Here is a 64,451-nt window from a genome sequence, read left to right as displayed (position 1 = left end):
CTGAGCATGTTCACTCTGAGTTGTGAGGGCAGTCCAGATGTTCTGTGCAGATGTGGGGGCATCCTGGATATTTTTATTTGCAAAAAAATGGTCTATTTTGAGATAGGGTTTCACAATACTATACAGGCTGGCCTGAGACTCATGCTGTTCCCTCTGCTGAGCGTTTTGTGATTACATGAATATCACCAAACCTAGTTTTTTTTTTTCCTTTTATATTCCCCACCCCTTATAAGTACAAGATGATAGCTTACAGAATCCAAGGCAACAGGGAATTTGAATCCCAAGATTGATGGCTCTTTTTAGAAGCAGTATGAACTGTCTTCTTACAGCAAGGGAATCTTTGTGTAGCCCTCACTGTCTTGGAACTCTCACCTTCCTCTGCCTCCCAAGTCCTGGGATTAAAGGTGTGCACCACCATTGCCTTGTTTATAGTCATTTTAAAGCTAGTTCTTTAGGAAAAGGAATTTACCACAATAACAGCTGAAACCATGTGCTTGCTATGTACCTGGATTATCATACTTTGTACTTTAAGAGGTATTGGCTTTATTTTGCCTTTGAAGAAAGGAAAGCACGTAAAATTCATCCAAAGGCATCCAGGAGTGGGTTGACAATTTGAACTGCAATTTGTTGGACTTAGGTCTTATATGTTGTTGCTTAATAATTTTCAGAACCACTGACAGTAAAGCTGAAGCAGTATAGCTTAAAACTTGTATTAACTCCAAGTGATTAGGATGATCAGCTACTAAATGCACAAAGTAATGTTTTATTTACAATTCCTTTTTGTAGCCAGCAAGTTTTTCAGTAGCAGTGGTATTAGAATAGCACTACTAAATAGGTAAGCCAGATGGCTTTGGTATAAATCAGCTTAGTGAATCACAGCTCTCTAAGCCATGTTTTCCTTACATTTGTCAAACCCCATCACATCTATCTTCTGTTCATCCTATTTTTATCTCTACTATTGGCTTATTCCTTCACCCTTTATACTAGAGTCTAGTTACGGATAGACCAAGGCAGACGCCCACCCCTTTTTTTCCCCATAGGTTGAGCCCAAGTATGGACATCAAAAGTCCCTCTTAATGCATACAAATCATTGTATATAGGCTATTGATGGCCACGTACAGTAAACTCTGATCCAATTTTCTAACAGGGAAAACCGTTCTGTGTTTTATTAAGAGACAACTTTTCTCTATTAACAGCCCTAGCTGCTCTGGAATTTACTCTTTACACCAGGCTGGCCTCAAACTCATCTTTTCTTACAGTACCACTATGTCCTTTCCAGGTTCAGCTATTTCCTTGTTCCCTTAACCTGTCACCCTTGACTAGCAAAAAGTTATTTGGGAGGATGTCTTTCAAATGCATGCTGGGAAATGAGCCCAAATTTCATGCAAAGTACTCAGCTTGTACAAAGATGCTGTTTTTGTGCTACCTTTTCTCAAGAGAAATGTTAGGATGAATTAGAAATGAAGACATTACTAGATAAGCTACTTGGAGTTTAGTTGATAGAGGTGCTATTAGCCCACCATGCAAGAAGTTCTGGGCTTGATACTCAGCACTGTGCAGGTGGAGCTGTAATCTCAAAAGGTGACAAGATCAGTTCAAGGCCAGCATGGGATAGGTGAGACCCTATCTGGTTGAAAGAAGTATTAGTATTGCTAGAGAAACTAGGCTCTCCCAACAGTTGTTCTGGGAATGGATTATTGATGTCTTTAAAAAGCTAAGGGGCCTAGTATTATGCATCTAGCCAAATTACAAATTCCTTTTCATGTTAAGAACTTGTACCTGACCTTACCATCTCTCCAGCGTATACCTCTTGCCTGTGCTTAGCCTTGTACTCTGAGGACATATTGTCCTATGCTACTCTGAAAGGCCAGTCATCTCATAGTTTAATAATTTTGACCTTATCTAGGCCAGACTATCCCCAAACATAAATTATGTAGCAGAGAATCTTTAACTTCCAGTTGTCCTGAACACTCATATTACAGGTGTCCATTACCATGCCTGAATTTTTTTCGAGACGGGGTCTATTATATAGCCCTGGCTATCCTTGAACTATGTAGATGGCCAACTTCAAACTCAAATTTATGGCAGTCTGTTTTCTGACATTTAGAATCACAGGCATGTGCTACTACATACAACTCAGCAATTATTGCTGGTCCTGCTACTAATCATCTACCACCTTCCTGTCTTTAGCCAACAAGGTTATTCGCAATGTAATGGCACCTAAGACTTGAGATAAAGAATTGCTAATTTAGTCTGCTGTCTCTCAAATGCTGGGATTCCAACTGAGCCACAAAGGCTTTCTAGGCTCCTTGAAATCACCAAACCTTTACCAGACAATGCCATAGGTTTTCTGCTACTAATTTTAATAAGGTTCAGTTAAAAAACCTTTTCAACACTAAAAACTAAAGTGCCTTCTTGTTACCACATAAGCCCCCACCCCCTTCAGGGAAACCCACATTTCTTGAATTCTAGAGAATTTTCCCCATTTAGATAGCAGGGGCATACTAATACTAGTTCTGGCTAGTCCATTGCTTGAGGGATGGGGAGGAGACACCTAACTCCAAAGCATACAACATGTAAGTGTTCACTCCAAGCTTCTAAACCATGACCTTATTGTTGAAAACCTTTTCTTTGGCAATGGCAGTGGAACATATGTAGATTTTACCATGGCAAATAACAAACGGATACAGTTTGGGTAGAACCTAGCATTTTATTTAGATCTTCATTAAACTGTTGGAATTGAGAACCAGACATACGTAATAAACCTCCAAAAATAGATCCTGAAAGGCACTTTCTTGCTTAGGGCAAGCAGTCACATGGAATAAGCATGTAAACAAGCTGGCTTCTCTGTACCACACCAGCCAAGTCAGCTTTCTCCATGGCCAGCTGCACCAGCTCTGCCCTCTCTTCTGTTAACACCAGCCAGACCCCCTGTAGGTCTAACCCAAGGTTTTTCTGTAGGACACCTTGGCCTACCTGGGAATGCTGGAAACATGTTAAAGGAATCATGGTGTTGAGGAAAAAAAAAAATCTTTTAAAAGCTGCCATCTGAGGTGATGGCTTCTCTGTACTTACGCCATACCCCAGAATACAATAAATAAGCAATTAGAAAATGTTCAAGTATGAAGGGATTTTCTCCTCCCCGCCAAAAGCACTGCTCTCTGAAGGAAGCTGGTTTCTCTGTAGCTACACCAGCTGTTCAGAAAGCTCATTGGACCTGGTTTTGAAAATAAAACAAAGTTAAAACCCTGGGAGGAGCTATTGTGCAGTGGAGTACTGTCTTTCTTATAAAGAAAAAAAAGTTACCTGGTACCAAAGTGTGCAACCTACAGACCCTCAGGTACTGCCCTGTGACTTCTCTGTATGACATCACAAGGGTGCCAAGTGCCTGTTTTTCTAGACTAAGAAGTTGGTGAGGTTTGGCTAGTGCTGAAACCATGCATAGGATTGGTTTACTAAATAAAACCTTATTACGTACGTCCTCCAAAGACAGCTGAAAAGTGGAGAGATTTTGATTTGGTGCTGTTTAAAAGGTGGCAATTAATAGCGTAAGCACCAGGGAGATGGTTTAATTGTAACTGCCTTTTTTTTGAAGTCAGGCTAGAGCTCCAACTGAAACTTGCGTTTCATGCAAGATTGATTGGATAGGGACCACTCCCTGACAAAGAACTACATAATTAGAAATGACCAAGTTACAGGGAGGATAAGGAGAGGGGCTTCACATTCAATAAATAGAGCTCAAGACATTACAAATTCATGCTGACAGGGCTATGGCATTGCCAAAGTCTATAGTCAAACTACGAGTACTTTACGTGCACATTACAAGGACATTTTCAGCATCTGGTGGGAAAGTAATTGCAATTAGGACTTTGGAGGATTAGGTGATAGGACACAAAGATTCGATTTCAAAGCATTATTCACTACAGTGTTTGTTTCTAGGCAGTTACATGGATCACCTATGCTCACTATATCCATTATAATGGTGAACAAAACACCTAGGGACAGAATAGCAAGCCCAACTTACAGTTCCCCACAAAAGCTAAAATTCATGTCATTGATTAGAGTGACTGCAACTGATCAGGAGCTGAAAGAGGACAGAAAAATTTAGGAAAAGGGCCCTTTCCCTCAGAGCTTGAAGGCTTCTCTGTAGCCTACGCCAACAAGTCTGCGGAAAAAAGGCTAACACTTTCAGTATTTAAGCTTTTTGGGCACTTCCCATGGGAAGCTGTCCCTACCAAAGTGGCCATAGGCTGCAGTCCTCTGATAAATTGGCTTCTTCAGATCCAGATCCCTGGAATATACAAGTCCATAACTTAATATGTAGCATTAAATCAAAATAAAGCAAAATAATCAGCAAGACTCATTTCAAGAGCTCTGGCAAAATGAGTTCACTTCTCCCTGGGGTTTGCTAGGAAAAAAGTTCATGGCAAAAGTGTTGTTACTTCCCTGGTGTCCAAACTGCTTGCACAGTCCTTTATTAGTAACTAGAGTTCTTGTTTTCCAGCCCTGGCTTGACAAATATGAAAACTTAAATCATTCTCAGGAATTCCAATTAAATACTTACCAAGGTCCAATCACTGCCCACTATGGTTATTTTCTTTGTAACTTTGAACATCCCACCTTAACATATTAACCCTTAATGTAGCACACCCTTAGTTAATGTAAGCACAAAGCTCAATATCAAAGATGGAGAACTTTTTAGGATGTTACTGAGTCACAGAACACTAACTTCACCAGCTAGGTCCTCTCCAGACAATTTAAAATATTGGCATGTTTTAAGAATTAAAATTTGTTCCCCTACATGAAGAGTCTACCTTCATCTCCACAGATTTCAGCATACACGCCCACCCACTATTTCTCACTAGCAATAGGCTTTACCATCTTTACCTGACAATGACCCCAGGGCGAAGATCAAAATTCTTCTTTACAATTTCTAATAGCTCTCTCTCACTCTTCTGGGAAGTACCATAATGGAAAATGGAGATCGACAATGGATGAGAAACTCCAATAGCATAAGAGACCTAAAAGTCAGTAATATATTGTTATAAAATAGGGATGCGTAAACTTTTACTTAATACTCTTTTCCCATTTACCTGTTCATTACATACCTGAACAAGAACCCTCCTGCACAGACCTCCTTTAACAAGGGATTTTGCTACCCAACGAGCAGCATAAGCAGCTGAGCGGTCCACTTTGGTATAATCCTTTCCTGAAAAGGCCCCTCCTCCATGAGCTCCCCAACCGCCGTAAGTATCCACAATGATTTTTCGGCCAGTCAAACCAGCATCACCCTGAAATTATAGGGTTTAAGTCATGTAATCTTTTCTAGTAAGTGGTTCTTGACTAGGCTATTAGGAATCATTCAAGATCCTTATGTAGCTAGCAGTAGCCACATGTATAATCCTAGCGCTTTAAGGCTAGCTGCATACAGCGATATAAAAACATCAGGTACATAGTGAATTTGGGGGTAGCATGGGCTATGCAAGACAGTGTATGTAGGATATGTATGGCTGGGGGAGGGGGCAGTCAGAAAAAAGATGGGGACAGCCAAAATTTCCAAGTAACCAACAATAATCAAAACATTTCATACATTTATTACCTGAGGCCCACCAATAACAAATCTGCCACTTGGCTGTAGGTGGTAAATTGTATCCTCATCAAGGTATTTTGCAGGTACAACAGCTTTGATCACTTTCTCCTTTAGAGCATCTCTCATCTCATCAAGACAAACTTCTTCATCATGTTGCACAGATATAACAATTGTATGGACTCTGATAGGAAGCACAGCACCTCGATCTTGCATATACTGCACAGTCACCTTGGATGTAAAATAGATCACAACACCTGTCTAACCAGCTCTGTTCTCCATCGTAAGTTTAAATAGCAAAAAGACAAGTATTATCCCCCCTCAGTCAGCTATAATTAAGTAACTTAGGAATTTTGGTGTAATTTGAGATGAACATTAGTTTTAAACCACCACTTACTTGAGTTTTAGAATCTGGGCGCAACCAAGGCAATGTGCCATTGCGGCGTAGTTCAGCCAGTTTGGCATTTAGCTTGTGTGCTAAGACAATGGTTAAAGGCATACATTCTTCAGTTTCGTCAGTGGCATAACCGAACATCAAACCCTACGAAACCGGAAAAATGAAATGTGAAAGAGAAATCCAAGTTTCAGAATTCAGTGTTAAAAGAGATGCCAATAAACTATAACAATACCTGGTCTCCTGCACCAATGTCTTCCTCATTCCGGTCAAGATGAACACCTTGGGCAATATCTGGTGACTGTTGTTCCAAGGCCACCAACACATTACAAGTCTTGTAGTCAAACCCTGCAAACAACAAGGTGTTCCAATAACTCTCATATTGTTTTTTAGTGATAACTCCAAAATGTTTAACAAGTTGTGTCGCTAGCAATTGGAATATGCTGAAGTAAAGTGGTCTTTAAATAAAAGGTAGCCAGGTGGCGGCAGCGCATGCACACCATTAACCCCAGCACTTGGGAGGCATAAGGTAGGCAGATCTGAGTTCCAGGATAGCCAGGGCTACAAAAAGAAAACCCTATCACGGAAAGAAACAAATGAAAAAACACAACTACAGGTTAAAGGTTAAGAGGAGGAAAAAAATACCGATGGCAGCAAGATCCACTGTACAGTATTTTAATAGACCATATTCAACATAATCCACTTATTGCCCACTCTGCATTATAGTTTGAAATAAGGTCTCTAACTTGGTTGGGTTAACTCCTGCTTGACCTCTGGCCACTCTACTGATGTGAATCTATATTTAATTTGTAGATAAGATATTGCTCTGGCACTAAGTCACACACTTTAGAGGACAGAATAGGCTAGATCAGAAAGCTGAGAGGATATGGTAAAACTATGCAATCAGTTAAGATTACCAGGAACATAAGAAGCTTCTCCCATTAGCATCAGATTCTATGTCTGCAAAAATGAGTTTATAAAAATTAAATATTTAAAGAATACCTTTGGATGAATCATCATATCCAATGTGCTTAATGGCTTCACGAACCACTTTCTGGTAATCAACAGCTGCTCTGGATGTTATTTCCCCAGCAAGAAGGATCATTCCAGTTTTAGCAACAGTTTCTAATAAAACAGAAATTTATGCCCAAAATATTAGGGTAGGGGAATTCAATCCACGTAGTACATGCTATATCCCTGGGCTTCATTTTCTATTTCTGAGATAGTGTCTTGCTAATTGCCAATATGGACATTAACTTGCTACCGCTAGCCTCAACCTCCCAAGTAGCTAGTGCATCACAAACCTACCACCAGACTTTCCTTCAAATGCCCCCCTTTCCATTCAAGCATGTGTTGTATACCCACCACAAGCCACTTTGGCATCAGGGTCCTGCTGAAGGTGTGCATCAAGAACAGCATCACTGATTTGATCACAGATCTTATCTGGAAAATAAAAATTCCCTATTCAATTTAACCATTACTGTTATCTATCATGTATCTAGCAGTTGATATTCAACCCAAGGGCCAAGTACAGCTCTGAATTTGTAGATGACAAAAATCTTGTCATGCTGTCAAAAGATTATATAGACTTAGCTGCACCAAAAAAAAAAAACAACAAAACAAAAAACAATTGGTTTTTGAGATAGGATTTCAGCTGTATTACTCAAACCCATGGCAGTCCTGACTCAGTCTCCAGAATGGCGGATTAAAGTATGCATCACCATTCTAGGCTTAAATAAATAAAAAACAGCATTATTTGTGCATTCGTGGCTAATACTTGAACGATGGTTTTCATGTAAAGATCAGAAAACACTGAGAGGAGCTGGTTCTCCATTATGTATCCCAGGAACTCTGATCACAACAGCCTTGGCAGCAAGCATTCTTAACGCACTGAGCAAATGTCACTGGCTCTACTCACACATCTTTGAAGTGAACAATTCTACTTCATTGCTTTAATATGTTAATAAAAGCACTGCTTTACCAAAACCTATTTGCCAGAATAAAAATTACTGTATACAGGGTCGTATGCTTAAACTTTCAGCCCATTTAACATCCTAGTCCATTATGTAGCTTACACCTTTACAATGAATTCAGTTCCACCTCAAAACATTTCAATCATTTTGAAAATCAAAGTTCCCAGCCAAACAATTTTCTGTTACTGTTCATGTAAGTCCAAGTAGAAATGATGATCATCTTGAAATTCCAAAGCCAATCCCAGGAAATAAACTTCATAGTATATTTTAAAGATCAATTGTTCTATTTTATCTCCCACTTAAAATTCGTTACAAAATTAACCCACTAGGAGCTAAATAAGCCAACTGTCAGGTTACTAATATCTTAAAACGTCCATTTCCCCTATTAGAAGCAATCACTCAGTTCCTCAAGTTTTAACTAGTACCAAACCTCTGTACTTGGGACTCTGAATAAACCAAGGCCATATGTAGACCAAGCACTCTGACCTTAAAAAGGCTAACCATTTAGGGAAACAAGACTTTTCTTTGTATTTAACCATGAAAATAAATTTTAATTAGGAAAATGAAAATGATCCAGGAAACTGTCCAAATGCATTATCAATTTGGAAAATAAGTATCCTGGATTGGAACCTGTGTGGTCTTGACAATGTAGACCAGGCTAATCTCAAACCCAATCTCCTGCCTCTACAGTCTAAACGCTGGGATTACAAAAGTGTGTCAAAAAGCTTGGCTCCAGTCTACGTATTTTGCCACTACTCCCTCCCAAAATGTGTATTGCAGTCATAGCGCCTAAGACCTAATCTAGCAACTGTAATAAAGAGCGGCTCAATCGATGGAAATTGAGGGAAAACCCACCTCAGCAACACTTGGGTTTCAAGGTCCTATAGGATTTGTTCTCCATCATTAATTAGGCCACTAACTAAAAGCAGATCCTTCCATCAAGGAAGTAGTTAGATGTTGCTGTGGACGCCTTTAACAGTAGAGTTCAAATGACATTCCAAAGTTCCCGAAAATAGCTTCATTGTAACTCAGCTCAACATGGCGGTCCAGTGGACAAAGCCAAAGGAAACCTGACTTTTTTTTCGAGATAGGGTTTCTCTGTCGCTTTGGAGCCTGTCCTGGAAATAGCTCTTGTCGACCAAGCTGGCCTCGAACTCAGAGATCGGCCTGTCTCTGCCTCCCGAGTGCTGGGACTAAAGGCCTGCGCCACCACCGCCCGGCAACAAATCCTCCTTTAATCGTTGGAAAAGGAAAGACTTTAAAAGGAAACCTAAAGTCATGGGAGTTGCACTTAATTCATGCTCCTCGTTCTTTCCACGGAGCCTCCAAATAAGGGATGTCCTCTCTAACTCGCGCTATATTTAGTCGGCGGCTGCCTGTCACCTTGGAGGCCTAAGGACATGTCCAACCACACTCTTGCGCATTTTCAGTGACCGGAAGCCGTGGATAATGGAGATAGCACGTTTGGAGACACCAGCCCCCACTTCTAACCCAGGGGCTCGGGCAGCGAGGGGCCGGCAGCTCCGCTTCGCCCCGAAGCCACATGCGGTGAACACGTGGTTGCCGCTGCAATGCGGGGCGCGCGCTCCCGACAGCCGGACGCGAGCACGCGGGGCGGGGTCGCCCACTTGAGATTTTTCCAGACGACGGGACTAAAGAGGAGGAAACAGGGCCCTCCCCGCGCCGGTCGCGGGCCCCCGCCCTTCTCGTTTTCTGGAACCTTCCGCGTGCCGGGGCGCGCCGCCGGATGGGGATGGAAGAAAGGGGGGAGGGGAACGGCGGCCGCACACTGCAACCTCGGGGCGCCACACCAGGGCGGCCCGCAGCCGCCGCTGTGCTCACCGAGCCGGACGGCCTCGACCCCCAGCGCCACCGCCCAGTCCTTCTCCCGAATCCCCCGTCCGCTCACCTGGGTGACCTTCCCCCACAGACTCCGAGGTGAAGAGGAACGTCCCCTCCTCAATGAAAGCCTCGTGGAAGCCGTTGAGCTGTCCGTTCATGGCGGCGGCGGTGAGAGGACGCGAGTCGGAGGACACGGAGCGGCGGCGAGGCAGGGAGCTGCGAAGCGCGCAGACAGAGGTTTGCTGTTGCTCGACGCGGGATGGCGACTCGGAGCGAACGAAGAGGCCGGCCGAGCGGGCCCTTATTTATAGAGCAGCGCCCGCGCGCGCCCGGCTCGGGCCCCGCCCCTCGGCGTCGCGCGCCAATGCGCCACCGGCGGGCGGAGGGGAATTGGCGGGATGGTGCGCCCCGCCGGGCGCGGGCGAGACCATTTTGCCGAAGAGGGGGGTTGAGCGGGGTTAACGGCGCCTCCTGCCAGGAGTTAGTCATTTTAGCGGCATGAGGTAATTGGAGATGAGTCCCTGAGCAGGCTGGGCTTTTAGCCCCTTCCTGGGTTGCACGCAGGAGGGAAGACGGTGTCCCCTGTACAGGGATATGGTACATCCCTTCCGACCGTTGCCCGCGGAGGTCGGCCAGCGCGCGCGCCCCCCAGTGGTGGATGCGGGAATGGCGGCCGTTTTGTACTGTGACTCCAGCCGAGGGTCTCTCACGCCACCCGCGCCGTTCCCCCACCTAGTGCACCGGCGCCGCGTGGCTCTCCGCCATGTGAAGGTGGCCATGTTGGCTGGCCCGGGAGGCGGCTGTGCACGGCCCTTCTTCATCCTACGCGGTTCCTTGCGGGGGACAAGAGATTCCGAGGGGCTCCGGCCCAGCTGTTAGTCATTTCTCAAATGCTCTGGTGAAATGGTTGTAAAGCCGACTAACGGGAATGCTGTATTGTTTTTTAAACAGTTGCCACTTGCCTGCCTCCCCCCCCCCTCGCCTTGCTTCGTGGACCCTTGGAGTCTAGAGCCTCTGTGTCCTAAGTCTGACCTTGCTCGGCTTGGTTTTCCATGCTTCTGAGGGAGAAATGAATGTTGAATCAATCTTTTTCGGAAGAATATGGAAGGTGTGTGTGTGTGTGTGTGTGTGTGTGTGTGTGTGTGTGTGTGTGTGTGTGTGTGTGTGTGTTGTGTGTGTGTGTGTGTGTGTGTGTGCGCCATCCAAACCTTCAAGTATGCTTTCGGTCTCTTGCCAAGGTCAAATGGCCTCGATTTCAGAACACTTTCCCTTTCAAACCTTTGCAGTTGTCTCAGTTTTTCCCATGAAAGGAATTAAGAGGAAACAGTGAAAACATATGCCAACAAAGAGTGGAGTCAGGAGCTGATTACAGGCGGAGAGCCATTGTGAGACCAGCATCACGTGTCTACTGGACCAGCCTTAGGGCAACCCTGGAGCGCTAATGGTGGCTCGTGAGATCTGTCGTTTGTGAAGAACATGGCTTTTTAGAATGTTAGGGAACAGCCTGCTCCTACCCTAAGATGCTCGTAATACTGTGAGGCAGAACGACAGCCTCCAGCTGCTGGCGGCTCAGAAAATTAGGTACATTGTGAACAGCAAGGAGCCTTTCCCTGTAGGGTGTGTGCCAGTGGAAAGGTGGGAGTTTGAGAAAGGCACCGTGGGAAACAAAGGAAGCTCTTGGGCTGTGCTAGGAGCCTTAACAAAGAAGATAGGGAAACAGGCTCATCTCCACGGCCAAGAGCACATCCCTGCAAGAAGCCAGACATTAAGTCACAAAGAGACAATATTTGGTTCTTATTTGTTGTTTTATTTTTCAGACTAGCTCCTCATGGGAAAGTAGTCAAGACTTTCATAATTTTTACTTGTTTTAGGGACTAGAAAGAGGGCTCAGCCATGAAGAGTAACTCACCTCACAATGAGTAATAAAATTGCCAGCTAGACCAACATGTCTAGGTAGACTGGTCAGTGCATTATCTTCTGGCAGAAATATCTATATGGAAGCCAGAAGATAATTAAAACGTTCATTAGTAGGGAGGCAGAGGAAGGGGATTGCATTCAAAGATTAGCTCATTGCATTCTGATCTTCCCTTGCACCCAGCTCTACAGCTGGCTCATCCTGCCAAGAGGATTAGACTCAGTTGTACACTATTAACTCTGTCTTGCTCATAGGTCAATATAGGGTCTTCTAGTTGTGGTTTTAATCGTGCATTACAGAATAAGCAACCTCTACACCTCGTCTTTAGCCTGGAAAGTTGGGTTAACAGTAGGAAATTTTTAGCACAGTGTCTAACATATAACAGGATTTTTTGTTTGTTTTGTTTTTTTAAGACAGGGTTTCTCCGTGTAACAGCACTGGAACTTTGTAGACCAGGCTGGCCTCAAACTCACAGAGATCTCCCTGTCTCACGCTCCCAAGTGCTGGGATTAAAAGCATGTGCCACCACCGCCCGGCCTCTAATAGGAATTGCTAAAGCAGTGAATGATCTTTTACAGGTGTCTCTTTGTAGGTGGGACAAAAGGTGAAATTCTCTACATACTCTGTTTTGTTTTTTGAGGCAGGGTCTCACTCTGCAGCCTGTGTTGGCCTGGAACTCACTGTGTAGCCCAGACTGGCCTAGAATTCATGACAAGCCTGCCCAGCCTCAGCCTCTAGAGAGAGAAAACTTCATGTGTGTTCCACCATGCTTGGCTAACACCAAGCATACTCTCTTTAAAGGATGGAGTGGGATGCTGCCACTACTGCTTCAAACCTCATCCTGTGTGGCGCTCCCCTCCGTCTCCTACTGTGAATCTCGTTTGCTAACAGTTCAAGTCATCCACTGATGCACATCAAAACAAGGACACATTTTCATCTCACGTTATTCACGTTGTCCGTTCTTTTCCAACTGTTAAAATGAAAAGGCAGGTACTGACATGGAGACAGTTGTGGTCCTCTTCCTACTCCAGACTCTTAAAAATGGTGGTGCCTGGCACACTCTTTCCGTGCCTCCCAGCTCAGCTTCCACTTCCTAGATGAAGCCTTTGTTCACCTCCAAAGATTTCTCACAGGGTTCAATCTTTTCTCATGCTGCTAAGTGCTCTTTGAAATTGCAGACTTGATGATTAGTTGATGGATGTCTCCAATTCCCAGTTTGGTACATAACCTCCATGGTAATAAGGTGCTCTGTTTGCTGAAGCTTTGCTCTGCATGCACCTAACAGGGTGCTGGAGAGGGCTAAAGGGGAAAGGAACATCAAGTAGGGACATGAACCTTGGAGATCCAACAAGACCGATGGAAAGGGGTCCTGCCTTGGCTTTGGGATCAGCTTTACAATTAATAAAATGGAGAGCCCTTAGCTAACAGAAAGGCTCATGGCCATCCTGTTCTGGAGGGAGGATGAAATTTCTAATTTCATAATTAGTGCCCCAAGGGCAAAACAAAGCAGAAGTTATTAGTTTAAGTCATATTTAGCACTAATGAGATGTGTTGAATTTGAATTGTTATAAAGCAGAGAGGGAAAATTTGAATCACTGCCCAAAGGCTCCATATTTCTCAACCCAGAGAATCTTAAGGTATCATGGAGACTGATGGACGCTTTCAAAGACAGGGCTGGAAACTGATGTTTGTTACCCATTCGGCAAATAGAACAACCCAGGTCTTATGAGTCACATCAGAGCTTCTGGGAGAGAGTTCTGGAAAGTGAGAGAAGACATTTACCTGACACATGTATGTGTCCCTTATATGGGCTGCCGCCAGAAGACGTGACCCTGTAGTCAAGGACAAAGAGCTTCCTTTTTCCATGTGCCTTATATTGGCTGCCACTAGAAGGGGTGACCCAGATTTAAGCTAGATCTTCCCACCCCAAATGATTGAATTGAGAAGAAAATCCCTCACAGGTGTATCTAGCTTCTTTGGTTTTAGTTCATTCCAGATGTAGTCGAATTGACAATCAAGGATAGCCATCACACTGGCTCACTAAAAGGAAGACAGAAAAGCTTATCATGCAGCACACACTTGTCATTCCAGCACTTGGGATGAAGGTAGACAGGACGGTCGAGAGTTCCAGGCCAGCCTTCAGCCATAGTGAGCTTGAGATGACCCCGGGCTGCAAGAGACTCTGTTCCAAACAAACAAACAAACAAAATCCAGCCACGGCTGTTGACTCAGCACAAGGGAATAAGATGCAAGAATGATAGTATGTGGGGATCACCAGGTGACAGACTGGGCTGCTGAAGCTGAAATGCAAGAAAGCCTGAGGCTGCGAGCCTTCTGTGTAAGGACACATCAGGGAGAAAGGAATCTACCAGAAGTCTCCAGAAGGGTGCCCGTCTTTTAGTCAGGTAGCTTCAGAAGCAAGCTAGCTCTAACAGGATCAGAAACAGGGGCTATATAAATTCCCTCCACTTATAAAATGTTTTAGTGTGTGTTTATGTGTGTACATTTGTGTGTGTGTGTGTATGAGGTCAGAGGACTACTTTTGAGAGTTCTGTCTCTACCAGGGATCTGATGCAGATCATAAGACTTGGTAACAAGCACCTCTACCTACTGAGCCATCTCACTGGCCGACTTTCCTTTTAAAGTCATTTTGTATTTTTCTCTGTTTTGTGTCTTGATTCTTAACGTGAAGGATAGGAAAAATGCATGTGGTACAGTGAGAAGACCCTGAAGGAGATAATGAGGCCATAGTGCTCACTTGGGTGAGCATTGCTGTAATGGCTGCACCTTACAACAGTTCTAATGGGCAGTTGCTACTTATTTCTCCTCCTGTTTTATAGATGAAAAAATTGGCATGTGATTCATCCCAGTCATGTATCAACTCGGTGGCAGACGGGGACTTGAGCCTGGGTCAAAGATCTGATATCTAGATTGATGAGATCTTTTTATAGTCAAACAATAAATATGTCGTATTTTCTGAAATAGAAATATTTCATCATCTCATAACTTTTTCATGAACACACACTTTACTGTTCAGAGAAACATGGCATGGTTTCTCTATCTCATTCTCTTCAACACTAGAGGATTGAACATGCCGTTGAACATGTGAGTGCTCTACCACAGAGCTGTATCCCCAGTTCCTTTGTAGTAGTTACTGTTTGTATTCTAGTCCAGCATTGAACCTGCTCTGCAGTCCTGGGGGGCCTTGAGCTTTCTGTCCTCCTGACCTGAGTAGCTGAGATATCAGGCTTGAGCTGCCAGGCCTGGCTGTTTTCTCTTAACAATTCAGTAAATTTTTCTCTAGATACGACCCAGAGATAATCTCAATCTCTCTCTCTCCCCCCCTCTCTCCCCTCTCTTCTCACCCCCTCCCTCCCCCCTCCCTCTCTCCTCCCTCCCACCCACCGCCCTCTTCTCTCTGTATGTCTTGGTGCTCAGACAGGGCTCTCATGTAACCCAGGCTGCCCTCACATTCCTGATCCTCTTGTTTCCACTTCCCAAGTACTGGTATCATTTTTCTTTTAGAAAAATATACCAGCTAGTATTTTGTAGGGAGAAGCCTGTACTTCCTCTTGAATATGCTCTAAAATCTTCCTCTCCCCCTCTTGCTTGCTTTCATCTCTGAATTCTTTCTTTGACAAGAACCTGGCAACACCAGGTATGATTTCAATCTCATCTCTGTTTCCGAGGTTTCTCGCGAACACCTGCAGCACAGTGGTGTAGAGAGGTAGGCACGAGGTAATAGACAAGAAAACTGAAAGAAAAAACTGGCGGTGGGAGCTGGGCGGTTGTGGTCTCTCAAGGCAATCCCAGTCCTTCGAGGAGGAGGCGCTGTTTGAGACCAGCCTCAGCTATAGAGAACTTGATTTTTTTCAAAAATCGCATTTTTAAAACATTTTGTTCCTTACCCGCTGGTAGCTGTTCTGAGCTAAAACTGGGTGCCCTTGAAATCCATATGTCCAAGCTCTAACCTAATCCCTAGTGTCTCAGAATATACCTTTATTATTGTTATTATGGACAATAATAACAGGGGCTTCTCTGTAGCTCAGCCTGGTTGTGAATACACGAGCCTCCTGACTGCTTCCCAAGTGCTGGAATTACAGGCTTGTGTCATCACACTCAACTCAGAATCAATCTCTCTCCCACCCCTTCTCAGCCTTCCACTCTTTTGTGTTTTTATTCATTTATTTATTGCTAGGAATGAATCCTGGGTTTGAAGCTAGGTATCTTTCTAATCCCATAGATAGGTAGATAGGTAGATAGATAGATAGATAGATAGACATAGACAGACAGATTTTTTTTTTTTGAGTCAGAGTCTCGATAAATTTCCCAGGTTGGCCTAGGTCTTACAATTCTCCTGCCTCAGCCTCCTGTATAACTAGGATTACAGTTGTAAGCCACACAACTGGTCAGAATGTGCACTTGTAGCCCGTTGTGCTGCCCGTGTGAAATAGCCAAATTTCTACCCAACTCTACTGTTACTTCGAGGATGTCTATTGATTATAGGTTCCTGAGCAGGTGGGATTGCCAAAACCGGTTGCATCTAAGATAGCAGCCAGAGTGACACCCCCCCCCCATTGTTTTAGTTATCTTTCTGTTGTTGTAAGGAAATATCATGACCAAAAGCAACATAAGGATGAGTTCATTTTAGCTTATGGCTCCAGGGACTGGATGTCCATAATGTCAAGGAAGACATGGCAGCAGGGGCAGAAAGCTAAGAGATTACATTTCTATCTCTCACAGGAAGCAGAGTGAGCAAACCAGAAGTGGGGAGATGCTATAGATCCTGCAAAGCCCACCCCAGTGAGGTGCTTCCTCCAGCAAGGCTGCACCTCCTGAAGGCTCTATAACCTCTCCAAATACCACCACCAGCTAGGGATCAAGTGTTCAAATACACGAAGCTCTCAGAGACAGTTTTTATTTAAATAGCACCAGCTAGCTTCATTATAATCTCATCTGCATATTAAATGTCACTACAGCAGTTGACAGTTACCTGATGGTGACAAAAAGGAACCGTCAAAGCAGCAAAAAACAGTGGTGTCGGAATTTGGGGAAAATCTCCCATTCCCAGAAAAAAACATGAGTATTCTTCTCTTTCACGTTTTTCGTTGTATTTGACTTCCACAACCTCCAAGAACTGAGAAGGTGATTTGTGAATCTGTCTTCCAGATTATCCTGCTCTTTGACCAATAATAAGACAGATATAAGATGATAGATAGACAGACAGGAAGGAAGGAAGGGGCAGCAGTGGCAGTGGCAAGAAGCTCTGGTTTGAGTTTCATCTGCTGTGAGCAAAGCCCATCTCTCAGCACCCAGTGACTCTTACAGGTACAATGACACCATTTGATTCCAGTTTATCCAGCTGTTTGTCATTGTCTAGAACCATGGCTGTTTTAACGTGGTCCATTGGTATGACTGTTGGGCTAGGATGCAATCTTTTTCCATTATCATCTGGACTCACCCCTCTCAGCCTTAGCTCTCATAGCTCTCTACTGTAGGCAGAGACTGCTCGTTCTTTCCCAGCCTCCCAGACCCAAATCATCACACAGAAACTATATTGATTACAACACTGTTTGGTCAATGGCTCAAGCATATTTCTAGCTAGCTCTTATATCTTAAATTAATCCATATGTTACCCGAGGTTGTGACCTATGGGTAAGGTAAGGTTCCAGCGGGCGTCTTTCTCCTTTGGTAGGCCGCTATGTGGCCTATTCTTTCTCTGGATCTCTTCCAGCCTGGCTATATTCTGCCCTGCTGCAGTGACTGATAACTAACAGCTTTCAGTTTCAGACAAGGTTGAAGCTTGTCTAGATATTCTCTGATTACGGCAGCAATGGAGCAAAAGTGCTGGCCTGCATGCTTACACTTTAATTCCTGCCTATGGTTTGGCAATGCCCCTACCATGGGCTGGGGGCACTGGGCCACTTGATACGACCTTGACTGCCAGGAAGAGATGTGCTCCTCTATCAGTAAGCGGCAGTTCATGCAGACAGCGTTGCACATGAGCAAGGATGGAAGGATACAAGTTACAAAGACTTCTGCAGTGATGGTTGTTGGCTTCCTCTCCTAGAGACTAAAAAGGCAGCCCCTCGGTGGATCTTCTGCTTAGCGAGTTGTGGCCAAGGACTGGAGCTAAGGATTTGTGCAGATGTGGAAAACCAGACCTGCTCAGGTTTCCCCGGGAATTTTTTATACCCTACCTTCTGCTGTCTGGAAGAAGTCTGTTAAAACGTGTTTCTGTGAGATATGGGTCACTTGGCAGATGGTTACATATCACTGGCCCTGAGGAAGACTGGCAGAAGTTTTGTGTGCTCCTGTGAGTGGGCCTTGTGTATACCCAGCCCTTTTATGAGCCAAGTGCCCAGAACTTCAACAGTGTCATAGTTACTGGAGAAATTCTTCACACACTTATGATTATCGGCAAAATGAAAGCTTCTCGCTTGCTCATTTTAGTGACCTGTGACATAGTAACCCTCAATTCAAAGTTTTGATTTAAGGTAAGTGTATAACTGCCAAGTCCCTGTTTGCAAAGGAAGAGGTCATTTAAGTGTTCACATGACCTGTTTAGATCTAGTCTGGATCTAGTTTAAATCCTACAGAGGATGAGCCAGCAGGAGATGAGCGAACCTTGTTCTTTTGCCGTCCTAATTCCTTTTCTGGGTCAGGAAATGGCCTGTAAGTTTCCCTGCTTCATCATGCAGCTCCTTCCTATGAAAAGGGAACTTGGGCCCTGTGAACGGACTTCAGACTCCAAAACTTAAGTCCCACAGGTACTGTCTCCTATGGCTAGGAAAAACAATCCAGACTACATTTTTAAGAAAATTACTAAACCAACAAGATGGCTCAGCAGGTAAAGGTGCTTGCCACCAAGTCTGACGACTTGAGTTCAGTCCCCAGGATCCATAGGTGGAAGGAAAGAGTGGATTCTTGTAATTGTCCCCCAGCCTCCATACATGAACTGTGGCATGCACATGACTCCCACTCTCTACAAAATAAATACAAATTTTAAATGTAAAAGCAAACTGGCTGGGTATAGCCCATATATGCCTTTAATCCCAACACTAGGAAGGCAGAGACAGACAAATCTCTGTGAGTTCAAGGCTAGTTGGGTCTATGTAGTGAGGCTGTCTCAAAAAAGAAACAGTAAAAGAAAAAAAGAAAGAAAAATAACTTCAGTCTAGGTGATGGAGTGTACTGCAGTCTCAGCATTTGAAAGTAGAGATCCAAGGATCAGAAAAAAGGATCCTCCTAAAGTCTAGAGAGATGGCTCGTTTGTTAAAAGCACTGGCTGGTTTGGCAGAGGGCGCAGGTTTGGTTCCCAGCACCCACATAGTATCTTACAAACATCTATAACTCCAGTTCTAGGGGATCCAGAGCTATCTTCAGATCCCTTTAGGCACTGGTCATACACATGACACACATATAACATAGGCAAAACTCTCATACATGAGAAAAATTTTTTAAAAAGAGGAAGAAGCATAGCTAGGATGTAGCTTAGAGTCCTTGCCTAGAAAATGCAAGGCTGTGGATTCCATTACACACCCACACACAAAAGACTGTTGTGGTGCACACACACTTGTAATCCCAGTACCTCAGTACCTAGAGGCAGGAGGACCTGTAGTTCAAGGTTGTGCTTGGCTCTGTGGTGAGCGGGGCTCGAGAGACCTTGTCTCAGATCAGCCATACTTACAGAGAGATGCAAGGGAAGACGAGCCCGGAAGATAAACCAGTGCTGACAATGCCCCGTGTCTGTGGGGATGCCAGAAACAGGCAATCTCGTGAGCTAGCGCTGCCAGTGTAAGTACAGCCACCCCTTCAGTCGGGGCATTTAGCAATGTCTGTCAACACTGGGACACTTACGCTTGTGAGTCAGCAATTCTGCCACTGGGAGTTTGCTCAGGGAAAGCTGGCAAAATATGTCAAAACCGTATGCCTAGGTTTGTGTTTAAGCTTATTATTTATTTATTGAGTGTGTGTGTGTGTGCCTGTATGAGTTTGTGTGCAAGTAGATGTCTATAGGAGGTAAAAAGAGGGCGTCAGATCGCCGGGAACTGGAGTCCAGGAGGCTGTGCACTGCCTCATGTGGGCGATGGGGACTGAACTCAGGTCCTCTGTAGGAGCAGCGAACACACTCATCCTTGAGCCATCTCTCCAGCCCTGAAGAGATAAGTTTTGCTTCTGCTATTGTTGTTTGGTACTTTTCTAGAATGTTTGAATTTTTTAACTTACTTTTTGAGGCAGCATCTCACACTATTGCTCTCACACTAGACTGGAACTCACTCGGTAGCCCAGGCTGGACTTGGACTTGGGGCCCTCTTCCTACTGCTGCCTTTCCAGTGCTGGGATTGCGAGTATGAGCCCTGTGCCCGGTATATTTGGAGGAAACCATGAGCATGTTCATGTGTGCACATGCTATGGGCGTGCCCATGGAGGCCCCAGCAGGATGTTGGGCACCCTGCTCTGTAAGTTTCTCTTCTTCCTTCAGGACAGGTCCTGCCACTGAGCGCGGAGCTAGGCTGGCAAGCTCCAGTGACCCTCCTGTTTCCACCCTTCACAAACGTGGGGCTAAGGAGGGCACAGCCACGCCCAGCTTCTTACATGGGTGTTGCCATCTAACTCAGTTCCTCATGCTTGTACAGCAAGCGTTCTTACCCACTGAGCCATTTCTTCAGCTTGAAAAAAGGGGTTTATTTTGGTTCATAATATTTAAATATATATAGTATGGATATGTAAAACTATTTTAAAATAAATCTTTGGGGTCAGTGAGGTGGCTCAACAGGTAGAGAGGCTTCCTACTAAACCTACGCATCTGAGGTCACCCTAAGAGCCACGTGGTGGAAGGAGAGAACTGACTCCATTTGCCCTCTGATGCCCACTGAGGGGTCATGCTATACATGCATTTTCACACACTCACAAATAAATAAATATCAGTAAAACAGATTTTTTGAAAGAAGCCAAGAGATAAGTGAGAGGAAGAGGAACTTTACATTAGAGAAACGATGGCTTCTGAGCCAGCTGATTGTTTTAGCGGTGTGAATGAAAGCAATGGTACATGGACACTTGGGTGTTCTGAAGAGCAGGCCAGTGGGAGGAGGAGGAAAGGGAGCATGAAAGACTAGAATCAGGGCCTGGTGACGTGAATGCAGCCTAGGTTCACACAACAGAAGAGAGTTGCCTACTGCCACAGGTTGTCCTATGAGTTGTATGTGTTTGCCATGGTGCACATGCATACACACAACAAACAGAAAAGGGAAAGGCAATGTTGTGCCCAGCTGGATGAAGATGAGAACCAGGGAATGAAGGAGGCCTCCCAGGAGGCAGGCAGCTGAGTGGAGGGTGAGCTGCCCATGTGAGCACCCAGAAGGAAGCAAGGGGTTAGTGAAGTTAAAGACTGGGAAAGGCTGGGGAAGAAGACAGTGAGTTTGGTCTTGGGGGTGATGGATTGAGGTTTGAACACACCGTGGGATTTGGAGCTATTGTGGACCACTTGTTCTCTGAGCACAACAAGGCCACTGTCCTTTTATCTTTGCAGCCCGCATTAACTCGGGACTTTCACAAGATTGGACCCATTAACTTCCCATCATGGAGGTGAGGCGAGAGACTCCCAAGACCCTTTCCTTCCCTGACAATAAATAGGCAGGTACCGGTTATGGGAGACAGAGACATTTTCTTCAGTGGTGCTCCTGCTGGGGACCTAGCCTTGTGTGAGTAACCCCAGTTAAACTCACTAGTTCACCACCTATTGAGTGGACTTTTCCACTGTCATTAGTTCCTTATCTGAGGGGAATGGTGCTTGTTGATCTTCCCAGGAATAAGTGCACACCAGGAACTCACAGAATTCTGGATTGGAAATGGAAAAAAAAATAAAAGAAAGAAAAGAATCCGATGTGGACCAGATTGCTGCTGAAGACATCAGGAAAGACGGTAAGCTGGGCAGTGGTGGCGCACACCTTCAATCCCAGCACTCAGGGGCAGAGGTAGGCAGATCTCTGTAAGTTCAAGGCCAGCCTGGTCTACCAGAGCTAGTAGCAGGACAGATAGGGCTGTTACACAGAGAAACCCTGTCTCAGGGGGAGAAAAAGATGGTAGCAGAAAGCAAGTATAAGGAAAGCATGGAGATTAAAAGACTTTCTGTTCAAGGGAGATTCTGAAGTTAGCAGTTGGGTAGAGGATGAGGAAGTGGTCGTGGAACAGAGGGGAAAACCAGAAGGGAGTGGTCCCCAATGTCTGCTCTTGCAAATGCAGGGCCTGGTTATTTAAACTTTGCTTAAACCAGTGCCTCTTCTGCTTGGCCACACCTGCCCAATAAAATCTTAACTCTGAACATTGTCTCTTGTCTTGAAAAAGATCACTCAAATGGGGCAGAGTGGCACACATTGAAAGTTCAAGGCCAGTCTGGTCAATACAGTCAGTTCCAGCCCAACCCTGGCTTACATAGTGAAACCCATTGCCAAAAACAAAAAAATAGCCAGAAAGGAGCTAAGGATATAGAGTGCCTGCCTATCATACACAAAGCCCCGACACCATATAAACTGACCATGGGCCACACATGAATGTAATCCCAGTAGTGGGAGGTACAGGCAGGAGGATCACAGTTTAAGGCCACTGTCAACTATGTAGAGAGTTTGAGGCCTGCTTGAAATGCATGAGCCTTTTTTTTTTAAAAAAGCCACCCGCTCTCAGTGAGCAACACACACACACACACACACACACAGAGAGAGAGAGAGAGAGAGGGAGGGAGAGAGAAAGGGAGGGAGAGAGAGAGGGAGGGAGAGAGAGAGAGAGAGAGAGAGAGAGGGAGGGAGGGAGGGAGGGAGAGAGAGAGAGAGAGAGAGAGAGAGAGAGAGAGAGAGAGAGATTGACACTTTCCATGCTGCTGTTAGCTTATTTTTTTTTGAGGGCTTTTATTCCCTAGTTAATCTAAAAAATCAGGACAGCTAAAGCTGCCATCTCACTTCCATTCTCCTTGTGGCCAGTTTCTTCCTCTTAAAGAGGCCCTGGGGTGAATGCCTGAGACGGCTTAGTCCTATTCTGTCTACATGCTTGGACCCAGCTAGCTCTTACAACCCTCCAGGAGACTTGCCAGATCCAGGTTATCATGGAGCCCAGGATTTGTCCTTCTTTTAATGGTGCCACATGTATCTTGCATTTTCCTATTGTGGCATTAATAAGGTCATGCCACTGTCTCCTCCAGTAAGCTTGTTGTTACACATGTTTTCTTTCCTTTTCTGTTTAAAAAAATTTGGGGGCAAGAGTGCACATGCACACGCACAAGCAGGCACTGTATACCTTTGGGGGTCACAAGACAACTTGCAGGAGGGGCTTCTTTCCTTCCACTGTGTAGGTGCCATGGACTGAATTCAGGTCATCAGGCTTGGCAGCAAGCACCTTTACCAGCTAAGCCATCTTGCTTTTTTATTTTGAAATGGGATCTCTATGGAACTCACTATGTAGTTCATGCTGGCTTGAAACACTCAGCAATCATATTCAGCCTCCCAAGTGCTGGGAGTACAAACATACACTCATATGCCTAGTTCTGACTGGCTTTCAGATTAATGTGATGGTAGCTAGATTCACCTGTATTGTTGCATGCAATCATGAATAGTTAATTCCCAGTTCCCCATCCCATTGTATGAAGAGACCACAGTTCATTTATCCATTCATATATGATGATAAAAATTTGGCTATTTCCCTCTGAGACCTATTGTAATGAGAGATAGTAAAAATCCCCAAATCTGCCCGTTACAGAGGTAAACTGTAAAATGTGGAGAACAGCTATGGAGTAGGTTGCTTCTGGAGGCACTGTTTCATTAGCCTCTGCATGTCCAGCCTTTCACGGAGGCCCAGCAGAATGTATTTGTATGAGAAGATCAAGATCAAAGAATAATTTATCACTGTGTTTTCGAGTAGTAATATAATTGCCAAAATTTTGCATTTGTTCTTGGATATGACGTTTACAATACTTTGTGGGGACCCTGATAACACTATTGAGGACATCAATAGTGACATATCTGCTCAATGCCATGGATGGTGGGGGAACTGAAGGTGCTTGTCATGCTGATGAGAGCAAACCTGTATCAGATGTGGACCAGCTTGCTTTGATTGAGCTAGTCTGTGGGGAAGGCAGCTTTCGGGTCAACCATGATGCCAGTTTTTATAGCATTTTTCATGCACCAGGCCTGGCATGTGCTTTCGTTTTATTTTTGACATAGGGTCTCACTGTGAATCCCAGACTGGTCTGGAGCTCACTATGTAGCCCAGGCTGGCCTCGGCTCTAGGTAACCGTCACACCTTAGCTTCATTTGAATAATTGAACACCAGCTTCCTGACAAAGTCGACCATAAGACAGCAGCCTCCCAGATTTGATTCCTTTCCCATCTTTACACCTCACCCAGTAGAACTAGCTTCTTTCTGGAGCCTGGCCTCTTCCAGGCCGCCATGGGCCTGTCAGTGTACACATCCCAGTGAGTCTCGGTCAGGACTTACTTCAGCCCTCTCTGCATGCTTGAAGCCTGCCACTCTCCCTGTGGCTCTGTCTGCTGCTCTCTCTGTTCAGTGACTTGGAACAAGGAAAGGAAGGGAAGGCTAGATAGCATGGCGGGGGCTGTGGCACAGCGGATGTGGCCAAGAGCCCTTTGGGTTTATCCTGGTTTGTGTTTTGTTTTAGTTTGTGTCTGTTTGCATGTGTTTGGGTGTGCTTGTGAGTGCAGGTGTCCATGCATGTATGTGTGACTTCACATGGAGGTTGGACAGCAGCGTGGGTGCTCAGGACACTGTCCACCCTTCTGAGGTAGGGTCCCTCACTGCTCTGGAACTGGCTACGTCGGCTGGCTGGCTACTAAACCCCAGAGACCTGCCTATTTCTGTGTCTCCAGCACAGGAACGGCAAGCATATACCTCTCCTGGCTTATGTTTTTTAATGTGGTTCTGGGTCCCCAACCCCAGATCTCCTTGCTCATTGTGTTCTCTCTCTAATGCATGCTATTGATGTTTTAGTCTTTTGAAACAGGCCCTCATGTAGCCTAGGCTGACTTTGAACTCTATGCAGACGGATTTTGAACTCCAGATCTCCTGCCTCCCCCTCTCCTGTGCTGAGATCAAAGGCTTATAGCACCACACCTAGTTCCTTTCAGGCCAGTCTGAGGCAGGAGCAGCGGGAAGTGCCCAGTGCAAGATAAGAGAAGACATCCTTCTCTAGATGTATCTGTCCAGTTTGTTACATCAGGCCTTACAAAGAAGAAAAACACAGACAAATAAATCTGGGTTACTGTATGAAAAAAATATGTGTTTGTTAGGAGAAACAAAATGCTTGTCCTTGCAGGGTGCACTGTGCCTCTGGTCCAGGGATAAGATATTTTATCTTCCCATTGGCGCCTGAGACCTAAGCTGGGTGGCAAGATCCCAAAAAGAAGCACTGACCAGAGCCAGACAAACTGGCTGTACAGAGCTGGGCCGCTACCTCCCACCCTGTCTGCCCACTCCTTCCAGAACCATGCTTTCCCTCCCTCCTCTTTCTTCGGAGTCCTCTAATTGAATTTTTAATTTCTGGGCAGGGTCATGAGGGAATCTAAGGTTGCCAGAGCATGGTGCCATAGGGCAGGCAGATCCACGCCTCACTCTGTCTTCCCCGAGCTGCAGCTCAGGTCCTTGTTTTCTTTCCTTTTACCAGACCAATCCAGACACATGTTAACCGTGTTAACCCGATAGATATCAGTAGGCCTGACCTTTCTCTCCAGGCCCTCCAGTCACCCTGACTCCCCAGCTGTGCCTCACTTGTGCTTAAACTGGATTAGCACTCAATGCTGTAGGCACCAGGGCCCTGCACTTGGACTTGCTGGAAATCAGAGCAGAAATTACCTTATTTGACATTAAGCATTTTCCACTTGAGGGATAAGATCCCCCAGGGAAATCCACTGGGGCTTATACATACATGACTTTAAATTGGATTTTAAAAATAGCCTGCCAGCTGTTTGCTAGGTCATGCTTGGGTTCTTGGCCTCGATTGCTGCTGTGTCCATTTGGGGATCAGGGGCTGCCAAGACTGCAGGGCTCTAGATGCCTGGGGACTGTCCCAGGAGCCCTGGCAGTTGTTGCCATGAAACCCTCAGATCCTGGCACCGAGGTCTACGAGTCATGCAGAGAAAATAACCACATCATTTAAACCATGTCCCCCAGAGTGCACCGCAGCCCTGGGCTGCCTCTGCTCACACCGAGTCTGAAAGAAGAGAAAGCAAATGGAGGACCAAGAGTGGTCTTCACACTTTTTGAGGAATTTTTTTCTCTCTCAAAGTTTTATATCAATTTACTTAGTAATGGGTCTCATTAAGGCATTTTCATATGTGAATAAAATGTATTTTGATCACACGAGCCCCTTTACTCCTTCTCTATGCCCTTCCCATGCCCACTGATCTTCCTCTTCTCAGCTAGTCTTCTGCTCTCGCGGTTTTTGTGATGTGTGCGTGTGCACATGTGTCCCAGTGAGTTTCATTAAAGCTACGGATGGGGCATGGGTAAGTGATTGTTCTTAGGAAGGAACATGGACAACTTACCAGTTGCTACTCACTGAAAAAAAATGTCTCTCCCTCACCCTATTAACTATTAAGGATGGGTGGAACTTGGTGCGCTTCTCTTCGCTTCATGAGGGATTATAGATGGGCCTGAGTTAGTGCTTGCCCTGTGTCAGCAACCACGTTTGCTGAGAGTTCACAAATGCAGTAGCCATGGCCACACACTGGGGATAGTGTTCAGAAAGTCAGCCTCTTCCTCTGCCTCCTCAGTTCTTTCTGCCATGCCCTGTGTAGCATTTCCTAAGCCAAAGAAGGGGGTGATAGAAACCCCCAACTTATGGCTGAGCATTCAGCTCACTGAGTCCAGCACGGTGACCAGTTATTCATCTCTGCATTAGCAGCTGCCCATTGCAAAATGAAGCTTATTATAAGTCTCCATGTCATTTGTGAGCTGACTGGTGGGACAGAAAAAAAGATTCACTACATATAGTACCCAACTCTGGCCACGTATATTCACGTAAGGCCTAAAAAGGCTTAAAAGAAAAGTTCGGGACATGAATCTGACACAGCTTCCTGGTGACTGTGGTCTCTCGGGTAGGCTTGGTGTATGGAGACTGCCCTGCCTGCTGGAGCCAGCCGCCAGCACCATGTGCCAGCGCCGTGCACTAAGCCAAGCCATGCCAGCAGCTGACATAGCAGTTTAAGATTTGTCTCACTTGCTCAGAGAATGCTGCAGAGGCTCAGTAAAGACAGAGCCAGATGGAAAAAAACCCTCTAAACAGGTTACAGTGTGTTTTAAAAAAAATGTAGGCTTAAAAGAGAAAATGGATCTAGATTGTCATAGAAAAAAAAGTAGTTTATATCATGACAAGTTCCAGGACAACCTGAGCTACAAGAGACCCTGTTTAAAAACAAAACAAAACAAACACCCAACACCACCACCAAAATATATATAGCATAGCACAATGTATAGCTAACCCTGTGGTGCAGGCCTGTAACCCTAGCCAGTGAGGCAAGAAGGTCTCAAGTTCAAGTCCTGTTTTAACTACAGAGCTAAGCCTGAGCACGCTGTTGAAACCTCATCTCAATAAATAAGTAAATAAGTACATGGAGGTCTAGGGTTAAGATCCGTGGAAGAGCACCTACCTAGATGTTAATCCCCAGTGAAGAAAAAGCAGGGGGATATGGGAAGAAACCGCCCCCATTAAGGCTGTTGTGAGCTGAGGAGCAAATGAGTTAGTGCGGACTGTATGGACCACGGTAAAGTGTTCAGTAGCTGTGCATCCACCCTGCTGCTCTCCAGGCTTGACTGCCTGAGCCGTTCTGTGCTCCTCTAGCTCGGTCTTTGTTTATCTTATGGTCTTCTTTGTTTATCTTTATGGCTTAATGATCGCTTCCTCCATCAGACCAGGAACTTCCAAGTCTTTACAACCTAAACCATCCCTGCCTCTCAAACACTCAAGAAATGTTTGTGCCTACCATAAGAAATGAACTATCTGAAAGAAGAAATCCTAAAACCCAGCTGGGATCCAGAAAACAGACTCCCAGGCCTGCAGGTCAGTTTCTCCTTCATCTGTGTTTGCTCAGTCTGTAAACTTGGCCTTTTCATGTGGTTGGTCTGACTGTTAAACAGAGAGAGACTGATGAGTTTGGAGTTCCGGGATCATGAGGATAAAGCTTTGTAATCAAGCCTTTTGTAGGGGACCTCTGTCCCTATCAAGTTTTTCAAATTGTAATTCAATATTAAATGTTTGCTAAAGAGGGCTATGAGGTGGATCAGAGGGGAGAGGCACTTGCAGCCAAGCCTGGTCGTCTGAATTTGATCCCTGGGACACACAAGGTGAGAGAAGAACAGACTCCTACAAGCTGTCCTCCGATCCTCTCAGTAGAATGTGGTGCATATAAATAGTGTTTATACCAGCAACAACACAAACCCGTATAGGAAGCCTACTTTTTTATGTTTCCTCTCATTTGCTGTACTACCAAACTCATCTGTTTCCACAGAATAAAGTATAAACCTGCCTGCCAAAGCGTGCAAGTCTTTTCCCCCCGAGTCATTTGACCCTTTAAGCCCCCACAGCAGCCTGTACAAACACTTGTCACAGAAGCATTTGCCCAGTGCAAGACCCTCAGAGTCAGCCACAGAGTGGGTTTGAAATCCCCACTCAGAGACATAGCTCTCCTTTAGTCTAGCAGGATGGCTAAGTACATAGGCCTTGCTGCCAGGCCTAACAATCTGCATTTTATTCCCAGGAATAAAAGAAGGAGATAACCAATTCTTGTAAGTTGTCCTTTGACCTTTGTACACTGTAAATGTGAGTGCATGCACAAACACACATAGATACACAGATAATAAATAGCTGCAATTAAAAAAAACCCGAGTCCCTGTCTTCATTACCATCTACTGTCTGCATCCACTGTCCTGTCTTCTCCAATAAACTCCCAACACTAAGGTTCTCAGACACAGCTGGCCTATGTCAGACCTTGCAACTTTGATTTGGGCCTCTCTCTTGCCTGGAACCCCAGTTTCCCATTTTCAAGCCCCACCCACACGTTTTCCGAGGTTTACCTCTAAACCTTCAGACATTTGACTGTCTCTTCTCAACTTCTCTTCTGACCCAGAGTATAAAGCTAGACTGCTGGGTGGGCTTTAGACCCTATAGGTCAGGAATAATGGCACCGACTTGCAACACACAGGGCCTCCACACGCTCTGCCCAATAACTACTGTTCTAGGGCACAGTGATAAACATTGTGGTGGAAAACAACAGAATAAGTTTCTCATTCTCTGTTTCATATTAAGCATTCCTTCCTGACCCTCACCCTGATAACAACAACAACAAAAATATCTGCTAAAAGACAGATCAGTCCAATTGCTTTATCTTGTCAAGCAAGGAAACAGAAGTCTAAAGAACAGGGAAGCTGAAAAACAAACTAATACATTCTTTTAATGGCTCAGATGGCCTAGGAAAGATAAACAAGCAGCTGGACCTGAGACAAAAGGTCAGCGGCTGTTGAGGGAAGCAGGCCAGGTGCCTCTGAGGCTCAGCAGGCCAAAGCCTGGGCTGGGGTGAGTTGTGGAAGGAAAGTTGATCAGCCAGAGTCTCAAGCCAGATCCCTAGACCCGGCCCTGAAACACCAGTCGAGCAAGAGTCGGCGTATTCAAATCCAGATGTGGTGACACACATCTGTAATCCCAGTAGTCAGGATGCCAAGGCAGGAGGTTTGGGCATAATGGTGCATGCCTGTAGTTCCAGTCTTTAAAAGGTGGAGGCAAGAGAATCAGGAGTTCAAAACCAGCCTTGACTGTATGAGACAATGGGTCACAACAACAAAAATCACAAAAAGTCAGACATGGTGGCCCAGAAACCTGCCTGTCTCTGCCTTCTGAGTGCTGGAATTAAAGACATGATCCATGGCGGGTTGTTTTTAATTGTTATTTGTTCTGTGGTATTGGGGACTGCATCCAGAGCTCCATGTATACCAGGCAAAAGGTCTACACCCAGCTACAGTCCTTGCCCTGCCACTGAGTGGCTTTTTTAAATCAGGGTTTCATTCTCAGGCTGGCCTCAGTATGTAGCCTAAGTTGTCTCTGAACTTGGTTTTGTACTTGTGGAGTTTTGGGGTATTTTTTGTTTTGTTTTGTTTTGTTTTTCTCCCAACAGTGAATATATTTACTAAGGAAATGTGAAAAAGAACTTCTGAGATTGATAGGGGCTCCAGGGCAGGAACAATGTGTTGTTGTTACTGTTGCTCTGAGTTTTAGAGAAAGGCTTATTATATATTCATAGGTGGGAGCTTAAGAGGGAAGGAGAGTCACACTGTTGAGTTAGGCTTGAAGTCAGTCATGAGGCGGAAAGGGGAGCTTTAGAAAAAGTGAAAAAGCCCAAAGTACTGGAAAAAGCATACTTCGACTCAGGCCACCATCCAAAAGAAAGGCAGAAAGGCCTTCTCTAGGGTTTTTTCATTTTTGTTGTTGTTTTATTTTGTTTTTGAAACAGAGACTCACTAAATTGCTCTGGCTGGCCTGGAACTCACTATTTATCAATAGGTTAGGTGAAGAGATTAGTCTCCAAGTGCTCAGGAACATGCTTGTGCCACCACATCAGACTCATTCTGGGCTTTTTTGAGGCAGGGTTTCAATATATCTCCCTGGTTGGCCAAGCGCTTGCTCTGTAAGTGAGTCTGGTCCAGGACTTTCAGTGGCCCTCTGCCTCTTCCCTGAAGGACTTCAGGACGTGTGCTACCATGCCTGGCTCACAGAAGTGTTTGGGAGGATAAATAAAGTTCATTGAAGAGAAGCCGGGGCTAGGAAGGTGTTCATTTGGTACAGTGACTGTCTAGTATGTATGCAGACTTGGGTTTGGTTTCCAGCGCTGTAACCCAGGAATAGTGGTATATGCTCATAATCCTAGCACTCTGAAGTGGAAGCAGGAAGGTCAGAAATTCAAGATCACCTTCCATTACACAGCAAGTTCACAAAGGGTGAAAAGAACAAACATTATCCTAGGAAGGACTTCTCTGTGAAGAAACACTCAGCTCAAGACCAACATGGATTGATGGCTATCGAAGAGTTTGAGAGTTCGGGATGTGTTTCCTTGCATTTCCTTATTTCATTCTCCCCATGTCGGTAAATCCCGTCTTTATAAAACTCCCCTTTCACCTCGCCCTAGGCAACCCGACCAGCTTCTGCCTTCTTAGGACTCCTCGTTCCCTTCACATGGCCAGTCTCCTCGCTACTTTATTACTGGGCCAGGCCCCCAGCAAGAACTGGCTTTAAAATTTTTTAGCACACATTTATTTATTCAGTGTGTGTGTGTGTGTGTGTGTGTGTGTGTGTGTGTGTGTACATGTGTGTGTCATGGTGGGCACAGAGGTCATGGGACAACTGTGAGAGTTTGTACTCTCTCTCCACCATATGGGTCTCTAGGGACTAAACTCAGGTCTTCATGTTTGGTGACAGGTACCTTTACATGCTGATCTCATCTTCAAAGTGGAGATAAAAATGTCATTGGGTGTTAGGGCTATAGTGCCTATAAGACATGACCAGGGTCCCCTGACTCATTAAGTGACAGTATCTGTCAGGATCATGTCAAGAAACAGAAGGTCCACTCTGGTCTGATCATTTCAGCAGAATTCAACGTGAGAATGTGACCGAAAGGTCAGGGTGCGGCAACTGTAGGGCTAGTTTTGAGGCTCCATGAGGTCTGCATGGGAGATGGGGAGGCTGTTGAAGATACTGGAACCCAGAAAACGGCAGTGGGACACCATCCAGGTCAGAGAATGGAGAGAACTGAGTCCAATTCCTCTTGCCTTTTCCCCACTGGCTCTGGAGAGATCCCCTTTGGCCTCTTTGGATGTCAAATATTAAGAGGTTATGTCGAAGTCCATGTATGGGTCAGCCTCCTGGGGTGCAAAACAAGGGACAGAAGTAAAAAGCGGCTTGGAGGTGAAGTCAAGAAGCAGAAGTAGAATGTACAGAGGTATATCCTCGCTTAAACCTTCAAGTTCTTAAAGCGAAATAATAACAAACAGAAATAAAGTTTATTATATGAAGCAATGGTTATATGCATTAAATATAATAATTTGTCAACCATTCCACAATAATTACATCAATTATTAATAACAAAACCACCCTTGACAACCTCAGACTTCTGATCCCTGCTTGCTTTCCACCACACTATAACTTAGACATAGTCCAAGCGTAGAATTCTAGAGGAAGTTCCCTGAGAGATTACCCATAGACCCTCAGTATCCCTCAGCATTACATTTTAAGTTAGTTTCCTTAAAAAGGTTAGTGTGCATATTAGTTTCTACAAATAGTAGGCAAGCAATCCCCTGGGAACTGCAATCAGAATGAGTCCAGGTAGCTGGATGGTGGACTGGGTCAAGATGGTGGGGTCAGGAGGTCAAGAAAGCTTTCTCTGCAGGCATTGCTGGTCCACAGCCCTCGCCTTTGTCAAAGGTGCCCTGCAGTCTTTAAGGCAGCTACACTGGGCACTAGCCACTGGCTGTCAGAGCTGAGGAAAGAAAAGCCAATCCTTTTACTACCTACCGCACCTGCCAGCTGAAGAACCCCAGGAGAGCTGCCTCGCACCATTGGCTCCTAAGATGGTGCAATTGACACTTGGCTGCACTGCCTTTCTCCGAAACGCCCCTGGCATGAGGCTCTGGGTTTTATGGTGGCATGAGACTCTGGGTTTTATGAGGGGAAACATCTTCGGGGCAGAACCTTCTACCTTGGATGAGGTTTTTATTTACCTTTCTCCCCAGTTCTCTGGGGGCAAAAGTCATAAAAGAGTTCCATGGCAGTGACCTCTTCCAGACCCTGGAGCTTAGAGGGTAGGGTAATGAGAACTGCAGGAACCCAGTGTTCTCAGAGAGCACGTCATAGAGAAAGAATTCTCAGTTCCTGTCCTGGCAGAATCGATTCCAGAGAAATGAAGTGATGGTCACATGCAGCTCTCGGGGGGCTGGGTGCTCCTGTTCCTGAAAGAAATGTCACTGGAGTCTACACACAGTAGCCTAAGGAAACAGGAAAAGAAAAGGAGAAAAAAGAGAAAAGAAAAGCAATAAGATTGACTCTCTTATGTGTATGAATGTCTTGCCTGGATGTGTGTATGTATGTATCCCACATGTGGGCCTGGTGCTCGCAGAGGTCAAAGGAGGGCATTGGATTCCCTGGAACTGGCGCTACCGATGGTTGTGAGCCACCGTGTCGGTGCTGGAATCAAACCCAGGTCTTCCGCAAGAGCAGCAGCCAGTGCTCTGAACTGCCGCTCCATCTCCCTAGTCCTGTGGCTGCACTTGAATTTTTTTTTTTTTTTTTGCCCTGGCAATGCTGAAGCATGCATGGCTGCCCGTATATGACGGTTCTGTTGAAGTTGTCCGTATTGGGTTTCATGGTCTAAGTTGATGAGAATGACTGACCAGGTCCTAAGTGGCTGCACTTAGGAGACTAATAAAGCTAAACTCGTTCTCTCATATCTCAACCAAATATTATCCTATGCACGGTGTATGCCTTCCCACTGCAGGTGAGGGTGTTCCCCTACTACTCTATTCATAAGCTATTTCTCTGGCACTATTAAAATTGATTATAATTATAAAGAATTGTAAAGCTAAACCAATGATTTCTCATAAAATTACTTCAGACAAGATGTTCCTGCCTCAGAACTTTTGCATTTGCTGATCTGTTTGTTATTTATTTTAGAGATATTTTAATTATATTTTGTGTGCATGAGTGTGTGTGTGTGTGTGTGTGTGTATACACAACTTACAGGAGTCGGTTCTCTCCTTCCACCATGTGGGTCCTGGGGATTGAACTCAGGTCATCAGACTTGGCAGCAGGCACCTTTACCTGCTGCATCATCCCACTGGTCTTTGTTCATTTATTTACATATTTAATGTATGTATGTGGATGCCTGACATGTGCACCATGTATGTGCAGGAACCTAGAGAATTCAGAAGAGGCACGGGATCTCTTGGAAGTGGAGCTAGAGGCAGTTGTGAGCTGTCTTGTGGGTGTTGGGAGCCAACCCTTTGCCAGAGTAGTAAGTGATCTTCAGCCACTGAGCCACGTTTTCAGTTCCCTTGTTTGTGCCTTTTAAATTTTTTAGATATATTTATTTTTTTTTATTTTATGTGTATGAATGTTTTGCCTGTGTGCGTATCTATGCACCATGTATATGCCTGGTGCCCAAAGAGGCCAGAATAGGGTATCAAATCCCCAGAAACTGGAGTTACAGATGTTTGTGATAGGAGTTTGAGGAATTGAATCAGGGCCCTCTGGAAGAGCAATGGGTGCTCTTAACTGCCGACCATCTCTCCAATCTCTCCCACCCTGTGTTTTTGGTTTTTCCATTCAAGGTTTCGTGTGTACCCTTGGCCTTGAATTCCATGCACTCGGCTTTGCTGTTGTTTCTGTTTAGTTCTGGGGACTGAACTCAGGGCCTGTGCATGCTAGCTGAGTGGTCCACCTTCGTTCTTTACTTACGGCTTAGTTTCCCGGTTGGTTTTCAGGCCAGCTTCCAGCTCTCTATGTAGCTGAAGATGAGTTCCTGATCTTGCCTTAGCCCTCGGAGTACTGGGACTTCAGGAGTGAGCCACTCCTACTGACTTATTTTTATTATAGTAAAATATACATGACATAGAATTAACCATTGTTACTTTCCTCTTCCCTCTCAGGGTGGTTGTTACTGTTTTCCAGTACTGGTCATCAAACCTGCGGCCTCCTGCATGCTAGGCAAGCATACCCCACTAAGCTGTCTTCCCGGCTCCGTTACATTAAGTGCATGCACACGCTAGCTAACACAGCCACTCCTGGCAGCATCTCCAGAGCTTTTCCGTCTTCTCAGCTGAAACTGTGTCTTTTAAGTACTAAGCACTTTTAAAACCACCCCTCCCGGCCCCTCCAGTCCTCATACTACTTCCTGCTTCCGTGGTTTCTTTTTCTGGCCCTGGGGATTAAATCTTAGGTTCTCAGCCATGATAAGCAAGTTCTCTACCACTGAGCCATGCCCTCAGTTCCTTTAAAAACAAACAAACTTATTTTTATTTTGAGCCGGGTCTCCCAAGCTCAAGGGTTAGTCTTGAGATTACACTGTAACTCAGGCAGGCCTTGAACTGTCATCCCCTAATAGCTGGATTGTGCGCAGATCTGTGCCGACAGGCTCAGCCTGTCTCTATAATCTGGACTCTACTGGGTACCTCAAGCCACTAGAATCGTGCAGCCTTTGTGTTCTAGAGTCTGGTTTATTTCACTCATCATAAGGGCTTCAAGAGCTAACACACACTGTGGCATGTGTGAGAGTTCATTCCTTTTCAAAGCTCCATAGTATTTATTCGTATGTTTAGTCCACATTTACTTGTCCACCTGACAGTGGACGTCTGAGTTGATTCTGTCTGTTGGCTATTGTGAATGATACCACCATGAGTACCAGTGTTCAGTTCTTTCTCTTTAAGCCCCTGCTCTCAAATCTATGCTCTGTCCTACAAGTAGAATCGCTGGATCGAGCCAGGTATTCTGAGGCCTGCCTGCTGTTCTAGTACTTGAGAGATGAGGCAGGGGAATCTGGAGTTCAAGGTCATCCTTACCCACATAGTAAGTTTGAGACCTACCTGGCCTACCCTGAGACCCTGACTCAAAAACCAAACAGGAGAACAGTAGTAAGCTAATGGTTACTTCGAGGAGGGAGAGACATTTTCTTCAGTGTTGTAACCACTGGTAAGTTGTCCATGCTTCTGTAAATAATCCAACTGCAACTCATTGGGATGCACGCGCGTGCTTGTGCACACAACACACACACACACACACACATACATACACACAAATGCACACATATACATATGCATACACACACATACACACATATACACATACACACATATACACACCTACACATACACCTATACACACACCTACACACCTATACACATACATACATACACACATGCACACATACACATATACACATGCACTCACACATACACAAGAATACATAAAAATAAAAGGGGAACTCACTGGGAAGGAGGGGATCAGAGGGAGTGGGAGGAAAGCAAGGGAGAAGAATAAGGGTGAATACGATCCAAATACATTATATACTGCTGAGCCAGTGCAGCCTGGACGCCGAGACTGGGGGGGGGCGGGGTGCCTGGATTGAGACACGAAGGCTTCTTTTCAGGTGGAAGAACAGCAACTTTTATTTTGCCCCGAGCTAAAGCCTTTTATACCTTTACTGCTTCTGTAGAAAACCACCGGCCAGAAAGAACACAAACATCCTTGTCAATTACAGACCGCAAGGAAGTTCCGCTGACAGTCAGGGAGAGTGAGGACAGCTGGATCACAACAATATACATGTATGAAAATGTCATTGTGAGACCTTTTATAATATGAACTTAATATATGCTAACATAAAAAAACTGGATCAAATGGCAATTTTTTAAATCCAGGATCTTGTACTGGTTAAGTTGGGTGTATCTACTGTTGCCAAACTCAAGTCCAGTTACCTGTTGCATGACTGGCCAGTCCGAGCTGGGAAACCAGGTGTTGAGGCCAGGTGGGTGGTTCTGTTGGGAGAGTCAGCTCGATGAGATGATGGAGGACACTTGTCCAAAGTCCATCCTGACAGAAGGTTGAATTAGGAGTGGTTTATAAAAAGTGGTCCCGGCTGGGAGACGGCTCAACAGCTAAGAGCTCTTGTTGCTTTTGCAGAGGACCTGGTTTCAATTCCCAGCACCCACACAGTGTCTCACAACCATCTGTAACTTCAATTTCAGGGGATCTGACACCCTATTCCGGCCTCCTTGAGCACCAGGCACACACATGGTGCATAGACATACATGTAGACAAACACCCCCCCCCCACACACACACATACATAAATTGTAAAGAATAAAGGCAAATGGTTGCCGGGTGTCCTCGGACTCCTGGTGGGGAAGGCTGGTTGCCGTGCCTATTCACATGGGTGAACCTGAGCAGACATGTGCTGTCCTATGACTGCTCACAAGATCCTTTTCCGTTCTGCAGACCCCGAGAACAAAGACCATTATTTCTTCACGCTATCCTTGTCATCAGTTGCTTCCTCCTGTGAGGTCTCTGAGTTCCTGACGTATTACATAATGCGCTATCCAACTGGGGCAGCCTCCTTGAGGCCCTCCTGATTGCCAAACTCAGGTTACTGAAAGAAAACCTAAAATGCATAGTTTCACTACCACTGAGCCATGTTCCTTTCCTAAAAACTGTCATTCTACTTTTTATTTCCTTCTATGTGTATAAGCCTGCATGTCTATATGTATACTGTGTGTATACAAGTACCTCTAGAGGCCAGAAAAGAACACCAGATTTCCTGAAACTGGAGTTCCTGGGAACTGTAGACCACTGATGTGGATGCTGGGAACTGAACCTGAATCCTCTTTAAGAGCAACAAGTGTTTCTAACTACTGAGCCATCTCTCTAGTCCTCTCAAATGGTAATTCTAATGTTCAGTTTTCGGAGACTGCCATGTTGGGGCTGCGTTGTTTTACCTTCCCATCGACCCCTCTAACCTACTGTTGCGAATATATTAGTTTATTTAGTGACTTCTCCACCCGCACTTGGATGGCAGCTCCACGAGGGTGGGGATTCACTTCTGAATACTTGAAAGTTTGCACGCGGTAACCAGATCAGTAAGGATTTGTTAAATGAATGAGCTGGCTCCGTGCTTCTGACCTCAGTTTTGCATCATCCTGAACCTTCAAGCCTAGCTTAATACCCGCGTAGCTTTCCTTGGTCCCTATCACGAGAACCATCTTGCAAGGCTTGCTCCTTTATGCTTTGCAGTCTGTGTGTCTGCGAGCTTGAAAGCATCTCTGAGTACTAACTTCCTTAACACTGGAAGCTTTCAAAGTGTGTGTGTGTGTGTGTGTGTGTGTGTGTGTGTTTTAGTAGACTATGTGAGCAGGTCAAAGAATAACTTTGGGAAATATGTTCTCTCCTTCTATCTCATTTAGATTTATTTTGTTTTAAATTATGTGTCTACTTATAGGTATGTGTATGTGTGAACACAGGTATCAGAGTCCAGAAGAGGCCTTCAAAGCCTGGAGCTAGAGTTATAGGAGGTTGTGAACTGTCTAACATGAGTGCTGGCAGCCAAACTGGGGTTCACCAGAAGAGGAGAATGTGTTTTTAACCACTGAGTTATCTCTCCAGCCTTCGCTATTGTTTCTGCTGCTGCTGCCCTGCATACTCAAGGCTAGTTGTTCCTTCTAAATTGTGTAACTTTCCTGCCTCTACCTCCCATAGAGTGATGGGATTAGATGTACGCCAAATCTGCTTCAAAAAAAAAAAAGTTCCAGTGGGTGAAGTTAGGTCATCAGTCTTGTACTTTTACCCACTGAGCCACCTTTAGGTCCTCACTGGTCCTCTGCCACCATTGTCTTTGCTGTCTTTCTAGCCTGGGAGATGTATCTAGGCTCAGCACACACAGGAAAGCGATGGTCCCCATGCATAGTGCCTAAGTAACGACTGCACTTGAGCAGCCCAGAGCTTTCCAGGACTAATCACATGGAGAATTCCCAGACCTATGGTCTTGACAAGAGCCTGCTTCTTCTGTTCTAATGAGAATATTGGACCTGTGACCTGCTGGCTTTCTCTTAGGTAGTACGTATGCTGTGGATCAAGCCCTTAGCAGGAAGCTTTGAGTGCTCACAGTGTGATAGAGGTGAAATAAAGATATAAAGAGGAGTTAAGGTCCAGTGTTGTGGTGTACTCCCGTAATCCTGGCTTTTGTGGGGTAAAGGTGCATGAATCAAAGAGTTCAATGCCAGGCTTAGCAAATTCAAGGCTAGCCTGGACTATGTGAGATCCTGTTTCAAGAAACTAGAAAAGAAGTCTGGGAATATAACTCAGTACAGTGGTTGCCTAACATGGAGAAAACCTTGGGTTTAATCCCCAACTATAAATAAATCAGACATGGGAGAATATATATGTAGCCCTCAAATCCAAATACTCAGAAAGGAGGCCAGGAATTCAAAAGTTCAAGGTCACACTCCGTGGCTTCATAATGAATCTTGTTTAGCCTGAGCTTCAGGAGACTCTAGCAAATAACAAATAAACAAAAAGCCCAGACAATAAGCTACCCATGGGACTGGGAGGTAGGTCAACGAAGTGTCTGTTGTACCATCGTGCAAGCATGAAGGCCTGGATTTGGACACCCAGAACCCACATAGCACTGAGAATCTGTAACCCCAGTGCTGGGGGGCAGAGGGCAGGCTCATACAGGTCTTGTGAGATCACTGGCTGGACATCCCAGTCAGATCATCAAGTTCAGGTTCATTGAGGGACTTTATTCCAAAAAATAAGGAAAATAAGGAGGAGCTTGAGGGGTGGTTCAGCTATTAACAGCACTTTGCTGCTCTTCCAGAGGACCTAGGTTCAGTTCCCAGCACCCATTTGGTGCTGGCTCACAACTACCTGAAACTCCGGTTGCAGGGTACCCAAGGCCTCTGGCCCATGTGCTCTTACACAAATATAAAGACACAATTTTTAAAAGATCTTAAAACGAGGAGGAACAGATACCGTGGCTCACACCTTTAATCCCAGCACTCAGGAGGCAGAGGCAGGCAGATTTCTGTGAATTCGAGGCCAGCCTGGTCTACAAAGAGAGCTTCAGGCCAGCCATGGCTATAGTGAAACCCTTTCTCAAAGGAGGAGGGGAGAATTGGGCTGGAGAGATGGCTCAGTACTTGTTGCTCTTGCAGAGGACTTGGGTTTGGTTCCCAGCACCCACATGGTGGCTCACAATCATCTGTAACTCTAGTTCCATGGGATCTGATGTCCTGTTCTAAACTATACAGGCACTAGGCACACACGCAGTGCACAGACATACATGCAGACGACACACCCCCACACATAAAATTAAATTAAGGATAAAAATAGAGGAAAGAGATTTAGGAAAGTACCCACTGTCAGCCTCTAACCATACATATATGTATATATGTACTAGCACAGGTGCACACACTCATAAGAACATGTACACACACACACACACACACGCATGACAGGTTAAGGAATGGGAAAGACAGAACAGTCCTTGCCTGGTAGATGTATCTAGCTTGTCTCACTCATCCAGACTACTGCCTACTCTGTAGCTTCAGAGTATAAAACACTGGGAAGCCAAAAAGCAGCAGGGTCTCCCTGTCCCTATTGCTGAGGATGGGAAATTCTTACAGCCCACACAGCTCTGCTTGGTTAGTGACCTTTTCTGTCTCTTCCCCCAGGGAATTCACATTTGTAATGGGCAGGGGTTTTGGGTTCTTTTCCCCATTGATCAACTCTTTGTATATAAATATGGCTTCAGTGGAGTCTCTAAAAGATTATCAGTCCCAGAGGTCTTGCCTAGCATGAACAAGTCAGGGGTTAGCAGGAGCAAGGCCGGGTGTGAGACAGGGGGTGAGAGATGGAGGCAAGATTTGGAGTTGCATTCCAGAAGAACAAGAGACACTTCTGGGAGGCCCGAGGGGACTGTGGTGAAATCAGTCAGTTCTGTCCACTGGCAGGGCAGGGATATAACAGGCACGTTTTTAAACGAGAAGGATCTGTCTCCCTCCATAGATAGAGACGACTGAAGAGCAGGAGCCAAGGGAAGCGTGTGGGTCAGCCAGACCAGCACATGACAAGCTCGCGACCCAAGGGAGGCGCTTGCCCTCGTGTTTCACGCTCTGCTCCTACCCAGCCTGCTGCCCAGAAGGTCCAGGCGAGCACAAATCTGGGTTTTACAAAATGTCTGCACCAAGTTAGCACTCCTGTAGTCCTGCTCCGCCCCCAGGGCCACCACTGTCACACCCGGGTTTATTTTTCCAGTGTAACCCGTGGTCATTTAGGGACAAGTCAGGCCAGGAGAGCATGTGAGTCTCCCAGGCTTCGCTGAGGCCTGTGAGGATTGGCACAAGGGGATGACTTGAGATCCCAATTAGTCATCCTGGCAGCTGCTTCCTGCCTCCCTTCCCTTCTCATTGTGCCTTCTTCTCGGGCCTCTCTGCTGCGGTCAGTGGATATGGCCTGGACTCATCAAGTATGACTGCTGGAAAGCAGCTTACGCTGCAGCTCATGTGCCTGCTTTATTGGACAGATGGACGAGCCAGGGACAGAAGGGAACAAGATTAACCTAAACCACATGGCTGCCTAGCGTCAGCATAGGGAAAGCCCTATCGGCTCACCGATCTGCCACATTCATTCATGGAATTGACAGATATCACCGACAGCATGCTGTGTCCTGTATTATAGCTGGGCCAGTGACACAGTGAGAATAAACAGGCAAAGCTGCTTAGGTTTGGGGAGACCAACTGTGGATAAGAGAAGTACGGCAGGACAAAGTAGGGGTGGGAGTGGGGGCTGCCACACCTTGCAGAGAACACAGCTAAGGAAGACCTCAGGGGAGAAATGACTTAAATGCAAGGGGAAGAAGAAACTAGAAGAGGCATGGAGCCATCTAGGTGAAGAACTGTACAATCCACGAGGCAGGATTAAGTCTGGTATGTTCTAGAGCCATGACAGACTAAGCACAAGGAAACAAACCGGTGAGCAACTTGCTGTGGAGACTGAAAGAGTCTGTGGCAAGGCCATGGATGTTTGTTCGGGGGTCTAATTCCTGCATCTGCTTTTCCTCCTGCTCTCAGGCGCACAGTGACCTCTGTGAGCAAGGGCAAGGTGGGGTACCCACCACCAGGAATCCAGAAAATGTGGGCAGTACTGTGAGCAGCCTGGGTTACCTGGACCCCAAATACCTGCCCCAGATGTTGCCTGAGAAGACAGGACACATGGTGGCCTCCCATCTCAGGCTAAGGAGAAAAGGCCTGCGTGCCAAGCTAATACCAAACTAATTGAGTGTAGAGTCTACAAATCTGAAGACAAACAAGCAAAAGTCTTGCATATACCTGCTCTACCAATGGGCATACAACACTGACTTCACCAACACTGGGGAGATGGTTTAGTAGGTAAATACCCTGCCTTGCAAGAGCAAGGACCTGAGATTGATCTCTAGAAAATTCATAAAAAGGCTGGTCACAATATCACATGCTTGTAACCCCAGTTCCGGGAGGTAGAAACAGGAAGATCCCTGGAGTTGTCTGACCAGCAAGTCTACCTACTGGTCTAATCTTAAAGAAAGTAAAAGACATTCCTGAGATTGATACCCAAGAATGCCTTCTGGGGTACACACACACACACACACACACACACACACACACACAAAACCAAAAAGGAGCAAGTTCCCAGTTTAAAAACTAGTGAAAAGAATTACATCGGAGGCCAGCACTGCCCAGACCTTGCCTTAGTGAAAAGTAGGCAGAGATATTTTTGTAGACGTGTTTGGCAAGCAATGGTGACAGTTTTATTATCTCAGCTTCTAATTTCTAATGTCCTGTGCACCCTGCCAGCCTTCCATGCCCATTCAAGTGAACGCTACTGCAGACTGGAGTGCCAGGGGCAAGTGTGGATGCCAACCAGGCCTTGAGTGGGCAGCTGAGTCAGTGGGTTGATTAGCACTATAGTTTTGGAGCAAGATTCTACCTGCCAGGGCTCCTGTCTTCCAGAAGAAAGTATGATATGTCCTAGGGCAAAGCTGGGTGGGTGAGCCTCTTTCACTGGGCATTGTGGCCTCTCCCGGTGACCCTCTGTGCATGCTCTGGGAGGATCTAGGTAAAGCAGGGAGTCAGGACTGTAGATTCATCAACGTTCAGAGTAGCTGGACTTGGACTCTGGCTCTGATTGTGACTTTCTGTGCTCCTCTTCCTTCTCCACGCCAGTACAGTTTGGGAGTCAAGGCCAACTCAGTTCCACAGTTATTTATTGCCTTAGTTCACACATGCTGGTGGGAGGCAGCCCGGGACATTAGTTGGAAGAGTCCCAAAATAGATTGAGACAGCCTCATCTTAATCCTGGCTACAGGATCAACAAACAAACAAATAAGACACAGAACTGCTTGACTATTATGTAGAGCCTGCACTGTCTAAATCCTAAACTCCAACTCTGTCTGAGAAAACTGCCTCCTTCTTTTCCCCGGGTTATGACTACCATTATCATCAGCTATAGACAATACTGCTCCTATTCTAAGGATGGACCATAGGGTACAGAGAGAGCTAACGCTGGCAAAGGACCTTGTACTGTGTTAACCCCACACCAACATTTTATAAGTCACTTTCTCACTTAGTGTCAACCATGACTTGGTAAGATGGCTATTGTCTCCACTTTACATAAAGATAAAAATATTCATTATTAAAATGCTCACTAAGGCTCAGGGGCAAGAGTGCTTGCTTAGCATGCACAAGGTTTGATCCCTAGCCCTGAGAACAGCAATAGCAACCACAAGTCAATCAACTTAAGCCGACATAGTTGGCCTGTTCTAGTGGTCACAGCAGTTGGGATATGGATGAAGGAGGATTGCCGAAAGCTCCAAGCCAATTTGGGCTCCATGCTGAATTCTGGGCTATAGAATGAGACCTTGCTTCAGGCAAAAACAGTAACAGGTAACATGGGTCAGTGATGAAGTGCTGGCCTACCATGTGTGAGGCCATGAGTTCAATCCCCACTGTTGCAAAAGAAACAGAACAAAATAACAACAAAAATACCTGTGCATGTTGGTGCACACTTGTACTCCGGCACTGAGGAGACTGGGGTAGGAGGACTGATCTAATTCAAGCCCAGCCTTGGCAGCATAGTGAGTCCAAGGCCAATTGGGGCTACATATCCAGACTCTTTATCTAGAAATCCAAATAAATGAAGGGCCCTGCCAGGCATGCCCTTAATTCCAGCACTCTAGAGGGAGAGACAGGCAAGTCTCTGTGAGTTCAAGATCAACCTGGTCTACATAGTGAGTTCTAGGACAGCCAGGGCCATGGAGAGAGACCCGGTGTGAAAAGCAAGCAAACAAATAATATAGAAAGGAAGGGAGAGACAGAGACAGACAGAGAGAGACAGAGACAGAGAGAGACAGACAGAGAGAGAGAGCAAGCTAGGTTCCTGGCATTTAACACACGCTAACATATTTAATCCTCAATATAGCCCCATAACATGACCATTACTATTTGTTCCCATTTTTGGAAGGAAACTGAAGCATGCCAAGTTATTTCTGTAGGTCACACCTCTGGTGCCAGCTTGTGGGCACAGCCCTCAGTTGCTGCTATGTTGACCCTGGAGCTCCTACCTGCTAAGCACACACTCTACTGCTGAGCTACACCTGCAGGCCCTGCCTGCTAAGCACACACTCTATTGCTGAGCTACACCTGCAGGCCCTGGCTGCCTTTTCTCTCAGCTCAGTTCTCTGGCTTGTGTTTGTTAAAGCCGGAGTGTAGGAAAGCTCTTTCCCAGTAAGACTGAAAACATAAAACCCACAAATGATAAAGTCCACAGGTTTCCAACACATACAACAGTTGGAAATGCTTGGCATGGAAAAGACAGGAAAAGACACAAGGAATTCTGGCTTAGCCAGCTTTGTTTGGGATCTCAGGGTTCTCTGAGCATGAAGAAGGAAACTGGTATTCAATTTCTTGGATCTCTCTCTCTCTCTCTCTCTCTCTCTCTCTCTCTCACACACACACACACACACACACACACACACACACACACACACAGCTCTAGCTGTCCTGGAACTCACTCTGTAGACCAGACTGGCCTCAAACTCAGAGAGATCCACCTGCCTCTCCCCTCCAAGTGCTGGGATTAAAGGCATTCGCCATCACCGCCCGGCTCATCTTGTTTCTTGAGTGGGAGAAGCTGCATCTCTGGCCCTTCTTCACCCACCTCAAGGCACAGAGCCATTTCCCAACGGTGGTGAGAATCCCACCTACTCCCTCTTGTGTGGTTTCCCATGAGACCAAGGCTGAAAAGGGAACTGAATTGGAGCGAATTTAGAAAGAGAAGCAGATGGGGGCGGCAGTTCTATTTGGTCAGCTTCCCCGACTCATGGCTGCTTGGGGGAGCATGAAGACTGCACTAACAGAAGTAGCCCCCAGGATGGAGTGGGAGCAGCCACATGGCCAGAGCAGCAGGCTAGCCAAACACAGCACTGGCCTCCTTTTCTAGGTATACATTCTATCGGTTCACTTTGTGTGCCTGTGTGGCTGTGTGGACGTGCACATACCGCCCTGTGGGTGTGCATGGAGGTCAGAGGACACCTTGTAAAAGCGGCTCCTGTCCCTCCACCCATGTGTTTGATCATGGGGATCAAACTCAGGTAGGAATCCTTGGCAGCAGGAGTCTACAGAGGAGTCATGTGCTCAGGTAAGGCATAGAAGTGTAGCACTTTCCTCTTAAAGAAAACCCAACACTGGCTTTCTTTATTTCCCCTGCTGGTATATACCAGGCCTCTGCACTATTCCAATAATTTTGTTCTAATTTGAATATCATTTACCAAATTATCTTAATTTATATTATTTAAATAATTCCAATAAAGCAGGCATGGTGGTGCACCCTTTGTAATGGAAGTTCTTAGGAGGTCGACATAGAAGGGTCAGGAGTTCAAGGTCATCTTTGGCTACATATTGAGTTCAAGACCAGCCTGGGAAACATGAAACCCTGGCTCTCTCCATATATGCAAATTCTGTATGGTTCAATCTTATAAGTTTCTGTATATTTTTCCTGGTTCAGTTGAAAGCACAGGGAGGACTCCATCCTTAGGCATTGTCTTTTAAAAAACCATCATAGGACTGGGACATAGCTCAGCCTAGCATGCGTGAAGTCCTGGGTTCAGGAGCTAGCACCATGTGAACTGGATGTGGTAGTGCACATCTGTAATCCCAGCGCTTGGAAGGCAGAGGTTGAATTATCCTTGAGTACATAGTGAATTTAGACCAGTTTGGATTATGAGGCGAGATCCTGTCTCCATGTAAGTGACAGAGAGAGAGAGAGAGAGAGAGAGAGAGAGAGAGAGAGAGAAAGAGAGAGAGAGAAAGCAAAGGCCAAAGGTAGATAATAACCAATATGTTATGTGAACCATGAATCTTGGTTTAAAAATTAGTCTGCATGGGGCGGAGAGATGGCTGTTAGTAAAATGCCTGCAAAAATATGCACATACAAATACACTACACGCAAAAGAAAGAAAAAGAAGGAAAAAGGAAAACATACTTACAATTGGTAGAGTGCTTGCCGAGCATGCACCAAGTGCTGTGTTTAGTCTCTGGCAGTGTGTGCCTGTAATCCCAGTGTTCAGGAGGCACAGGCAGTAGGATCAGAAGTTTAAGGTCATTTTCCGCTACACAGTGAGTTCAAGGCCAGAACTGAATAAATGAAACCTTGTCTCAAGAAAAAAATAATCAGCTACTCTCCTTCATAAATAAACACCATACTACATCTAAGACAATTAACACAATCTAAGAAAATTCCATCATGAAGCTTTACAAATTTATAAAATGCAAATTTCTTCATTGACCTGAAAATGTTCTGTTGCTGTTTTTTTTTTTTTAATTCTTCTGCCTGTGCAAAAAGTAGTAGATAATTGACTTGAAGAGGGAGAAAGGCCAAACACCATGACTCAGCAACCGTCTACCAAGAGACTGTTTTATGGGATGCCATGGCTCTAGACATGATGCAATCATCAGAATTTATGCCTATGTAGTTACTAAAACTAGAGAATTCACATCACTTTCCCCCTGCTTCCTTCCTTCTCCCTCCACCCCTTCCTTCTCCCTCCATCCCTCTCTCTCTCTCTTTCTTGGTCTCACTGTGTAGCCCAGGCTTGCCTCAATCTCACCAACCTCCTGATTCTGCCCTCCAAGTGCTGGTATTCTAGGCAAATGTCTGGTTGGGAATTCAAGGTTCTGAGATCTCTGCATCCAGACATCTACCAGCGCTGCAGTGAGAAGAGGGAGCATGGAGGTGAGCTAATTTCTCAGTGTTCCTCTTACTCTTGCTAAATGTGGAAAGAAGCAGGGTGTGTGTGTGTGTGTGTGTGTGTGTGTACCTATGAAGCTCAGAAAAGAGCACCAGATCCCCTGAAGCTGGAGTCATAGACAGTTGGGAGTGACCTGATATGGTACTTAGATCTCCAGAAGAACAAGTACCCTTAACCCCTGAGCAATCTCTCCAGTCCTTCAAATTGCTTTACTGAGATGGGGTTTCATGAAGTCTGGGCTGGCCTTGAGTTCCCTGTGTACTGGGAGATGACATTAAACTCTTGATTCTCCTGCCTCAACCTCCAAGTGCTGAGGTTATAGGCAATCACTATCACACCTATTGTATAATATTTCCCTTTGAAATTAAAATTCCATCTTGGGTAAACCCAATTCAATTCATGGTTCACCATGTTAGTGTTCGGTCTGCGATCAGTTCTTCAACCTGCTCTCTTGGTCAATTATTTGAAGCAAGTTTGGTAAGAATGAGGAGGGTGGCTACCGATATGGCTCAGTGGTTAAGAGCAATTGTTTCTCTTACAGAGGACCTGGGTTCAGTTCTTGGCACCCACCTAGTGGCTCACAACCATCTGTAACTCCAGTTCTAGGGAATCTGATGTTTTCTTCTGACCTCTAAGAACACTAGGTATGCATGTGGTGCATATACATACATGCAGGCAAACACCCATGCACATAAAATGAAATAAATAAATCTGAAAGGAAGGAAGGAAGGAAAAAGAAAGAAAGGAAGAAAGAGAGAGAAAAGAGATAGAGATAGAGAGAGGAGGGAGGGAGGAAGAGAGAGAGAGAGGGAGGGAGGGAGGGAAGGAAGGAAGGAAGGAAGGAAGGAAGGAAGGAAGGAAGGAAGGAAGGAAGGAAGGAAGGAGGAGAATGGTGTGCTAAAGCAGGCTATGCAAACTGGAGCCCACTACCAGCAGATCTTTCAGAAGCAAAACCTGTGAAATAGAGTGATCTCTAGGCTGAGCAAAGCATTCCTTACAGACAAGATGCCTAGGAAGTTGTAGCTGGGACAATCCTGGGAATACTTCCTCCAAAGCTAGGAGTGAGTTTCTCATGCATGTTCTCCCTGAAACCTAGCAAGTTACATGCAGCTGTGCCTGCCGCTTGCCTCTGAATCCTGTTTCATTGTCTTAAAACACTTCAAAGTCAAGTAATATCTTTTCAAAGATGGCCTTTACTTCTCAACAGCTCACTGCTTAGTAGCTAAGAATTTACCATGTGATCGTAGACTTTGTGGCTGCCAGGAAGAAGATAAAATCCAACTGATGTTTGGATTAACTGGTAACTGGTGCTTGGTAAGCTAACTGTTTAACATCTCTAAGCCTTTGTGTGCAGAATTCACTCAACAAATACATTTTAGGCAGTGTCCCAGGCATGTGGAACATGGGGTAAACAAAACAGATATGCGCCATACTCGGCAAATGATTCATGAGCAAGATGGCTCAGCAGTTAAGAATGAATGCTGCTCTTTAAAAGAGCGTGAGTTCAGTTCCCAGCACCCACGTGTAGCAATTCACAACTGCCTATAATGCCAGCATCCTGGGAGCTGACGTCCTCTTCTGGCCTTCCTGGGCATTCTCATGTACCTGACACACACACACACACACACACACACACACACACACACACACTACATATATTTATACTATATATATATGTGTATATATATATATGAAATGACTCAAGATGTATGTAATATGTACTCTACTACCTATGTAATTAAGTGACTCATCACAATTGTAATAAAAACTCTTACCTCAGCAGATATGAAGATTAAATGAGTCAATGTGTAGTCAGGAAATTAAAACTGCTATTATAACACTGCATTAAAGTTAAATGGACCAGACATAGTGGTACCTGTCTGTAATCATAGCACATAGGAGATTGAGGCTGGAGGTAATGAGTTCAGAGCCAGCCTGGGCTACAAAATAAGTCTGAGGCCAGTGTTGGATGCATAAGAAGGTCCTAGTGAGCAGGAAACTTTTGATTCATATGCATGGAGTCTTGAGTTCAGTCCTTGGAACTCACAGTGGGAAGAGAGAACCCATTCCCTAAAGTCATCCTCTGACCTCTATGCATGTGCTGTGCACACACACCAGCACTCCTTCACACACATTACACATATGTGGATACATGTACACACATACAATAGTCAAAAATATTTTTAAGGGAGTCTCTGAAGATGGCTCAATGGATAAAGCACTTGCTCCACTCACCGAAAAGCTGGGTGTGCTAGCCAGTCTAGCAATTGGTGAGTCCCAGGCCCAGTGAGAGACCTTAAGGTAGATGTTGACAAAGTTGCCCTATGCTGAATTCCGGTCATATACACATGAACCAGTACACACATGAACATGTACACATATCAAGCATACACACTAATCAATCAAACAAAATAGATGATGATAGACTTGCTAATCTTCCTAAATGATGCTGGGGTTGCAGACATTTGCCACTATGCCTGGACTATGTTTTGAATATACTTAAAATATTAGAAGCAGGGCTTGGAGACATAGCTCAGCAGATAAGAGCACTTGTTGCTCTTGCAGGGAACTCAGGTTTGATTTCCAGCATTCACATGGTGGCTCCCAACTCCAGCTCTAGGGATCTGACACCTTCTTCTGACCTCTGTGAGCACTGCACATACAAGATACACATAAATACATGCAAGTAAAACATGCAAACATGAAAAAGAAATAATTTTTTTAAAAAAATGCTAGAAGCAAAAACCATGGTATCTTCTGTGTTCCTTACTAGAAAAAGGAAGAAGTCTCCTTCCCTCACCCTAACACTACCTGGGGGACATAGGCTTAATAACCTTAGGAGAGAAGAAAAACTTACTGCTAATTGCTGTTAGGAAGTATGTTAGCTCAGGGCTCAGTGGTAGAACGCTTGCCTGGCATGCACAAGACCCTTGCATGAAAGAAAAAGAGATAAGAGAAAAGGAGACAGGAGTGAAGGAACAATTGCTAATGTTAATTAGAACCATCACGCCCAAACTGGACGTCTGAGTGCTGGAGGAGTAGGAGACCCCAGCCTAGAAGTTTTGCCAAATGTTTTCCTGTCTGTGCAAGCCCCTAGTAGAATGCAGAATGAAATGTGTTTTACCTGTGTATGGACAGAACTAGAATCTGTACAGATGCTGTTGTGATTAACTCAGGAGAGATTCTAACATCGTCAAGGTTGTCCTGGAGTTTGTGGCCATCCCCCTTCCTCAGCCTCCCAACTACCAGTCTTTTTCTTTCCTTCATGTAGTTTCTTGTTCAGATGCTATCCTGTAGGACCTGGGCAGCATGGAGGTCCAGGTCAGCCTGAGCTACAGAGATCAGACCTTGTCAGAAGAAAAAAGAGAAAAAAACAAAGAAAAAAATCAAATCTAATCTTGGGGAGATAGGTTAGGTGGTAAGATGTTTGCCATTCAAGCACAAGGACCAGAATTCATATAAAAAAGTCCTAAATGGCATCAAGCACCTGTAATCCTGGTGTTGGGGAAACAGAGTAGAGAGAATGCCAAAGGCTTGCTGATAGATCAGTAAGGCTAGCTGAATGGGCCAGCTCCAGGCTCTAAGATCCTGTCTCAAAAACTAAGATGGAGACCAAAGGAGAGGACATCTGGCGAAGACACCTAGCCTTAATGCAGACACACACAGACACACCCACATTCATACACACACACACACATGCATGCATTTGCACAAGCATGTATGCACACATGCACACATGTGCATGCACGCATGTGCAGCTTGGGGACAAAATGCTTTTCCACGAAGTGTGCATTGCTTAGTCTTATCAATGCACCAAGCAAAACACAACAAAAACCTTATCCTGCCTCCTCTGGTTTAAACTTCTAACTGCTCTTCATTGCCCTCAGAGCAAAGTACAAATCATCAGATACAGCAAGACTCTGCTGCCCTTTCTTGGCCTTCCCTTTACTCTTGTCTAACACAATCCTAAAACAGGAAGACTCTTTTAGGCCACAGATGAGAGACTCTCACCCACACGCACTAACCCAACTCAATAATACCCCACCACCAACAGAACCAAAGCCCCTGAATGGGGTAAAGTATCTATCTTTCCAGTAGGTTCTGGGAGAGCTGAGGTTGATCCTGGATGTAAGCTGGCCTCCCTTCAGGCCTGTTCTTGACTAAGCCATTCTCTTTGCCAAGATCACATTTCCAGCCTACCCCATCCCTTTCTGTCTGGGATTCCTCCAGGCTATGGCAGAGGTGAACTTGGGCCATGTCTCTAATGTCTTCCTCCTGTGGCCATTGTATGACACTGCTCCACACACTGCCTCACTGATGCCCCTCCAAACAGAGCACTGGTCAGCTTCTGAACGAAAGCCATTTGCTTTTGAAGGGTGTCACAAATAGTCTCAGAATCACAAAGCTTCCCCTGGAATCATTATTTTCAGTGTTCTGTCTCCAGTGTTTCTCTCAATGGGCAGGTGAGTGATTTCAACCTGTGCAGAGAGAGTCAACGAAAGATGGGACATGGATCGCTTCCTTTTCCGAGTTGCCGACAAGATGGCCGAAGTGGAGCAGAAGAAGAAGCCGACCTTCCGCAAGTCCACGTACCGCGGTGTGGACCTGGACCAGCTGCTGGACATGTCCTATGAGCAGCTGATGCGGCTGTACAGCGCCCGACAGAGGTGATATCTGAATCGCAGCCTGCGGTGGAAGCAGCACTCACTGCTCAAGCGCCTGAGAAAGGCCAAGAAGGAAGCACATCCCATGGAGAAGCCTGCGGTGGTGAAGACCCACCCGAGGGACATGATCATCCTGCCTGAGATGGCAGGAAGCATGGTGGATGTGTACAATGGCAAGACCTTCAACCAGGTGGAGATCAATGGCCACTACCTGGGCGAGTTCTCCATTACCTACAAGCCTGTGAAGCACCGCAGGCCTGGCATCGGTGCTGCCCACTCCTCCCGCTTCATCCCCCTCAAGTAGCTGTGACCAATAAAGACGCATGTTTAAAGAAAGGAAGGAAGGAAGAAAGGAAGGAAGGAAGGAAGGAAGGAAGGAAGGAAGGAAGGAAGGAAGGAAGGAAGGAAAGAAAGATGGGATATGAAGTGAGAAGCTTCTCTCTTCTCTCCCCACCTTTAAAGTCTCCCCAAAGAGAGAAAACTCCATCTTTTACAGTTGCTTTTTACATTGCAGTTGGTTTTGTTCTTTTGTGTGTTTGCAGGGAGGGGACACACTTGGGGGAGGGGACATTTTCAGGAGTCAGTTCTTTCTACTGTGTGGGTCCACGGAATCAGGCCTTCAGGCTCGGTTGACAAGTGCGGGGCTGGTTGTCACGATCTTATCTTTTTTTTAAAAAAAAAAATAAGGTAAGGCTGGGTGTGGTGGCCCATGTCTTTAACCCCAGCACTTGGGAGGCAGAGTCACACAGTTGTCTAAGAGTCTGAAGCCAGCCTGGTCTGCATAGAGAGTTGCAGGCCAGCCAGAGCTACATAGTAAGACTGTCCCAGTAAATAAATAACATCTTTTTAAAGGGCGTGTGTGTGAAAGGTATTTCTGAGCTAAGATGCCTGAGACTGACCTCTGACCTCTGGCCTCCGTCCACACCACCACACATGTGCACCTGCACACACAGCTACACATAAATATGCAGTTTAAAATCAAAGGTGAAACATACACTATTACTCAGTTTTAAAGTACCTAAATTTAGTCGGAGGAGGTCCACCTCCTTGTACTTCCGGAATCAATTATTCTCTGAATTTAACAGTTCTATCGTTCTTTTTTTTTTCCCAGAATTTTACTTTTCCTGTGCTTTGCTTTGTTTTCTTTTTTTGTTTTGTTTTGGTTTTTCTTGTTTTTTGGGCTTTGTTTTGTTTTGAGACAGGGTTTCAAGTAATGCAGGCTGACCTTGAATTTGTTATATAGCTTGGGCTAGTCTTTAATTTTTGATCTTCCTGCCTCTGCCTCCCAAATACTAGGATTATAGACATGTACTATCACAGTGGGATGAGTTCTTGCATATTATATAAATGAAATTACTAGGTGAAAGATTTCAGTGCAAGTGATCCTGGCAGGTCCCACGGTCGGTAGGAAACAGAATACACCATGCAGACAGCGATTGAGTGTGAAGTTTTACTAAAGGAGGGTGTAAGGGGAGAAAAAGAGGGGAGAGAGAGAGAGAAGGGGAGAAGAGAGCACAGACCAGTTTGCCTCAAGATTGGGAGTGGGCAGTGCTTGTCTCTTAAAGGGACAGGGTACTGACAGGGAAGGCCAGCAAAATTATAATACTAGGTCTGTATTTTTCTGTGATTTAACAATCAGTTGATCTTTCTGTTTTTTCTTTGGTTTTATGCATACATTCTTGTGTGTGTGTGTGTGTTGTTGTTGTTGTTGTTGTTGTTATGTGTATGTGCATACAGGATGCCTTCCTCAACCTTTTTTTTGAGATAGGTTGTCTCACTGTACCTGGAACCCACAGAGTTCGAGACCAACCCAGTCTACCTAGTGAGTTCTGGACCAGCCAAGGCTACACAGTGAGGCCCTGACTCAAAGAAGAGGAGGAGGAGAAGGAAGAAGAAGAATTTTTAAAAGATAGAGGCACTGTTTAGGAATGCCCAGTTTAATGGGTCCATTGTCAGCCACAAGTAAAGCAGCTGGAATGCCTGCAGAGATGCCAGCTCCTCCCTAAACCAGCAGACAAAGGGGGAAGCAGAAATACCACAGGAGTCACGTGCAAATGCCACCCTAACTATACAGGTTCCAGCCTCCAGGCTGAGGAACTTGATTCAGATGAGGGATCTAAGGGAGAGAGAATAGGGGACCAGCAATGGTCACAAATGTGGTCTTAGGGGTTGTGGCCACAACATCACGAAAACTGAGGGACGGGTGTGATATAGCCCCAGATAGGAGAAAACAGATTTGGGGAGGAGCTGATTTAAAAGTGTGCTCTGGGCTGGTGAGATTGCTTTGTGGGTAAGGGTGCATGATGCCAAGCCCGATGACTTGAGTTCAATTCCTAGAACCCACATGGTAGAAGACAAATTGTCCCCTGACCTCCACACATGTGTATAATACATACAAATAGACAAATGTAAATAAAATAAAAATTGTGCTCTAGCCGTGAGTATTACTTGGGCCTGTAATTCTAGCACATGGGAGGCTGAGGTAGGTGGATTTTCCCCTTCACATCTGTCTGTAAGAGCACACCAGTTTTGGGGTTGTCTAATAGGAGTCACATTACATAAGCTAGATCTATATTTAATACTATAGCTTATGTGAACAAAAGAAAGTTATTAATTTGATTACCAAGAAATCATTTCAGTACAGAGCATGACAAAGCAGGGAGAAACAAAACATCTTGAAATCTTTCATGCCAGCCGCTGTCCAGTGTGTTTACAGGAAAGTGTTTCCGCATCCTTTCCATTAGAGTATCTCCCAAGTACAGCTTTCCCAGACCTTTCCCCGTCACTAAGGGAAGTCTCTGGTGAAGAATATAGAGTGCTCAATGTTAGATGATGCTCTCTCTCTGTCACACACACAATAATTAAATACATAAATAAATAAATAAGCCTATTGTTATTTTGGGTTTCTGTTTGGTTTTATGTCCTAAATAATATGCAGATTAAGGTACATATTGGTAAAGTTGCTGAATGTCAGACATAGAGAAATATATTATATCCATGTAAAAGGAATAAATCATATCTGAGGGAATAAATCTTGCCAGGCATGGTAGTGCATGCCTTTAGTCCCGGCACGCATGAGTTTGAGGCCAGCCTGATCTACAAAGTGAGTTTCAGTATGGCCAGGGCTACACAGTAAAACCCTGTCTACCAACAAGCAAACAAATAAAACCTCACTTAGCCTTTGATTTAACCAACTGCAACATTCAAAGAAACAATGTGTGATAGTTTGAATGTAATTGGCCCCATGATCTCACAGGGAGTGGTACTATTAGGAGGTGCTGGGTATGGCCTTGGAGGAAGTATGCCTTGCTGGGGCAGGTTTTGAGGTTTCCTATGCTCAGAATACTGCCCAGAGTCTTGGTCGACTTCCTGTTGCCTGCAAGATGTGGGACTCTCAGCTATTCCTCCAGCACCATGTCTGCCTGCATAACATCATGTTCCCTGCCATGATGGCAATGCAGTGAACTTCTGAAACTGTAAGCAAGCACCCTTAATTAAATGTTTTCCTTGTAAGAGTTTCTGTGGTCATGGTGTCTCTTAACAGCAATAGAAACGCTAAGACACAATGTCTACAAAAATCTAAGGGGAAAAAAACCGAACCAATCACTTTTGAGCCAATTTGTCCTTTAACTATAAAGACAGCTTGGTGTGATGACGCACACCTTTAATACGAGCACTGGATAGACAGAGGCAGGTGGATCTCTGTGAATCCAAGGCCACCCGGGTCTGCACAGCCAGCTCTAGGACAGCCAGCACTCTATAGTGACATCCTGCCTTAAAAATAAGCACATAAATAAAGACACTTTAAAGAATTCACCAACATGGAAAAGACTATTTGACAATGAAAGACCACCAGTAAACCGATGACTCCAAGAATAGGAATAAGGATGTCATGGGAGAAGACCAGTAACGAACACCAGGTTTAGACAGAGCCCAGCAGACACTATGGGGATTGTGGTTTGAGAATTGAAGGTAAATACTGTTAGCCTTTCCTGTATGAAAACAGCACAGCCAGCACAATCAGGAGAGGCGGGAGAGGAAGAGAGGGCTGAGGGTGTGATTGCTCATGCTCCTTGGCTAGAACTCAACAGATATTGTCTAATATTGAAATGCATTGGTTTTATTTTGGTTGGGTTGGGTTAGTTTTTGTTCAGTTCTGATATTGTTTGGACTTTGGAAACAGGGTCTCCATTGGCCTTGAACTCTGAATCCTTCTGCCTCACCCTCCCCAGTGCTGGGGGTGGTAGGCCTGTTCCACAACATTCAGCAGGAAATTGCGTTCTTGTTCAGGAAATAGTCTCTGAAGTTCAAAAGTTGTTGCTGCTGTTGCTGTTGTTTCTCTTCCTCCTTCTTCCTCCTCCTCCCTCTGCCTTCTTCTTCCTCTCCCTCCTCTTTCCCTTCCTTCTTCCTCCTCCTCCTTCCTCCTCCTCTTCTTCTTGCTGTGTATGGGTTCTTTCTGCATGTATACCAACACCACTTGGGTGCCTGGTATTCTTGGAAACCAGAAGAGGGCATCATATCTCCTGGAACTGGAATTACAAATGGTTGTGAGGCCTCATGTAGGTGCTGGGACTCGAACACAAGTCTTCAGTAAGAACAGTCCGAGCTCTTAACCACTGGGCCATCTCTCCAGCTCCATCTCTGTAGCTTTGGAGCCTGTCTTAGAACTCTGTAGACCAGGCTGACTTTAAACTCAGAGATCCACCTGCCTCTGCCTCCTGAGTGCTGTAATTAAAGGCGTGTGCCATCACCGCCCGGCTGATCTACATTTTTAATGACCCCAGATGTTTAATGATAACATCATTATCATTCTGTTAATGATGTAATGTTTGCCTAAGGAGCTGTAACTACCCAGTTAGAAAGGCTGTGGTCAGGTAAACAGGTGACAACAGACTGGTGGGGTTGTGGGGAGGAGGAGCCCTCTTCACTGGTAGGGACATAAACGAGGGCAGTCACTGTGAAAGCCATACGGAGTGTCCTTAAAACATTAAAAATAGTTACCAGGCAAGCTTTTAATCCCAACACTCAGGAGGCGGAGGCAGGCAGATCTCTGAGTTCGAGACCAGCCTGATCTACAGATGGAGTTCCAAGAGAGCCAGAGCTACACAGAGAAACTCTGTCTCAAAACTCAAAATCAAAACTGTCAGATACTGACTTTGACAAGTATACCACTTACCAGGTTAGGGGCATGGGATTAGAAAAAGTAAAGAGGACAAAGATGGGAGTGAAAATAATAAAACAGAAACATAGGAGAGTAACAGGAGGGAGTCCAGTGAATACTGAAATCCACCCGTGTTTAATTTCCCATACACTTTTATACCCCAATACAACAGGGGGAGAAGACAAAAGACTGTTTTAACAACTAGAACAGTTACTTGCTTCAGTACTTTGAGACATCAAGCCCTTAATTCATGAGAAAAGCATTCTGTTGTTTAGACTGTGAACCCATCCTAGACCAAGTATCCTGAAGGCAGCCACTCCCTAGGTCAAACCTCTCAGTTCAAAAGAAGGAGCAGAAGTATGCTTGAATTTCCTGACCTTTGGCCACGGTGAAGTGGATCTACCTGTCTGGGCCATCTTAATGGCCAAAGCACCAAGTGACTGCACCCCAGGTCAGGGTGTGCAGCCACAGTTGTTAACAACTTTGAATAAGCTAAAACTCTCTGACCTGCAGACAAGTTGGAAATGGGCTCACATTTTTGGGCCTTCATACAAAACAAACTGAATGGTTATAGTTTACAGTTTTCCTTGTTACCAAATTCAGAAAGAAAGAAATTTACATAAGAGATGTAAAGTTTATAAGGTTTAAAAACTTAAGCACTTAAGTTGTTTATCTAAAAAGATGTTTTAAGGTCTAAAAAGATGTTTTAGGATGGTAATACATACTTATGATAGAAAGTAGTTTAGGTATAAAACTTTGGACTCACTAAGATAAGATAGATAATACAGTACTTTCTTCAAATTTACCAAAATACATATGGACTAAACATTGTGAATAATTCATACATAATAATAATTCATACATAATAATTGTCCTTACTGTATTAAAATTAAACCTTTCTTTTTTAGTTAGACAATAGGGGAAACATGGGATATTTGTATACCGTGTGAAGATGTATTGCTATGATTGCTGTAATAAAAAGCTGAACAGCCAATAGCTAGGCAAGAAGTATAGACAGGACTTCCGGGCAGAGAGAGAACTCTGGGAAGAAGAAAGATGGAGTCACCAGCCGGATACAGAGGAAGCAGAACATGCAGGAGGAGAGGTAACATCCATGAGCCATGTAGCAAAAAGTAGATTAAAATAAATGTGTTAATTTAAGTTATAGTTAGAAACAAACATAAGCTTTATGACTTAGGCTTCCTAATTAATAATAAGTCTCTGTGTCATAATTTTCAGGCTAGTGGTCCTGATGAGAAAGTACTACTAGAGTGTCCTGCAGTTACTTTGGGACATGAAAATGATCGTGGATTTCCTGGACAAACCCATAATAGAGAAGGGAAATTCCTTCCTCACTTTTGATCTTTTCTATCTGCCTGGAATGCAAATATGACAGCAGTATCTTGGGAAGCCACCTGAAGCCTCGGGAATCCTCTCACCTCCACATACACAATGGCACACCCCCATCAGTACACATAAAAAACACCAGCCTCCAAGAAGAGCATTTTAGCTTCTTCTCTTTTAGATGTGGCTCACCATAATCTTGGTGGTTTCAGTACTCAGAAGGTGTGTTAGCTACTTTTTTGTTGCAGCGATAAACCATGACCAAGGCACCCAATAGGAGAAAGGGTTTATTTGGTCTTATGGTTCCAGAGAGTTGGAGTCCGTGATGGTGGGTGCCATGGACGTGGTTCAGGAGCAGCAGCTGAGGGCTCACATCTTCAAGCCCAAGTAGAAAGAACTCAGCCAGGCTCTATTCTTTTAGCTCCAGAAGCCCGCCTCCAGCTCCACACATCCTCCAACAAGGCCACACCTCCTAAGCCTCCCACCCTCCCAAAGAGCGTCTCAACCAAGGACCAAGTGTTCAAAGGCCATGGGGACAGTTCTCATTTGAACCATCACAATTGTCTCTGCTGTTGTGGGGTAACTCCTAAATCCTGAGATTTCTGCTTAGCTGGAGGCAGGTCAGACAGGCAGAAAATGAAGGAGACAAGACAAAGAAATGAGAGGGGCAGAAAAGGCCCTTCACCCAAGGACCTGGTTAGCTTTTGCTTCTGACGGAATCAGGAAACTTGACACGCCACTGAAAGAGTCAGCTGCCCACAGAGGCAGGGGCGTCCTAAGAGAGTCTGAACTGGGGCCCATGAGATGGCTCAACAAGGAAAGGCGTTTGCTGTCAGATCTAATGATTGAGTTTGTTCCTGGGCCCCACAGGGTGGAGAGATCTGAGGCAATAAATATGCTGGGTTTGAGAATGGTCTGTGACCACTAAGTCAGGTAATACCCCTGTAAACTCACCTTACCCTTTTGTTTACAAAAGTGGGCTATTTAACCTTTAATTATACCTCTGAGCATGTAACTCAGAAACCACAGGACGATAGTCCAAGCCACTGTAAGAACTATGGGGCGCAGCTGTCCTCTGGGGAACCCATGCCCACACTTGGCTATGTCTTCCCTTTCCTGAGTCTCTTTCTATTAATGTCACATTTAAAATATACATTGCAATCTCTTAATACACTCCAATTCTACTTTAAATGGGTTTGTTCTGAAATTCTTTTCTACAACCAAGTCAAAAAGCCTGCTCTTACCCGAGTGGAGGTCTCTCCCTAAAGGGGAGACCTCCCTGGGGCTATGCTGGCAGCAGTGTGGCACTGTATCTCTGCCCGTCACGGGGGACAGTCTTTCTCTCCAATGACCTTGGAACAGTATCAGCAGTTTGTGACGTCACTTTACCACAAGTCCCCTGAAACACTCAATTCCACGTCCTTTTCACTTTGGTCTGTTTTTATATTCTAATTACTATTATCTTTATCTTATTGGATGTGTAAAGTTCATTCAGATTTATCTATGGGGAATGTAGAATGTAAATTAAAAATAAAAAAGCAATTTGCAATCCAACTATGGTGATACACATCTGTGATTCCAGCACTTGGGAGACCAAAGCAGGAGGTTCTCACATTTAAGATCAGCCTGGCTATTTTAGGGAGATCTTGCGACAGCCCTCACCCCAATTAAGTCAATTTGCAACGGAAAGCGTAGACCATGATAACTGTAAATCCAAGCAGGTTTGGGCATAGAGCTCATTGGGAGAGAGCTTGTCTGGTGTGTACACAGCCCTAGGCTCAATTGGAGGGAAATATCAAACAGGAAAATGGCATCATTAATATCTCCTGGGACTGGAAATGTATCTGGGTTAGTGAAATGCTTTCCTAGTGTGCATGAGGTCCTAGGTTTGATACCTAGTATCAAATAAAGGCAGGAGTGGTATATGGGCCACAAGAAAACAAAGGGGAGGGGGTCAGGTGGTGGCGGCGCACACCTTTAATGCCAGTGCTCGAGAGGCAAAGGCAGGCAGATCTCTGTGAGTTTGAAACCAGCCTGGTCTACAAGAGCTAGTTTCAGAGAAGCCCTGTCTCAGAAAAAAAAAAAATGAGGAAGTAAAAAGGAAGGGAAAGGGGAATAAAAGAAGAAGAAATAAAATTATAAACCAAAACTTGACAAGGCATGGAATGTATCTAAAGAGCAGAAATCCAGGGCCCTTCCCTCAGGGACTGCCTAGGCAGGTACCTCAGTTTGGAAGTTTTTCAAAATCTTCCTGATGACATAATTCAGGCCATGATACAACCCCCACCCACATTCAAAGGAAACCTGGTTTTGGTAACTGGGTGTGATGGATACTGGAAAGAGGGTGGGGTATGGGCTGGGAGAAGAAAGAGGATGAGTAACAACTGGGGTGAAAGGAATCACGAGGTGCAGGGACTTGTATTCAGAGACCCACGTAACTAACATTCTTTCTGCTTCATCCACCAGAGCACAACTCTGGGGGGCTCAAATGAAAAGGAGGGCTACGCTGGGAAGGCGGGGCTTGATGGTGTGGCTCAATTGGAAGAGAGCTTGCTTAGAATGCACAAAACCAAGCTGTGGGTTCAGTCCCCGGTACCCCATAAACTGGGAATGACAGTGCTCAAGGTCTAGCCTGGGGTACATTAGACCCTATTGTTCTTGGTATCTGCGGGGAAGTTTGCTTTCATTTTTTGCTGGATTTTTCTTTGTACGGTGTTTGGGAGGGGTGTGTGGGTACCACAGCAGACCTGTGGAGGTTGGCTCTCCCTTCATACCAGGGGCTGAGCGCAGGTCATCACCCTAGGCAGCAAGTGCTGAGCCACCTTACCAGTCTCTGTGGAAAGTGGGTGGCATCACCGACTCTGGTTTTGTTCTGTTTTTCAGTGCTGGGAATTAATCTCACAGCTTTGCACACGCTGAGCAAGAGCCCTACTTCTGAGTCCCAGCCGCTGGCTCTTAACTGAAAGTGAGGACGACGGTTCTCAGACTGCCCGCTTCACCACGTCCCCGCACCTTCCAGCCATCCCAATGGATTGCATTCCCTTTTCTGAAGAATCCACCTTCGTCTCTAGGCTTGTGTGTCATTTGCCTGTTTTCTATGTGCTTGTTGCTAATTCAGCCCCCTCCTCCAGCTCCCCAGAGTAGTGTAAATCTCTCAATAAGCTCAAATGCAACGGGCATCCCATCAATTGCCGCAGTTTGAAGAAATCTCTCCCAGAGCCTTTAAGCGGAGCACTCCCGTCTCTGCCGTTGCTCTCTTGGCCTCTTAGGTAGAGGCCTTGGGATCTTATTTGACCCCTTCTGGGGACTGTCTACTGACATAGTTAAGAGAGGGACGCTCACTGGACTCTCCATTTGAACACGTGGGGCACATGAGCTGGGCACTTCACTGTAGAGTCCTTGGGAAGCCTCTGGTGTTAACAGCTGTAGGAACTTTTCTCCCTCCTGGCTCGTTCAGATTTCCTGGAAAAGCTTCTAGTTTCCTGTCGAGAGGGAATGGGTCTGAATGCTACTCTAGCTGAGTGGAGGAAGAGAGCTACGACCTCAGCATCTTTATGCCGGGTGTGAGAACAACACCGATCTACTTAAACTTCCAGCTTCCACCTGTGGGGCGTGGTTCCCAGCCCAGAAACCCTGTTCATTCTTTAAAATTTCCCTAAAGAAGCCTAGTCCCTTTTTCTGAGTGGAAAAGGGACAACTTGTCCACTCCCGAAGGACAGCGAGGAACCGGGTGGTGGTGTTCTAGCCGCTTCTAACAGACTTTAACTCAGCCTTCCTCTCATTAGGTGCAGCTCTCACCGTGAGTCAGCCATTCCCTGGTGCCCCCTGATCCCAGGCCTCTCAGAGAGGTCCTGTGGCGCAAATGAGTAGCTTCTCGATTTTTTCACAGCTGACAGGATTTGGTCTTCTCATGTCTTCTAATTCAGTTGCCTTGCTGGCACGGCTAACCCCAGGATCTGCCCCTGAGCGGCACCCAGTCACCATTGTTTTATCAGTTATGTCCCCTCCAAGGTTGTCATTGTTCTAGGTTGTTTACATTTTTAAAATTTCTCTGCTTCTCATTACAGTGAACTTCAGAAGGGAAATGTTTATTTCTGCTGTGGGTTTTGTTACTGAGGTTTAAATTTTGTGTAGAGAAATACTTTTGAGTCTGGGATATAGTTCAATTGGTAGAGTACTTATCTAGCATGAAGCCTTGGGGTTTGATCCCCAGAAACACATATGCCAGGTAATGGTGACATATGTCTGTAATCTCAGCACTTGGGAGGTGAAGGAAGGAGGGTCGTAAGTTCAAGACCATCCTCTACATAGAGCATTTGAGGGCAGCATAGGATACATGACTTTCTATCTCAAGAGGAAGAAATGAAGGGAGGGAGGGGGGAGATGGCTAGAGAGATGGTCCAGGGGTTAAGAACACTTGGTTTGGTCAGGCAGTGGTGGTGCATGCCTTTAATCCCAGCAATAGGGAGGCAGAGGCAGGGGGATTGCTGTGAGTTTGAAAAAACAAAACAAAACAACAACAACAAAAACACTTGATTTGATACTTTTCAAGAGGCCTTAGGTTGGATTCCCAGCACCCATATGGTGGTTCACAAGTATCTATAACCTCAGTTCCAGAAGATCCAACACCTTTGTCTGGCTTCTGCCAGCACCAGGCTTGAAAGTGGAATGCAAACATACATACAGAGTACATAAAAGTATTTTTTAAAATAAATTATGTGCATTGCTGTGAGGGTATCAGATCCCCTGGAACTGGAGTTACAGACAGTTGCAAACTGCCATGTGGGTGCTGGGAATTGAACCCAGGTCCTCTGGAAGAGCAGTCAGTGCTCTTAACCACTGAGCCATCTCTCCAGTCCCATATAAAAGCATTTTTAAACTTTAGAAATATGAAGAATATAAATTTTTTAAATGTTGTTTATTATATGTGTGCACATAATTTGCATGGAGGTGCCTTGGAGACCAGAAGGTTTCAGATTTCCTGGGCAAGGAGACGCAGGCAGTTGTGAGCATGAGACGTGCATTCTGGGACTGAATCTCTGTCCTCTGAGAGCAGCAACCTAAGAGCCTTAACCACTGAGCAAGCTCTCCAGTCCGAAGAAAGTGTCTTAAATTTTTTTCACTACAAAGAATTAAAAATAAAGAACCCAAGATATGTGTAAAAAGGTCCAGAAAAGGTGCCCCTTGCATGGTAGAGTTAGAATGGGTGCCTTTTGGGACCTGAGAGAGACGAGTCTGTTTGAGAGTTTAGGTGACTCCTGGGAGTTTCTAGCTGCATGACAGATAAAGGTTGCACCCGAATATCCAGATTCTTGGTTCAGCTCTTTTCTGTCTACACAGCCTTAGCAATCACATCTATTGGAACATCCCCAAGTCCTCTAGACGTGCCTGACTTCCCGGTGATCCTCAGTTCCATTTCCGGAGGGAGAGTTTTACTCTGCTGACTATTAAGTGTAGGTCCCAAAGCTCCATGATCAAGATCCTTGTCCATCTGCCTCTGAGGTTTGAAATTAGGGGCCATTTTAATTTCTTATCTCTCCACTGGCACAGGGACTCAGTTAGTCACCATGACTTAGTCATGTAACCCTGACACACAGGCCAGGTAGGACAGAGCCCCACCTGGGACTGGCATTAGGACAGAAGTCGGATATGGACATCAAACATAGTCTATGGTGGCTGTTTAGATGGCTCAGTGGGTAAAGGGTTTTCCTGTAGGCCTGGAAACCTGAGTTCCTTCCTGAGAACCCACAAAAAGGTAGAAAGAGGGGCTGGAGAGATGGGTCAGGGTTAAGAGCACTAGACACTGTTGCAGAGGACCTGGGTTCGGTTTCCAGCACCCATATCACAAATCACACCCATCTGAAACTTCATCCCAGGGGGTCCGATGTTCTCTTCTTTATTTATAATAAAATAAATACATCTTTTTTTTTTAAATGAAAAGCTTTTAAATGCTCTTTGAAGCCAGACATCATGGTGACTCTTATCTTTAACCCTGGCACTCAAGAAGCAGAAGCAGGTAGATCTGCTTGAGTTTGAGGCCAGCCCGATCTGTATATCCAGTTCCAGGTCAGCCTGGGCAACAAAGCAAACACTATCCCCCCAAAAACGTCTATGAAAATCTTACTAATTATGTATTTGGTAGTGAACTCATATCTAGAATATAAAAAGAATTCAAGAAAATAAATGCACACATAATCAACCCAATCAACAAACAGTCTAATGAAATGAACAGACAGTTCTTAAAAGATAGAGTATAAGGGTCAGTGTTACTCACTGAGCCACACTACAGCTTCCCTGCCAAGATTTTTCCTTTGTTTTGTTCTTTGATTTTCTGCTTTTTGTTTTGTTTAATTTTTTTGTTGTTGTTGTTTTACTTTTAAATTTTGTGTTTTGGGAGGGGATATTGCAAGGGCAGAGGGCAGAAGTGAAGTTGTGGGGAGACAGGAAGATGAGAGGGATCAGGATGCATGATGTAAAATCCTCAAAGAATCAATAAAAAAGTTTTTTTTAAAAAAAGTACAAATGGTCAATGAATATTTGAAAAAATGTTCAACTTCAATACTCATCTGAGAAATGTAAATAATAAGTACATAAATATTTCCTCTCCTCTGTCAGAACAGTGGCAACCAAGAAAATGCTGATTGCTGCCCCGAGGACCCAGATTTGATTCTTAGCAATCACAACATGGCATTTGATTCCCAACC

The 64,451-nt window shown here is 45.1% G+C and overlaps 2 protein-coding genes, 2 long non-coding RNA genes and 1 pseudogene across 5 annotated transcripts in view; 3 read left to right on the top strand and 2 right to left on the bottom strand.

The window, feature by feature from the left end:
• Ggcx (gamma-glutamyl carboxylase) overlaps window positions 1–417 on the top strand; it is a 20,866-nt gene extending 20,449 nt beyond the window's left edge. Inside the window, exon 15 of the mRNA XM_048443856.2 lies at window positions 1–417. This exon is cut by the window's left edge and continues 167 nt beyond it. Coding sequence (XP_048299813.1) covers window positions 1–26 — 26 coding nt within the window. The 3' untranslated portion in view covers window positions 27–417.
• A 2,273-nt stretch (window positions 418–2,690) lies between these two features.
• Mat2a (methionine adenosyltransferase 2A) lies at window positions 2,691–10,084 on the bottom strand. The gene is made up of 9 exons (XM_085690702.2): window positions 9,864–10,084; window positions 7,347–7,424; window positions 6,984–7,106; window positions 6,217–6,329; window positions 5,985–6,128; window positions 5,600–5,818; window positions 5,109–5,291; window positions 4,888–5,021; window positions 2,691–4,291 (listed from the first exon to the last, which is right to left on the bottom strand). The coding sequence occupies exons 1-9, from the start codon at window positions 9,952–9,954 to the stop codon at window positions 4,189–4,191; spliced, it is 1,188 nt and encodes a 395-aa protein (XP_085546828.1). The 5' UTR covers window positions 9,955–10,084; the 3' UTR covers window positions 2,691–4,188.
• An 8,272-nt stretch (window positions 10,085–18,356) lies between these two features.
• LOC125406016 (uncharacterized) lies at window positions 18,357–60,817 on the top strand. Of its 2 annotated transcripts, XR_015002287.2 has the most exons (4): window positions 18,361–21,415; window positions 21,521–21,635; window positions 27,625–27,774; window positions 60,631–60,817. It is a non-coding gene; the product is annotated as an uncharacterized LOC125406016 (long non-coding RNA). The 2 variants fall into 2 exon arrangements; XR_015002286.2 differs by lacking the exon at window positions 60,631–60,817 and having other exon boundaries at window positions 18,357–21,415; window positions 27,625–28,248.
• On the bottom strand, window positions 31,339–46,169 carry LOC125405528 (uncharacterized). Its single transcript, XR_007233682.3, has 3 exons — window positions 45,817–46,169; window positions 32,478–32,741; window positions 31,339–31,622 (listed from the first exon to the last, which is right to left on the bottom strand). It is a non-coding gene; the product is annotated as an uncharacterized LOC125405528 (long non-coding RNA).
• On the top strand, window positions 50,353–54,759 carry LOC148121710 (small ribosomal subunit protein uS19 pseudogene; annotated as a pseudogene).
• Window positions 60,818–64,451: the final 3,634 nt, after the last annotated feature.

Source organism: Myodes glareolus, chromosome 6 (assembly GCF_982192425.1).
Source record: "Myodes glareolus chromosome 6, mMyoGla1.1, whole genome shotgun sequence".
Taxonomy (NCBI): domain Eukaryota; kingdom Metazoa; phylum Chordata; class Mammalia; order Rodentia; family Cricetidae; genus Myodes; species Myodes glareolus.
Note: the sequence above shows the minus strand (reverse complement) of the source record. Positions and strands in the feature narration are given on the sequence as shown.

What these genes read in the sequence shown, in the direction of transcription:
- Mat2a (XM_085690702.2), bottom strand. Translation starts at nt 9,954, where the DNA reads ATGAACGGACAGCTCAACGGCTTCCACGAGGCTTTCATTGAGGAGGGG. An exon ending in TGATGCCAAAGTGGCTTGTG is followed by an intron (nt 7,107 to 7,346) that starts GTGGGTATACAA and finishes CTGTTTTATTAG; the next exon opens with AAACTGTTGCTAAAACTGGA. An exon ending in CGCCCTGGGGTCATTGTCAG is followed by an intron (nt 4,292 to 4,887) that starts GTAAAGATGGTA and finishes TGTATATTCCAG; the next exon opens with GGATCTGGATCTGAAGAAGC.